The sequence below is a fragment of the Phyllobates terribilis genome, unplaced genomic scaffold (genome assembly GCF_046119375.1).
Source record: "Phyllobates terribilis strain yellow unplaced genomic scaffold, ASM4611937v1 Scaffold_1__5_contigs__length_1240528914, whole genome shotgun sequence".
NCBI lineage: Eukaryota > Metazoa > Chordata > Amphibia > Anura > Dendrobatidae > Phyllobates > Phyllobates terribilis.
Window position 1 is genome coordinate 589341528 of NW_027362761.1, and position 72089 is coordinate 589413616.

The 72089-nt window shown below is 42.7% G+C and overlaps 1 protein-coding gene across 1 annotated transcript; it reads left to right on the forward strand.

The window, feature by feature from the left end:
• Nucleotides 1-25234: 25234 nt before the first annotated feature.
• On the forward strand, nucleotides 25235-51748 carry PTGER4 (prostaglandin E receptor 4). The gene is made up of 2 exons (XM_073681992.1): nucleotides 25235-26343; nucleotides 49024-51748. Exons 1-2 carry the CDS (start codon nucleotides 25528-25530, stop codon nucleotides 49609-49611), a joined length of 1404 nt encoding a protein of 467 aa, XP_073538093.1. The 5' UTR covers nucleotides 25235-25527; the 3' UTR covers nucleotides 49612-51748.
• The last annotated feature ends 20341 nt before the right edge of the window (nucleotides 51749-72089 follow it).

A 72089-nucleotide genomic window follows, 5' to 3' on the forward strand; every position in this document is an offset into this window, starting at 1 on the left:
ATAATAGTGATCACAGGCTGCACTGTTGTCTGTGTGATGTAGATACATAATACTGATCACAGGCTGCACTGTTGTCTGTGTGATGTAGATACATAATAGTGATCACAAGCTGCACTGTTGTCTGTGTGATGTAGATACATAATAGGGATCACAGGCTGCACTGTTGTCTGTGTGATGTAGATACATAATAGGGATCACAGGCTGCACTGTTTTCTGTGTGATGTAGATACATAATAGTGATCACAAGCTGCACTGTTGTCTGTGTGATGTAGATACATAATAGTGATTACAGGCTGCACTGTTGTCTGTGTGATGTAGATACATAATAGTGATCACAGGCTGCACTGTTGTCTATGTGATGTAGATACATAATAGTGATCACAGGCTGCACTGTTGTCTGTGTGATGTATATACATAATACTGATCACAGGCTGCCCTGTTGTCTATGTGATGTAGATACATAATAGTGATTACAGGCTGCACTGTTGTCTGTGTGATGTAGATACATAATAGTGATCACAGGCTGCACTGTTGTCTGTGTGATGTAGATACATAATAGTGATTACAGGCTGCACTGTTGTCTGTGTGATGTAGATACATAATAGTGATCACAGGCTGCCTTGTTGTCTATGTGATGTAGATACATAATAGTGATTACAGGCTGCACTGTTGTCTGTGTGAGGTAGATACATAATAGTGATTACAGGCTGCACTGTTGTCTGTGTGATGTAGATACATAATAGTGATCACAGGCTGCACTGTTGTCTATGTGATGTAGATACATAATAGTGATCAGAGGCTGCACTGTTGTCTGTGTGATGTAGATACATAATAGTGATCACAGGCTGCACTGTTGTCTGTGTGATGTAGATACATAATAGTGATTACAGGCTGCAATGTTGTCTGTGTGATGTAGATACATAATAGTGATCACAGGCTGCCCTGTTGTCTATGTGATGTAGATACATAATAGTGATTACAGGCTGCACTGTTGTCTGTGTGAGGTAGATACATAATAGTGATTACAGGCTGCACTGTTGTCTGTGTGATGTAGATACATAATAGTGATCACAGGCTGCACTGTTGTCTATGTGATGTAGATACATAATAGTGATTACAGGCTGCACTGTTGTCTGTGTGAGGTAGATACATAATAGTGATTACAGGCTGCACTGTTGTCTGTGTGATGTAGATACATAATAGTGATCACAGGCTGCACTGTTGTCTATGTGATGTAGATACATAATAGTGATCAGAGGCTGCACTGTTGTCTGTGTGATGTAGATACATAATACTGATCACAGGCTGCACTGTTGTCTGTGTGATGTAGATACATAATAGTGATCACAGGCTGCACTGTTGTCTATGTGATGTAGATACATAATAGTGATCACAGGCTGCACTGTTGTCTATGTGATGTAGATACATAATAGTGATCACAGGCTGCACTTTTGTCTGTGTGATGTAGATACATAATAGTGATCACAGGCTGCACTGTTGTCTGTGTGATATAGTTACACTAATAGTGATCACAGGATGCACTGTTGTCTATGTGATGTATATACATGATAGTGATCACAGGCTGCACTGTTGTCTGTGTGATATAGTTACACTAACAGTGATCACAGGCTGCACTGTTGTCTATGTGATGTATATACATGATAGTGATCACAGGCTGTAGTGTTGTCTATGTGATGTATATACATAATAGTGATCACAAGCTGCACTGTTGTCTGTGTGATGTAGATACACAATAGTGATCACAGGCTGCACTGTTGTCTGTGTGATGTAGATACATAATAGGGATCACAGGCTGCACTGTTGTCTTTGTGATGTAGATACATAATAGTGATTACAGGCTGCACTGTTGTCCGTGTGATGTAGATACATAATAGTGATCACAGGCTGCACTGTTGTCTGTGTGATGTAGATACATAATAGGGATCACAGGCTGCACTGTTTTCTGTGTGATGTAGATACATAATAGTGATCACAAGCTGCACTGTTGTCTGTGTGATGTAGATACATAATAGTGATTACAGACTGCACTGTTGTCTATGTGATGTAGATACATAATAGTGATCACAGGCTGCACTGTTGTCTATGTGATGTAGATACATAATAGTGATCACAGGCTGCACTGTTGTCTATGTGATGTATATACATAATAGTGATCACAGGCTGCACTGTTGTCTGTGTGATGTATATACATAATAGTGATCACAGGCTGCACTGTTGTCTGTGTGATGTAGATACATAATAGAGATCACAAGCTGCACTGTTAAGTATGTGATGTAGATACATAATAGTGATCACAGGCTGCACTGTTGTCTGTGTGATATAGTTACACTAATAGTGATCACAGGCTGCACTGTTGTCTGTGTGATGTATATACATAATAGTGATCACAGGCTGCACTATTGTCTATGTGATGTATATACATAATAGTGATTACAAGCTGCACTGTTAAGTATGTGATGTAGATACATAATAGTGATCACAGGCTGCACTGTTGTCTGTGTGATATAGTTACACTAATAGTGATCACAGGCTGCACTATTGTCTGTGTGATATAGTTACACTAATAGTGATCACAGGCTGCACTGTTGTCTATGTGATGTATATACATGATAGTGATCACAGGCTGTACTGTTGTCTATGTGATGTATATACATAATAGTGATCACAAGCTGCATTGTTAAGTAAGTGATGTAGATACATAATTGTGATCACAGGCTGCACTGTTGTCTGTGTGATGTAGATACATAATAGTGATCACAGGCTGCACTGTTGTCTACGTGATGTAGATACATAATAGTGATCACAGGCTGCACTGTTGTCTGTGTGATGTAGATGCATAATAGTGATCACAGGCTGCAATGTTGTCTATGTGATGTAGATACATAATAGTGATAACAGGCTGCACTGTTGTCTGTGTGATGTAGATACATAATAGTGATCACAGGCTGCACTGTTGTCTATGTGATGTAGATATATAATTGTGATTACAGGCTGCACTGTTGTCTGTGTGATGTAGATACATAATAGTGATCACAGGCTGCACTGTTGTCTGTGTGATGTAGATACATAATAGTGATCACAGGCTGCACTGTTGTCTATGTGATGTAGATACATAATAGTGATCACAGGCTGCACTGTTGTCTATGTGATGTACATACATAATAGTGATCACAGGCTGCACTGTTGTCTGTGATGTAGATACTCTAATAGTGATCACAGGCTGCACTGTTGTCTATGTGATGTAGATACATAATGGTGATTACAGGCTGCACTGTTGTCTATGTGATGTAGATACATAATGGTGATTACAGGCTGCACTGTTGTCTATCTGATGTACATACATAATAGTGATCGCAAGCTGCACGGTTAAGTATGTGATGTAGATACATAATAGTGATCACAGGCTGCACTGTTGTCTGTGTGATATAGTTACACTAATAGTGATCACAGGCTGCACTATTGTCTGTGTGATATAGTTACACTAATAGTGATCACAGGCTGCACTGTTGTCTATGTGATGTAGATACATAATAGTGATTACAGGCTGCACTGTTGTCTATGTGATGTAGATACATAATAGTGATCACAGGCTGCGCTGTTGTCTATGTGATGTATATACATGATAGTGATCACAGGCTGTACTGTTGTCTATGTGATGTATATACATAATAGTGATCACAAGCTGCACTGTTAAGTATGTGATGTAGATACATAATTGTGATCACAGGCTGCACTGTTGACTGTGTGATGTAGATACATAATAGTGATCACAGGCTGCACTGTTGTCTATGTGATGTAGATACATAATGGTGATTACAGGCTGCACTGTAGTCTATGTGATGTACATACATAACAGTGATCGCAAGCTGCACGGTTAAGTATGTGATGTAGATACATAATAGTGATCACAGGCTGCACTGTTGTCTGTGTGATATAGTTACACTAATATTTATCACAGGCTGCACTATTGTCTGTGTGATATAGTTACACTAATAGTGATCACAGGCTGCACTGTTGTCTATGTGATGTATATACATGATAGTGATCACAGGCTGTACTGTTGTCTATGTGATGTATATACATAATAGTGATCACAAGCTGCACTGTTAAGTATGTGACGTAGATACATAATTGTGATCACAGGCTGTACTGTTGACTGTGTGATGTAGATACATAATTGTGATCACAGGCTGCACTGTTGTCTATGTGATGTAGATACATAATAGTGATCACAAGCTGCACTGTTAAGTATGTGATGTAGATACATAATAGGGATCACAGGCTGCACTGTTGTCTGTGTGATGTAGATACATAATAGTGATCACAGGCTGCACTGTTGTCTATGTGATGTATATACATGATAGTGATCACAGGCTGCACTGTTGTCTGTGTGATGTAGATACATAATAGAGATCACAGGCTGCACTGTTGTCTGTGTGATGTAGATACATAATAGTGATCACAGGCTGCACTGTTGTCTATGTGATGTATATACATGATAGTGATCACAGGCTGCACTGTTGTCTGTGTGATGTAGATACATAATAGTGATCACAGGCTGCACTGTTGTCTGTGTGATGTAGATACATAATAGTGATCACAGGCTGCACTGTTGTCTATGTGATGTATATACATGATAGTGATCACAGGCTGTACTGTTGTCTATGTGATGTAGATACATAATAGTGATCACAAGCTGCACTGTTAAGTATGTGATGTAGATACATAATAGGGATCACAGGCTGCACTGTTGTCTATGTGATGTAGATACATAATAGTGATCACAGGCTGCACTGTTGTCTGTGTGATATAGATACATAATAGTGATCACAGGATGCACTGTTGTCTATGTGATGTAGATACATAATAGTGATTACAGGCTACAGTGTTGTCTATGTGATGTAGATACATAATAGTGATCACAGGCTGCACTGTTGTCTGTGTGATGTAGATACATAATAGTGATTACAGGCTGCACTGTTGTCTATGTGATGTAGATACATAATAGTGATCACAGGCTGCACTGTTTTCTATGTGATGTAGATACATAATAGTGATTACAGGCTGCACTGTTGTCTAGGTGATGTATATACATAATAGTGATCACAGGCTGCACTGTTCTCTATGTGATGTAGATACATAATAGTGATCACAGGCTGCACTGTTGTCTATGTCATGTAGATACATAATAGTGATTACAGGCTGCACTGTTGTCTATGTGATGTAGATACATAATAGTGATTACAGGCTGCACTGTTGTCTATGTGATGTAGATACATAATGGTGATTACAGGCTGCACAGTTGTCTGTGTGATGTAGATACTCTAATAGTTATCACAGGCTGCACTGTTGTCTATGTGTTGTAGATACATAATAGTGATTACAGGCTGCACTGTTGTCTATGTGATGTAGATACATAATTGTGATCACAGGCTGCACTGTTGACTGTGTGATGTAGATACATAATAGTGATCACAGGCTGCACTCTTGTCTGTGTGATGTAGATACTCTAATAGTGATCACAGGCTGCACTGTTGTCTATGTGATGTAGATACATAATGGTGATTACAGGCTGCACTGTTGTCTATGTGATGTAGATACATAATGGTGATTACAGGCTGCACTGTAGTCTATGTGATGTAGATACATAATAGTGATCACAGGCTGCACTGTTGTCTATGTGATGTAGATACATAATGGTAATTACAGGCTGCACTGTTGTCTATGTGATGTAGATACATAATAGTGATTACAGGCTGCACTGTTGTCTGTGTGATGTAGATACATAATAGTGATCACAGGATGCACTGTTGTCTATGTGATGTAGATACATAATAGTGATTACAGGCTACAGTGTTGTCTATGTGATGTAGATACATAATAGGGATTACAGGCTGCACTGATGTCTATGTGATGTAGATACATAATAGTGATCACAGGCTGCACTGTTGTCTCTGTGATGTAGATACATAATAGTGATTAGAGGCTGCACTGTTGTCTGTGTGATGTAGATACATAATGGTGATTACAGGCTGCACTGTTGTCTATGTGATGTAGATACATAATAGTGATTACAGGCTGCACTGTTGTCTGTGTGATGTAGATACATAATAGTGATCACAGGATGCACTGTTGTCTATGTGATGTAGATACATAATAGTGATTACAGGCTACAGTGTTGTCTATGTGATGTAGATACATAATAGGGATTACAGGCTGCACTGTTGTCTATGTGATGTAGATACATAATAGTGATCACAGGCTGCACTGTTGTCTCTGTGATGTAGATACATAATAGTGATTAGAGGCTGCACTGTTGTCTGTGTGATGTAGATACATAATGGTGATTACAGGCTGCACAGTTGTCTGTGTGATGTAGATACTCTAATAGTTATCACAGGCTGCACTGTTGTCTATGTGATGTAGATACATAATGGTGATTACAGGCTGCACTGTTGTCTATGTGATGTAGATACATAATAGTGATTACAGGCTGCACTGTTGTCTATGTGTTGTAGATACATAATAGTGATCACAAGCTGCACTGTTGTCTATGTGATGTAGATACATAATAGTGATCACAGGCTGCACTGTTGTCTATGTGATGTAGATACATAATGGTGATTACAGGCTGCACTGTTGTCTATGTGATGTAGATACATAATAGTGATCACAAGCTGCACTGTTGTCTATGTGATGTAGATACATAATGGTGATTACAGGCTGCACTGTTGTCTGTGTGATGTAGATACATAATAGGGATTACAGGCTGCACTGTTGTCTATGTGATGTAGATACATAATAGTGATCACAGGATGCACTGTTGACTATGTTATGTAGATACATAATAGTGATCACAGGCTGCACTGTTGTCTATGTGATGTAGATACATAATGGTGATTACAGGCTGCAATGTTGTCTGTGTGATGTAGATACTCTAATAGTTATCACAGGCTGCACTGTTGTCTATGTGTTGTAGATACATAATAGGGATTACAGGCTGCACTGTTGTCTATGTGAAGTAGATACATAATGGTGATTACAGGCTGCACTGTTGTCTAAGTGATGTAGATACATAATAGTGATCACAAGCTGCACTGTTGTCTATGTGATGTAGATACATAATGGTGATTACAGGCTGCACTGTTGTCTGTGTGATGTAGATACATAATAGGGATTACAGGCTGCACTGTTGTCTATGTTATGTAGATACATAATAGTGATTACAGGCTGCACTGTTGTCTGTGTGATGTAGATACTCTAATAGTTATCACAGGCTGCACTGTTGTCTATGTGATGTAGATACATAATGGTGATTACAGGCTGCACTGTTGTCTATGTGATGTAGATACATAATGGTGATTACAGGCTGCACTGTTGTCTGTGTGATGTAGATACTCTAATAGTGATCACAGGCTGCACTGTTGTCTATGTGTTGTAAATACATAATAGTGATTACAGGCTGCACTGTTGTCTATGTGATGTAGATACATAATGGTGATTACAGGCTGCACTGTTGTCTATGTGATGTAGATACATAATAGTGATCACAGGCTGCACTGTTGTCTGTGTGATGTAGATACATAATGGTGATCACAGGCTGCACTGTTGTCTATGTGATGTAGATACATAATAGTGATCACAGGCTGCACTGTTGTCTATGTGATGTAGATACATAATAGTGATCACAAGCTGCACTGTTGTCTATGTGATGTAGATACATAATAGTGATCACAGGCTGCACTGTTGTCTATGTGTTGTAGATACATAATAGTGATCACAGGCTGCACTGTTGTCTGTGTGATGTAGATACATAATGGTGATCACAGGCTGCACTGTTGTCTATGTGATGTAGATACATAATAGTGATCACAGGCTGCACTGTTGTCTATGTGATGTAGATACATAATAGTGATCACAAGCTGCACTGTTGTCTATGTGATGTAGATACATAATGGTGATTACAGGCTGCACTGTTGTCTGTGTGATGTAGATACATAATAGTGATCACAGGCTGCACTGTTGTCTATGTGATGTAGATACATAATAGTGATCACAGGCTGCACTGTTGTCTGTGTGATGTAGATACATAATAGTGATCACAGGCTGCACTGTTGTCTATGTGATGTAGATACATAATAGTGATCACAGGCTGCACTGTTGTCTATGTGATGTAGATACATAATAGTGATCACAAGCTGCACTGTTGTCTGTGTGATGTAGATACATAATAGTGATCACAGGATGCACTGTTGTCTGTGTGATGTAGATACATAATGGTGATTACAGGCTGCACTGTTGTCTATGTGATGTAGATACATAATAGTGATCACAGGCTGCACTGTTGTCTGTGTGATGTAGATACATAATAGTGATTACAGGCTGCAGTGTTGTCTATGTGATGTAGATACATAATAGTGATTACAGGCTGCACTGTTGTCTATGTGATGTAGATACATAATAGTGATCACAGGCTGCACTGTTGTCTATGTGATGTAGATACATAATAGTGATTACAGGCTGCACTGTTGTCTAGGTGATGTATATACATAATAGTGATCACAGGCTGCACTGTTCTCTATGTGATGTAGATACATAATAGTGATCACAGGCTGCACTGTTGTCTATGTCATGTAGATACATAATAGTGATTACAGGCTGCACTGTTGTCTATGTGATGTAGATACATAATAGTGATCACAGGATGCACTGTTGTCTGTATGATGTAGATACATAATGGTGATTACAGGCTGCACTGTTGTCTATGTGATGTAGATACATAATAGTGATTACAGGCTGCACTGTTGTCTGTGTGATGTAGATACATAATAGTGATCACAGGATGCACTGTTGTCTATGTGATGTAGATACATAATAGTGATTACAGGCTACAGTGTTGTCTATGTGATGTAGATACATAATAGTGATCACAGGCTGCACTGTTGTCTATGTGATGTAGATACATAATAGTGATCACAGGATGCACTGTTGTCTGTGTGATGTAGATACATAATGGTGATTACAGGCTGCACTGTTGTCTATGTGATGTAGATACATAATAGTGATTACAGGCTGCACTGTTGTCTGTGTGATGTAGATACATAATAGTGATCACAGGATGCACTGTTGTCTATGTGATGTAGATACATAATAGTGATTACAGGCTACAGTGTTGTCTATGTGATGTAGATACATAATAGTGATCACAGGCTGCACTGTTGTCTATGTGATGTAGATACATAATAGTGATCACAGGCTGCACTGTTGTCTCTGTGATGTAGATACATAATAGTGATTAGAGGCTGCACTGTTGTCTATGTGATGTAGATACATAATGGTGATTACAGGCTGCACAGTTGTCTGTGTGATGTAGATACTCTAATAGTTATCACAGGCTGCACTGTTGTCTATGTGATGTAGATACATAATGGTGATTACAGGCTGCACTGTTGTCTGTGTGATGTAGATACATAATGGTGATTACAGGCTGCACTGTTGTCTAAGTGATGTAGATACATAATAGTGATCACAAGCTGCACTGTTGTCTATGTGATGTAGATACATAATAGTGATTACAGGCTGCACTGTTGTCTGTGTGATGTATATACATAATAGTGATTACAGGCTGCACTGTTGTCTATGTGATGTAGATACATAATAGTGATTACAGGCTGCACTGTTGTCTGTTATGTAGATACATAATAGTGATCACAGGCTGCACTGTTGTCTATGTGATGTAGATACATAATAGTGATCACAGGATGCACTGTTGTCTGTGTGATGTAGATACATAATAGGGATTACAGGCTGCACTGTTGTCTATGTTATGTAGATACATAATAGTGATCACAGGCTGCACTGTTGTCTGTGTGATGTAGATACATAATGGTGATTACAGGCTGCACTGTTGTCTATGTGATGTAGATACATAATAGTGATTACAGGCTGCACTGTTGTCTGTGTGATATAGATACATAATAGTGATCACAGGCTGCACTGTTGTCTATGTGATGTAGATACATAATAGCGATCACAGGCTGCACTGTTGTCTGTGTGATGTAGATACATAATAGTGATCACAGGCTGCACTGTTGTCTATGTGATGTAGATACATAATAGTGATCACAGGCTGCACTGTTGTCTATGTGATGTAGATACATAATAGTGATTACAGGCTGCACTGTTGTCTGTGTGATATAGATACATAATAGTGATCACAGGCTGCACTGTTGTCTATGTGATGTAGATACATAATAGCGATCACAGGCTGCACTGTTGTCTGTGTGATGTAGATACATAATAGTGATCACAGGCTGCACTGTTGTCTATGTGATGTAGATACATAATAGTGATCACAGGCTGCACTGTTGTCTATGTGATGTAGATACATAATATTGATCACAGGCTGCACTGTTGTCTGTGTGATGTAGATACACAATAGTGATTACAGGCTGCAGTGTTGTCTATGTGATGTAGATACATAATAGTGATTACAGGCTGAACTGTTGTCTATGTGATGTAGATACATAATAGTGATCACAGGCTGCACTGTTGTCTATGTGATGTAGATACATAATAGTGATCACAGGCTGCACTGTTGTCTATGTGATGTAGATACATAATAGTGATCACAGGCTGCACTGTTGTCTCTGTGATGTAGATACATAATAGTGATTACAGGCTGCACTGTTGTCTATGTGATGTAGATACATAATGGTGATTACAGGCTGCACAGTTGTCTGTGTGATGTAGATACTCTAATAGTTATCACAGGCTGCACTGTTGTCTATGTGATGTAGATACATAATGGTAATTACAGGCTGCACTGTTGTCTGTGTGATGTAGATACATAATAGTGATCACAAGCTGCACTGTTGTCTATGTGATGTAGATACATAATGGTGATTACAGGCTGCACTGTTGTCTGTGTGATGTAGATACATAATAGTGATCACAGGCTGCACTGTTGTCTATGTGATGTAGATACATAATAGTGATCACAGGCTGCACTGTTGTCTCTGTGATGTAGATACATAATAGTGATTACAGGCTGCACTGTTGTCTATGTGATGTAGATACATAATGGTGATTACAGGCTGCACTGTTGTCTGTGTGATGCAGATACTCTAATAGTTATCACAGGCTGCACTGTTGTCTATGAGTTGTAGATACATAATAGTGATTACAGGCTGCACTGTTGTCTATGTGATGTAGATACATAATGGTGATTACAGGCTGCACTGTTGTCTAAGTGATGTAGATACATAATAGTGATCACAAGCTGCACTGTTGTCTATGTGATGTAGATACATAATGGTGATTACAGGCTGCACTGTTGTCTGTGTGATGTAGATACATAATAGTGATCACAGGCTGCACTGTTGTCTATGTGACGTAGATACATAATAGTGATCACAGGCTGCACCTGTTTTCTATGTGATGTAGATACATAATAGTGATCACAGGATGCACTGTTGTCTGTGTGATGTAGATACATAATGGTGATTACAGGCTGCACTGTTGTCTATGTGATGTAGATACATAATAGTGATCACAGGCTGCACTGTTGTCTGTGTGATATAGATACATAATAGTGATCACAGGCTGCACTGTTGTCTGTGATGTAGATACATAATAGTGATCACAGGCTGCACTGTTGTCTGTGTGATGTAGATACATAATAGTGATCACAGGCTGCACTGTTGTCTGTGATGTAGATACATAATAGTGATCACAGGCTGCACTGTTGTCTATGTGGTGTAGATACATAATAGTAATCACAGGGTGAACTGTTGTCTGTGTGATGTAGATACATAATAGTGATTACAGGCTGCAGTGTTGTCTATGTGATGTAGATACATAATAGTGATTACAGGCTGCACTGTTGTCTATGTGATGTAGATACATAATAGTGATCACAGGCTGCACTGTTGTCTATGTGATGTAGATACATAATAGTGATCACAGGCTGCACTGTTGTCTATGTGATGTAGATACATAATAGTGATAACAGGCTGCACTGTTGTCTGTGTGATGTAGATACATAATAGTGATCACAGGATGCACTGTTGTCTATGTGATGTAGATACATAATAGTGATTACAGGCTGCAGTGTTGTCTATGTGATGTAGATACATAATAGTGATTACAGGCTACAGTGTTGTCTATGTGATGTAGATACATAATAGTGATCACAGGCTGCACTGTTGTCTATGTGATGTAGATACATAATAGTGATCACAGGCTGCACTGTTGTCTCTGTGATGTAGATACATAATAGTGATTACAGGCTGCACTGTTGTCTATGTGATGTAGATACATAATGGTGATTACAGGCTGCACAGTTGTCTGTGTGATGTAGATACTCTAATAGTTATCACAGGCTGCACTGTTGTCTATGTGTTGTAGATACATAATAGTGATTACAGGCTGCACTGTTGTCTATGTGATGTAGATACATAATGGTAATTACAGGCTGCACTGTTGTCTATGTGATGTAGATACATAATAGTGATCACAAGCTGCACTGTTGTCTATGTGATGTAGATACATAATGGTGATTACAGGCTGCACTGTTGTCTGTGTGATGTAGATACATAATAGTGATCACAGGCTGCACTGTTGTCTATGTGATGTAGATACATAATAGTGATCACAGGCTGCACTGTTGTCTATGTGATGTAGATACATAATAGTGATCACAGGATGCACTGTTGTCTGTGTGATGTAGATACATAATGGTGATTACAGGCTGCACTGTTGTCTATGTGATGTAGATACATAATAGTGATCACAGGCTGCACTGTTGTCTGTGTGATGTAGATACATAATAGTGATTACAGGCTGCAGTGTTGTCTATGTGATGTAGATACATAATAGTGATCACAGGCTGCACTGTTGTCTGTGTGATGTAGATACATAATAGGGATCACAGGCTGCACTATTGTCTGTGTGATGTAGATACATAATAGGGATCACAGGCTGCACTATTGTCTGTGTGATGTAGATACATAATAGTGATCACAGGCTGCACTGTTGTCTATGTGATGTAGATACATAATAGTGATCACAGGCTGCACTGTTGTCTATGTGATGTAGATACATAATAGTGATCACAGGCTGCACTGTTGTCTATGTGATGTAGATACATAATAGTGATAACAGGCTGCACTGTTGTCTGTGTGATGTAGATACATAATAGTGATCACAGGATGCACTGTTGTCTATGTGATGTAGATACATAATAGTGATCACAGGCTGCACTGTTGTCTGTGTGATGTAGATACATACTAGTGATCACAGGCTGCACTGTTGTCTGTGTGATGTAGATACATAATAGTGATCACAGGATGCACTGTTGTCTGTGTGATGTAGATACATAATGGTCATTACAGGCTGCACTGTTGTCTATGTGATGTAGATACATAATAGTGATCACAGGCTGCACTGTTGTCTGTGTGATGTATATACATAATAGTGATCACAGGCTGCACTGTTGTCTATGTGATATAGATACATAATAGTGATTACAGGCTGCACTGTTGTCTATGTGATGTAGATACATAATAGTGATCACAGGATGCACTGTTGTCTGTGTGATGTAGATACATAATGGTGATTACAGGCTGCACTGTTGTCTGTGTGATGTAGATACATAATAGTGATCACAGGCTGCACTGTTGTCTATGTGATGTAGATACATAATGGTGATTACAGGCTGCACTGTTGTCTGTGTGATGTAGATACATAATGGTGATTACAGGCTGCACTGTTGTCTGTGTGATGTAGATACATAATAGTGATCACAGGCTGCACTGTTGTCTATGTGATGTAGATACATAATAGTGATCACAGGCTGCACTGTTGTCTATGTGATGTAGATACATAATGGTGATCACAGGCTGCACTGTTGTCTATGTGATGTAGATACATAATAGTGATCACAAGCTGCACTGTTGTCTATGTGATGTAGATACATAATAGTGATCACAGGCTGCACTGTTGTCTATGTGATGTAGATACATAATGGTGATTACAGGCTGCACTGTTGTCTATGTGATGTAGATACATAATAGTGATCACAGGCTGCACTGTTGTCTATGTGATGTAGATACATAATAGTGATCACAAGCTGCACTGTTGTCTATGTGATGTAGATACATAATAGTGATCACAGGCTGCACTGTTGTCTATGTGATGTAGATACATAATGGTGATTACAGGCTGCACTGTTGTCTATGTGATGTAGATACATAATGGTGATTACAGGCTGCACTGTTGTCTGTGTGATGTAGATACATAATAGTGATCACAGGCTGCACTGTTGTCTATGTGATGTAGATACATAATGGTGATTACAGGCTGCACTGTTGTCTGTGTGATATAGATACATAATAGTGATCACAGGCTGCACTGTTGTCTATGTGATGTAGATACATAATAGCGATCACAGGCTGCACTGTTGTCTGTGTGATGTAGATACATAATAGTGATCACAGGCTGCACTGTTGTCTATGTGATGTAGATACATAATAGTGATCACAGGCTGCACTGTTGTCTATGTGATGTAGATACATAATATTGATCACAGGCTGCACTGTTGTCTGTGTGATGTAGATACACAATAGTGATTACAGGCTGCAGTGTTGTCTATGTGATGTAGATACATAATAGTGATTACAGGCTGAACTGTTGTCTATGTGATGTAGATACATAATAGTGATCACAGGCTGCACTGTTGTCTATGTGATGTAGATACATAATAGTGATCACAGGCTGCACTGTTGTCTATGTGATGTAGATACATAATAGTGATCACAGGCTGCACTGTTGTCTCTGTGATGTAGATACATAATAGTGATTACAGGCTGCACTGTTGTCTATGTGATGTAGATACATAATGGTGATTACAGGCTGCACAGTTGTCTGTGTGATGTAGATACTCTAATAGTTATCACAGGCTGCACTGTTGTCTATGTGATGTAGATACATAATGGTAATTACAGGCTGCACTGTTGTCTGTGTGATGTAGATACATAATAGTGATCACAAGCTGCACTGTTGTCTATGTGATGTAGATACATAATGGTGATTACAGGCTGCACTGTTGTCTGTGTGATGTAGATACATAATAGTGATCACAGGCTGCACTGTTGTCTCTGTGATGTAGATACATAATAGTGATTACAGGCTGCACTGTTGTCTATGTGATGTAGATACATAATGGTGATTACAGGCTGCACTGTTGTCTGTGTGATGCAGATACTCTAATAGTTATCACAGGCTGCACTGTTGTCTATGAGTTGTAGATACATAATAGTGATTACAGGCTGCACTGTTGTCTATGTGATGTAGATACATAATGGTGATTACAGGCTGCACTGTTGTCTAAGTGATGTAGATACATAATAGTGATCACAAGCTGCACTGTTGTCTATGTGATGTAGATACATAATGGTGATTACAGGCTGCACTGTTGTCTGTGTGATGTAGATACATAATAGTGATCACAGGCTGCACTGTTGTCTATGTGACGTAGATACATAATAGTGATCACAGGCTGCACCTGTTTTCTATGTGATGTAGATACATAATAGTGATCACAGGATGCACTGTTGTCTGTGTGATGTAGATACATAATGGTGATTACAGGCTGCACTGTTGTCTATGTGATGTAGATACATAATAGTGATCACAGGCTGCACTGTTGTCTGTGTGATATAGATACATAATAGTGATCACAGGCTGCACTGTTGTCTGTGATGTAGATACATAATAGTGATCACAGGCTGCACTGTTGTCTGTGTGATGTAGATACATAATAGTGATCACAGGCTGCACTGTTGTCTGTGATGTAGATACATAATAGTGATCACAGGCTGCACTGTTGTCTATGTGGTGTAGATACATAATAGTAATCACAGGGTGAACTGTTGTCTGTGTGATGTAGATACATAATAGTGATTACAGGCTGCAGTGTTGTCTATGTGATGTAGATACATAATAGTGATTACAGGCTGCACTGTTGTCTATGTGATGTAGATACATAATAGTGATCACAGGCTGCACTGTTGTCTATGTGATGTAGATACATAATAGTGATCACAGGCTGCACTGTTGTCTATGTGATGTAGATACATAATAGTGATAACAGGCTGCACTGTTGTCTGTGTGATGTAGATACATAATAGTGATCACAGGATGCACTGTTGTCTATGTGATGTAGATACATAATAGTGATTACAGGCTGCAGTGTTGTCTATGTGATGTAGATACATAATAGTGATTACAGGCTACAGTGTTGTCTATGTGATGTAGATACATAATAGTGATCACAGGCTGCACTGTTGTCTATGTGATGTAGATACATAATAGTGATCACAGGCTGCACTGTTGTCTCTGTGATGTAGATACATAATAGTGATTACAGGCTGCACTGTTGTCTATGTGATGTAGATACATAATGGTGATTACAGGCTGCACAGTTGTCTGTGTGATGTAGATACTCTAATAGTTATCACAGGCTGCACTGTTGTCTATGTGTTGTAGATACATAATAGTGATTACAGGCTGCACTGTTGTCTATGTGATGTAGATACATAATGGTAATTACAGGCTGCACTGTTGTCTATGTGATGTAGATACATAATAGTGATCACAAGCTGCACTGTTGTCTATGTGATGTAGATACATAATGGTGATTACAGGCTGCACTGTTGTCTGTGTGATGTAGATACATAATAGTGATCACAGGCTGCACTGTTGTCTATGTGATGTAGATACATAATAGTGATCACAGGCTGCACTGTTGTCTATGTGATGTAGATACATAATAGTGATCACAGGATGCACTGTTGTCTGTGTGATGTAGATACATAATGGTGATTACAGGCTGCACTGTTGTCTATGTGATGTAGATACATAATAGTGATCACAGGCTGCACTGTTGTCTGTGTGATGTAGATACATAATAGTGATTACAGGCTGCAGTGTTGTCTATGTGATGTAGATACATAATAGTGATCACAGGCTGCACTGTTGTCTGTGTGATGTAGATACATAATAGGGATCACAGGCTGCACTATTGTCTGTGTGATGTAGATACATAATAGGGATCACAGGCTGCACTATTGTCTGTGTGATGTAGATACATAATAGTGATCACAGGCTGCACTGTTGTCTATGTGATGTAGATACATAATAGTGATCACAGGCTGCACTGTTGTCTATGTGATGTAGATACATAATAGTGATCACAGGCTGCACTGTTGTCTATGTGATGTAGATACATAATAGTGATAACAGGCTGCACTGTTGTCTGTGTGATGTAGATACATAATAGTGATCACAGGATGCACTGTTGTCTATGTGATGTAGATACATAATAGTGATCACAGGCTGCACTGTTGTCTGTGTGATGTAGATACATACTAGTGATCACAGGCTGCACTGTTGTCTGTGTGATGTAGATACATAATAGTGATCACAGGATGCACTGTTGTCTGTGTGATGTAGATACATAATGGTCATTACAGGCTGCACTGTTGTCTATGTGATGTAGATACATAATAGTGATCACAGGCTGCACTGTTGTCTGTGTGATGTATATACATAATAGTGATCACAGGCTGCACTGTTGTCTATGTGATGTAGATACATAATAGTGATTACAGGCTGCACTGTTGTCTATGTGATGTAGATACATAATAGTGATCACAGGATGCACTGTTGTCTGTGTGATGTAGATACATAATGGTGATTACAGGCTGCACTGTTGTCTGTGTGATGTAGATACATAATAGTGATCACAGGCTGCACTGTTGTCTATGTGATGTAGATACATAATGGTGATTACAGGCTGCACTGTTGTCTGTGTGATGTAGATACATAATGGTGATTACAGGCTGCACTGTTGTCTGTGTGATGTAGATACATAATAGTGATCACAGGCTGCACTGTTGTCTATGTGATGTAGATACATAATAGTGATCACAGGCTGCACTGTTGTCTATGTGATGTAGATACATAATGGTGATCACAGGCTGCACTGTTGTCTATGTGATGTAGATACATAATAGTGATCACAAGCTGCACTGTTGTCTATGTGATGTAGATACATAATAGTGATCACAGGCTGCACTGTTGTCTATGTGATGTAGATACATAATGGTGATTACAGGCTGCACTGTTGTCTATGTGATGTAGATACATAATAGTGATCACAGGCTGCACTGTTGTCTATGTGATGTAGATACATAATAGTGATCACAAGCTGCACTGTTGTCTATGTGATGTAGATACATAATAGTGATCACAGGCTGCACTGTTGTCTATGTGATGTAGATACATAATGGTGATTACAGGCTGCACTGTTGTCTATGTGATGTAGATACATAATGGTGATTACAGGCTGCACTGTTGTCTGTGTGATGTAGATACATAATAGTGATCACAGGCTGCACTGTTGTCTATGTGATGTAGATACATAATGGTGATTACAGGCTGCACTGTTGTCTGTGTGATGTAGATACATAATAGTGATTACAGGCTGCACTGTTGTCTGTGTGATGTAGATACATAATAGTGATCACAGGCTGCACTGTTGTCTATGTGATGTAGATACATAATGGTGATTACAGGCTGCACTGTTGTCTATGTGATGTAGATACATAATAATGATCACAGGCTGCATTGTTGTCTGTGTGATGTAGAAACATAATAGTGATTACAGGCTGCACTGTTGTCTGTGTGATGTAGATACATAATGGTGATTACAGGCTGCACTGTTGTCTAAGTGATGTAGATACATAATAGTGATCACAAGCTGCACTGTTGTCTATGTGATGTAGATACATAATGGTGATTACAGGCTGCACTGTTGTCTGTGTGATGTAGATACATAATAGTGATAACAGGCTGCACTGTTGTCTGTGTGATGTAGATACATAATAGTGATCACAGGATGCACTGTTGTCTATGTGATGTAGATACATAATAGTGATCACAGGCTGCACTGTTGTCTATGTGATGTAGATACATAATAGTGATAACAGGCTGCACTGTTGTCTGTGTGATGTAGATACATAATAGTGATTACAGGCTGCAGTGTTGTCTATGTGATGTAGATACATAATAGTGATTACAGGCTGCACTGTTGTCTGTGTGATGTAGATACATAATAGTGATCACAGTATGCACTGTTGTCTATGTGATGTAGATACATAATAGTGATTACAGGCTACAGTGTTGTCTATGTGATGTAGATACATAATAGTGATCACAGGCTGCACTGTTGTCTGTGATGTAGATACATAATAGTGATTACAGGCTGCACTGTTGTCTATGTGATGTAGATACAAAATAGTGATCACAGGCTGCACTGTTGTCTGTGTGATGTAGATACATAATAGTGATCACAGGCTGCACTGTTGTCTATGTGATGTAGATACATAATGGTGATTACAGGCTGCACTGTTGTCTGTGTGATGTAGATACTCTAATAGTGATTACAGGCTGCACTGTTGTCTATGTGTTGTAGATATATAATAGTGATCACAGGCTCCACTGTTGTCTGTGTGATGTAGATACTCTAATAGTGATTACAGGCTGCACTGTTGTCTGTGTGATGTAGATACATAATAGTGATCACAAGCTGCAGTGTTGTCTGTGTGATGTAGATACATAATAGTGATAACAGGCTGCACTGTTGTCTATGTGATGTAGATACATAATAGTGATCACAGGCTGCACTGTTGTCTGTGTGATGTAGATACATAATAGTGATCACAGGCTGTGCTGTTGTCTATGTGATGTAGATACATAATAGTGATCACAGGCTGCACTGTTGTCTATGTGATGTAGATACATAATGGTGATTACAGGCTGCACTGTTGTCTATGTGATGTAGATATATAATGGTGATTACAGGCTGCACTGTTGTCTGTGTGATGTAGATACTCTAATAGTTATCACAGGCTGCACTGTTGTCTGTGTGATGTAGATACATAATAGTGATCACAGGCTGCACTGTTGTCTATGTGATGTAGATACATAATAGTGATCACAGGCTGCACTGTTGTCTGTGTGATGTAGATACATAATTGTGATTACAGGCTGCACTGTGGTCTGTGTGATGTAGATACATAATAGTGATCACAGGCTGCACTGTTGTCTGTGTGATGTAGATACATAATAGTGATCACAGGCTGCACTGTTGTCTGTGTGATGTAGATACTCTAATAGTGATCACAGGCTGCACTGTTGTCTGTGATGTAGATACATAATAGTGATTACAGGCGGCACTGTTGTCTGTGTGATGTAGATACATAATGGTGATAACAGGCTGCACTGTTGTCTATGTGATATAGTTACACTAATAGTGATCACAGGCTGCGCTGTTGTCTGTGTGATGTAGATACATAATTGTGATTACAGGCTGCACTGTGGTCTGTGTGATGTAGATACATAATAGTGATCACAGGCTGCACTGTTGTCTGTGTGATGTAGATACATAATAGTGATCACAGGCTGCACTGTTGTCTGTGTGATGTAGATACATAATAGTGATCACAGGCTGCACTGTTGTCTGTGTGATGTACATTGGGTACGGAAAGTATTCAGACCCCTTTAAGTTTTTCACTCTGTTTCATTGCAGCCATTTGGTAAATTCTAAAAAGTAATTTTTTTTTCTCATTAAAGTACACTCTGCACCCCATCTTGACTGAAAAAAACAGAAATTTAGAAATTTTTGCAAATTTATTAAAAAAGATAAACTGAAACATCACATGGTCATAAGTATTCAGACCCTTTGATCAGACACTCATATTTAAGTCACATGCTGTCCATTTCCTTGTGATCCTCCTTGAGATGGTTCTACTCCTTCATTGGAGTCCAGATGTGTTTAATTAAACTGATAGGACTTGATTTGGAAAGGCACACACCTGTCTATATAAGACCTCACAGCTCACAGTGCATGTCAGACCAAATGAGAATCATGAGCTCAAAGGAACTGCCCAAGGAGCTCAGAGACAGAATTTTGGCAAGGCACAGATCTGGCCAAGGTTACAAAATAATTTCTGCATTACTCAAGGTTCTTAAGAGCACAGTGGCCTCCATAATCCTTAAATGGAAGAAGTTTGGGACCACCAGAAGTCTTCCTAGACCTGGCCGTCCAGCCAAACTGAGCAATCGTGGGAGAAGAGCCTTGGTGAGAGAGGTAAAGAAGAACCCCAAGATCACTGTGGCTGAGCTCCAGAGATGCAGTAGGGAGATGGGAGAAAGTTCCACAAAGTCAACTATCACTGCAGCCCTCCACCAGTTGGCCTTTATGGCAGAGTGGACCGATGGAAGCCTCTCCTCAGTGCAAGACATATGAAAGCCTGCATAGAGTTTGCTCAAAAACACATGAAGGACTCCCAGACTATGAGAAATAAGATTCTCTGGTCTAATGAGACGAAGATAGAACTTTTTGGTGATAATTCTAAGCGGAATGTGTGGAGAAAACCAGGCACTGCTCATCACCTGCCCAATACAATCCCAACAGTGAAACATGGTGGTGGCAGCATCATGCTATGGGGGTGTTTTTCAGCTGCAGGGACAGGATGACTGGTTGCAATTGAAGGAAACATGATTGCGGCCAAGTACAGAGATATCCTGGATGAAAACCTCTTCCAGAGTGCTCTGGACCTCAGACTTGGCCAAAGGTTCACCTTCCAACAAGACAATGACCCTAAGCACACAGATAAAATAACAAAGGAGCGGCTTCAGAACAACTCTGTGACCATTCTTGACTGGCCCAGCCAGAGCCCTGACCTAAACCCAATTGAGCATCTCTGGAGAGACCTGAAAATGGCTGTCCACCAACGTTCACCATCCAACCTGACGTAACTGTAGAGGATCTGCAAGGAAGAATGGCAGAGGATCCCCAAATCCAGGTGTGAAAAACTTGTTGCATCATTCCCAAGAAGACTCATGGCTGTACTAGCTCAAAAGGGGGCTTCTACTCAATACCGAGTAAAGGGTCTGAATACTTATGACCATGTGATATTTCAGTTTTTCTTTTTTATTAAATTTGCAAAAATTTCTACATTTCTGTTTTTTTTCAGTCAAGATGGGGTGCAGAGTGTACTTTACTGAGAAAAAAAATGAACTTTTTAGAATTTACCAAATGGCTGCAATGAAACAAAGAGTGAAAAATGTAAAGGGGTCTGAATACTTTCCGTACCCACTGTAGATATACTAATAGTGATCACAGGCTGTGCTGGAACTTTTCTCTGCTTAAATACTGAAATAGTGTTCTTCTTAGGCATGACTACTGTAGACAGACATCACAGGTGCATCTTTCTATGCGTCTTTATATTTGACAGTACAAGGAAGAAAAAACAAGGAAAAGTAAAAAAAAAAAAGTATTTTTTTTTTCTATAGCTATTAAATAACTGTACAAAAAGAATGACAAATGACAAATTGTATCCTTTTTAATGCACTTTAATAAATAAATATGACGTATTAGATATCCCCCTCACTATAACAACTCGTACAATAAAGTGAAAACAATTATTTATGGGGATCAGTAAATGACGTGAGTGAAAACAGCGCAAATTGTTTTTTTCTGCATTTATTTCACAATAAAAGTTAATAGTTAACGCTTCTACGTACAGCTCACATCGCAATAAGAGGATTGCGCACAGCGATGGTGATAAAAACACAAAAATGTTCTAACTGCAATTACTATAAATTCCAAAAATCAGAAAAAAATGATCTTCTAACCGTCTGAATAAGCTCAGAGACCGAATGAAAGAGGTAAATTGCAATCTGCTGCCTCGCTACTTTGTAGGGTGGTAAGTAACTTTTGGGGGTATGCATTGGTAGAAATGACAAGAAAATATAGTTGTGCCATTAAAAAAAAAGAACACAAAAAATGAGGAACATTAAAAATAATACAGGATTTTTTTCAACAAATTCTATTTACTAGGATTTTTATTATTTTAGGCGGGTAACGTTCCAGATCCTGCTCCCGCCTTCATCATCTCATCTGATTGGGACGGGAGATAATATTCCTGCTGGATACGGTTTCGGTCACACTATAAATCTATGAGAAATCCTAGAATCTCATAAAGCTGTCACCCTATGAAAAATCCCATATGTCCTCTCTGCCGGCAGCCATGTACGCTCATCTCCAGCCCCTTGTGGTGAGCTCTGGTGACACCGCACTACCGTTGACAGTGAAAACATGACACAGACATTGGCGTCACGCCGCGCTCACCCATGTCATTGGTGAAGTCTATCAAACCCCGCAAATGCCACCCGAAGGTTTCCCCGTCACACAAGGCTTTTAACTCGAATAGATACCACAAATTTAACTCTGCTGCTGCCAGAAAACTGATAGCAAAGAGTTAGAGGCTTCTTATTGCAGGTGTAGCAGAGCTGAGTTTGTTAGATTCAGCAAGGACTAGTGATTTTTTTGCATTAGGGGACATGCTGATTATTTCCCTGGGATTTATTTATTTTGCTTACTTTTATAGCATCAACATATTCTGCAGCACTTTTCAGAAATTATCTGGCTAAATTTGCTTGCAGTATATTAAGTGTCAGGATGAAACCCACATAGGGGAACATATAAACTCCATCCAGTGCCCAGGGCTGCAAAAGCAACAGGGCTAAGTTCTGAGCCACCACAGGTTCTGTCTCCCAAAGTTTTGTCATGGGAGTAATTTTTGCACAGCATGAGCCTCAAGAAGTGCAGTCACTTTTGCATGGAGTCTGCCCCATGTTTTTTTTTCTAGGGTCTCGTTTCAGGTTTTTTGACCCATGCACTAAGACATAGTGAGATAACTGGCTTCCTATAAGATTGGCCCCAGTGTATGGCAGCTAGTTAAGATTGCAAGCCCCTACGTCACAGGGGCCAAAGACAAGTGCAGGCAATCTGCACAATGTTAACTATATGCGACGGCCCCTCTCTCACATGGGAAGAAGTCATTCTATGGGTGTATGGTATATTTGGAGGAATATAAGTTATATTTTAGCTTTTTATCTAGTCATGCTCTATGGTATGTGCAGGCGCCATATCAATAAAGAAGGTGCTTATTATTCTATGTTGCACAACTACAAGTCCCATCATGTCCTGTCGGCTGAAAATTCTGAAGACTTTTGTTTCCTTCTGTTTGTTTACAATAGAATCTTCTGAAACATAAACAACTTTCACTTCCTGATGGAGCAGAGTCTGGGCTGAGTTCACAGTCCGTGCAGATTACACAGGGTGATTGGCACATTACCGCCTGACAAACCCAGCTCTGCTGCACTATTGCTGACATTATTGCTTTTTTTTTTCATGTTCTGCTTTTTATTTTTTCTTGTTCACGTGGGAATCAGTAACTGCCCTCTACCAAGTGTCACTCGATTTGTAATATATTGTCACATGTTCTTTTAGTTTTGTTAGCAACTACAAGATTATTATTTTGTTTCTCCTACTGAGAACAATCAATCTTATCCAGATAAAACTCTCCGGAACTTGGGAAAGCTGTGTGGATTGCCTTTTCCCAGACACCGATGATAGCAGAAATCATGGATTTATATTTACTGTGGGAGAAATAATGGAAAACTGCAAACTCTTAGGCTTAAGTTCACAAACGTTGTGTTTTTTTCTGCTGCTGACTTTTCTCTGGCAGGAAAACAGCTGCGTAAAAAATGCAGGTTTTTGTTGCGTTTTTTGCTGCTTTTTTTTGACCGCCCATTACTTCCTATGGGTGAAAAAACGCAGGTGCTTTTCCTGCTGCAGAAACTCTTAAAGAAGTGACATGCTCTAATTTCCAAATACGCAGCAAACAAAAAACAACATGTGTGAACAGAAAATTCCGGGTTCTCATAGACTTTGCTGACGAAGCTGAAAATTTGCATAAAAATCTGCTGCAAAATACGCAGCAAAACACAACGCGTGTGAATATAGCATTAGGCTACGTTCCCACCGTGAGCTTTTGATAGGTTACAGTTTTTTTTAAAAAAAAGAAGCAGTAAAAAAAAAACTCCCCATTATGGGAATGTAGCCTTAAAGGCACAGCAGCACAGTAATAATAAGAGGAAGGGGGTGATGAGGAGGAGACCCTGGAGGCCAGGACATTAGTGAGGCGCATTACCAGTGACAGCAGCGCTGCCTGCCTGCCTGCCTGCCTGCCTCCATGCACCTCAGCAGTGACATCAGTGCTACCAATCACACCAGGCAGTGGGAGGGGAGCACAGACCTCACCCCTCTTGAGTAACTTCAGCAGAGGAAACTTAGAGCAGAAGCTCAGAAGTGTGTGAGAGAGCATGGCAGCCTGACAGCCTGCAGGACATACAGTGACATGCCAGCCTGTGCCTGCACCCACCATGCATGGACTGCCAGGCTGAGGAGCAGCTGCTTTCCTGGACACCTGACCCCCTGGCACAGACTTCCCCTCTAATTGTGGGTGCCCTGCTGATCCTGAGGATGCCCCTGCTGAGCTGGATGTAACCTGTGCTGCCACATTACCCACCATGTACCCAGAGGAGAACATAACCACAGATGCCCCCAATGCCACCCTGCTGGGCAGCCCCAGTGGCAGCAGACCCCCCACCATCCCAGCTGTCATGTTCATATTTGGGGTGGTGGGGAACCTGATCGCCATCATTGTCCTGTGTAAGTCCCGCAAGGAGCAGAAGGAGACCACTTTCTACACCCTGGTGTGTGGGCTGGCACTGACTGACCTGCTGGGCACCTGCCTGGTGAGCCCAGTGACCATCGCCACCTACATCCAGAACCGCTGGCCGGGCGGGGACGCCCTGTGTGAATACAGCTCGTTCATCCTGCTCTTCTTCGGACTGTCCGGGCTGAGCATCATCTGCGCCATGTCCATAGAGCGCTACCTGGCCATCAACCATGCCTACTTCTACAACCACTACGTGGACAAGAAGCTGGCGGGGCTCACCCTGTGCGCCATCTACGCCTCCAACGTGGTGTTCTGCGCGCTGCCCAGCATGGGCCTGGGGAGGTCCACCCTGCAGTACCCGCGGACCTGGTGCTTCATCGACTGGCGGAGCAACGTCTCCACGCACGCCGCCTACTCCTACATGTACGCCGGCTTCAGCTCCTTCCTCATCCTGGTCACGGTGCTCTTCAACGTGCTGGTGTGCGCGGCGCTCATCCGCATGCACCGGCAGTTCGTGCGCAGGACGTCCCTGGGCACCGACACCCGCATCACCGACTTCAGGAGGCGGCGGAGCTTCAGGAGGATGGCGGGGGCCGAGATCCAGATGGTGATCGTCCTGATCGGCACCTCCGTGGTGGTCCTCATCTGCTCCATCCCCCTGGTGGTGAGTGGCAGGCTGCGACCGTGTAATGCCAGTGTGCCCTCAGATAGTGCCAGTGTGCCCCTACATAGTGCCAGTGTGCGCTTATATAATGGTAGTGTGCCCTGTAATACTGCCAGTGTGCCCTCAGATAGTGCCAGTGTGCCCCTATATAGTGACAGTGTGCCCTGTAATACTGTCAGTGTGCCCCTACATAGTGCCAGTGTGCGCTTATATAATGGTAGTGTGCCCTGTAATACTGCCAGTGTGCCCTCAGATAGTGCCATTGTGCCCTCATATAGTGCCAGTGTGCCCCTATATAGTGCTAGTGTGCCCTGTAATAATGCCAGTGTGCCCTCATATAGTGCCAATGTGCCCTCATATAGTGCTAGTGTGCCCTGTAATAATGCCAGTGTGCCCTCATATAGTGCCAGTGTGCCCTCATATAGTGCTAGTGTGCCCTGTAATAATGCCAGTGTGCCCTGTAATAGTGCCAGTGTGCCCTCATATAGTGCCAGTGTGCCCTGTAATAATGCCAGTGTGCCCTCATATAGTGCTAGTGTGCCCTGTAATAATGCCAGTGTGCCCTCATATAGTGCTATTGTGCCCTGTAATAATGCCAGTGTGCCCTCATATAGTGCCAGTGTGCCCAGCAGTAATAATGCCAGTATGCCCAGCAGTAATAATGCCAGTGTGCCCAGCAGTAATAATGCCAGTTTGCCCTGTAATAGTGCCAGTGTGCCCAGCAGTAATAATGCCCCTGTGCCCAGCAGTTATAATTCAAGTGTACCCTGTAAAAATACCAGTATGCCCAGCAGTAATAATGCCCCTTTGTCCAGCAGTAATAATGCCAGTGTGCCCTGTAATAATGCTCCTGTGCCCAGCAGTAATAATGCCAGTGTGCCCAGCAGTAATACCATAAAAATGCCAGTGTGCCCTGTGTGCCCAACAGTAATGCCCGTGTGTCCTTCAGTTATAATGCCAGTGTGCCATGCAGTAATGCCCCATAACAATGCCTGTATGCCCAGCAATAATGCCTGCGTGCCCATCAGTAATAATGCCAGTGTGACCAGCAGTAATGCTCTTGACATTCCTGCCCTCCCTCACATTGGATCCTTCTGTTCTCTATTACATTGTTTTCTCATTGTGCTTTTCTCTTCTCCTCCCTCACACTGGATCTTTTTGTTCTTTTTCTCTCCATTCTTTTGTTCTTCTTCCCATATTGGATCTTTCTCTTCTTTCTCCACATTCTTTCTTGCTTTTGTTCCTTATCCTGCACTTTGTATCTTTCTGTTCTTCCTGAACAATTTATCCTTTCATTCCTCAGGTTGGATCTTTCTATTCTTGATCCTGCAGGTTTTATCTTCCTGTTCTTTCCTGATAATGTTTCCTGTTCTCCTTACACTGGATCTCCCTGTTCTTTCTTACATTGTATCATTTTTATCATTATATCTTTGTTATATTTGCTCATTGTATCATTCTGTTCTTCAATTACACTGGATCTTTTTGTCCTTTCCTAACTTTCTGTCTTTCTGTTCTTCCATCTCTTTGTATCTTTCTATTCTTTCATCACTTTGCATCTTTGTGTTCCTTTCTCACTTTGTATCTTTCTGTTCTTCACTCACTTTTATTTTTTTATTCTTCTCTCACTTTCTAGCTTTCTGTTCCTCTCTCACATTGGATCTTTCTGTTCTTCCATGACTTTGTATCTTTCTGTTCTTCTCTCACTTTTTATCTTTCTGCTCCTCTCTCACATTGGCTCTTTCTGTTCTTCCCTCACTTTGTATCTTTCTGTTCTTCCATCACTTTGTATCTTTCTGTTCTTCCCTCACTTTTTATCTTTCTGTTCTTCCATCACTTTTTATCTTTCTGTTCTTCCATCACTTTGTATCTTTCTGTTCTTCCATCACTTTGTATCTTTCTGTTCTTCCCTCACTTTGTATCTTTCTGTTCTTCCCTCACTTTGTATCTTTCTGTTCTTCCCTCACTTTGTATCTTTCTGTTCTTCCCTCACTTTGTGTCTTTCTGTTCTTCCATCACTTTGTATCTTTCTGTTCTTCCCTTACTTTTTATCTTTCTGTTCTTCCATCACTTTGTATCTTTTTGTTCTTCCATCACTTTGTATCTTTCTGTTCTTCCCTTACTTTTTATCTTTCTGTTCTTCCCTCACTTTGTATCTTTCTGTTCTTCCCTCACTTTTTATCTTTCTGTTCTTCCCTCACTTTTTATCTTTCTGTTCTTCCCTTACTTTTTATCTTTCTGTTCTTCCATCACTTTGTATCTTTTTGTTCTTCCATCACTTTGTATCTTTCTGTTCTTCCATCACTTTGTATCTTTCTGTTCTTCCATCACTTTTTATCTTTCTGTTCTTCCCTCACTTTGTATCTTTCTGTTCTTCCATCACTTTGTATCTTTCTGTTCTTCCATGACTTTGTATCTTTCTGTTCTTCCCTCACTTTGTATCTTTCTGTTCTTCCATCACTTTGTATCTTTCTGTTCTTCCCTCACTTTGTATCTTTCTGTTCTTCCATCACTTTGTATCTTTCTGTTCTTCCCTCACTTTTTATCTTTCTGTTCTTCCCTCACTTTGTATCTTTCTGTTCCTCTCTCTTTGTATCTTTCTGTTCCTCTCTCTTTGTATCTTTCTGTTCCTCTCTCTTTGTATCTTTCTGTTCTTCCCTCTCTTTGTATCTTTCTGTTCCTCTCTCTTTGTATCTTTCTGTTCCTCTCTCTTTGTATCTTTCTGTTCCTCTCTCTTTGTATCTTTCTGTTCTTCCCTCTCTTTGTATCTTTCTGTTCCTCTCTCTTTGTATCTTTCTGTTCCTCTCTCTTTGTATCTTTCTGTTCCTCCCTCTTTGTATCTTTCTGTTCTTCCCTCTCTTTGTATCTTTCTGTTCCTCTCTCTTTGTATCTTTCTGTTCCTCTCTCTTTTTATCTTTCTGTTCTTCCCTCTCTTTGTATCTTTCTGTTCCTCTCTCTTTGTATCTTTCTGTTCCTCTCTCTTTGTATCTTTCTGTTCCTCTCTCTTTGTATCTTTCTGTTCTTCCCTCTCTTTGTATCTTTCTGTTCCTCTCTCTTTGTATCTTTCTGTTCCTCTCTCTTTGTATCTTTCTGTTCCTCTCTCTTTGTATCTTTCTGTTCCTCTCTCTTTTTATCTTTCTGTTCTTCCCTCTCTTTGTATCTTTCTGTTCCTCTCTCTTTGTATCTTTCTGTTCCTCTCTCTTTGTATCTTTCTGTTCCTCTCTCTTTTTATCTTTCTGTTCTTCCCTCTCTTTGTATCTTTCTGTTCCTCTCTCTCTTTGTATCTTTCTGTTCTTCCCTCACTTTGTATCTTTCTGTTCTTCCCTCTCTTTGTATCTTTCTGTTCCTCTCTCTTTGTATCTTTCTGTTCTTCCCTCACTTTGTATCTTTCTGTTCTTCCCTCTCTTTGTATCTTTCTGTTCCTCTCTCTTTGTATCTTTCTGTTCTTCCCTCTCTTTTTATCTTTCTGTTCTTCCCTCTCTTTGTATCTTTCTGTTCCTCTCTCTCTTTGTATCTTTCTGTTCTTCCCTCACTTTGTATCTTTCTGTTCTTCCCTCTCTTTGTATCTTTCTGTTCCTCTCTCTTTGTATCTTTCTGTTCTTCCCTCACTTTGTATCTTTCTGTTCCTCTCTCTTTGTATCTTTCTGTTCTTCCCTCTCTTTGTATCTTTCTGTTCCTCTCTCTTTGTATCTTTCTGTCCCTCTCTCTTTGTATCTTTCTGTTCCTCTCTCACATTGGATCTTTCTGTTCCTGCTCCTTCACCTTCTTTCTGTACTTTCCTCCACTCTTGATAAGATTTGAGCAGCCTCAGATGTAATAATTGTCAGTGTCTATCTGCTAGAAGAAGTATGGAGATGTATACTGTCCTGTAGGCATAGACGTCTATGGAGCAGTATATCCGTGTAGCACGTATGTGGCAGGTTTTATTCATTTTTTACACTATATTTAGTGTTTGAGCTGTTGCACTTTTGCAAACTGCAGGAAACTATAGGAAATGATACAGTAATTTGTAATGATCGTCAATGGCAGATGGAGCCAAACCTACAGGTACAGACTTGGATCCCAATCACACATGGCATCAATTCAGCTGCAGGAAATCATTTAACTCCTTTGCTACCAGGAGACTATACATAAAATGTTGCAGAATAGTCCCAGATGTCAGATACAGACCCCAGTGTCATCTTCGTCGTTCAATATAAAAGTTCTGCCCTTATACATTTATATGTCCTGAGAGTTACTATAACTTATCTGAAGATGAACTAATACAGAGGAATGCCCCATGTAAAGTGTGCAGCACTACAAGTCCCAGCATGCTCTGGCAGGCTGGGCTTTATTTCACCGTCGCATGAGATTTTGGCAACCTTCACCCGCGGCATTTATAGACTGCAAGTCTCTGCATAAATGTATAAAAGTTCTCATCAAGATGCCATGGTGCGGAGTGGCATGGGGTGGCATGGTCGGGTGTGTAAGAAGGCAGATTTTCCACTCAGGACTCCAGGAAAGCTGGGTGACACTGACTTTATGACTTTTCCTTGGGCTATTCCGAGTACTGGAGAAACTCCATAAATCTTCACCTAGGCTACAATTCACACTAAATCCCTACAAACGTCATCGTCTCACTGAGCCGACAGCCGGGTCAAAGTAGGTTTACACTAAAGCCTGCTGCATCTGCACTACAATCTTACTGGTGGTTGCACTATATCTTTACAACCATCAGAGTCTTTCTATAATTCGCGCCCCAAAAGGTTGAGTAGTTAGAGGGATGTGATTGTTTTGATTTTTTTTTTTTTACAAAACAGCGCCACCCTAGTCCACAGGCTGTGTTGGGTATTGCAGTTCAGTCTCATTCAAGTGATCAGTGACAAATCATCAGGCAGGACTTTTCATTGTAAGAGTTTGTGTGCAAAGCACACTCAGCTCTGCTACATCTGTACACCAAAGCGTCACAAAAATGCCGCTGTGGAGGCCACATTGGAATACACTGCACACACACTGCGTGTTTCTGCTTCCTTTGATGGACCCTAAATAAATAACTACACCCCAGTGGCTGCGACGAACCCCATGGCGGGACCCCGACGCACATTATTCATAGTTTTGGATATAAACTTAGAACATACAAGACATTTTTGAAACTTTTGGTGACTTTGAAAAGTCGATGTGATCTAACTGGGAATTTAATTCAGGCAACATTTATTAACTGGAGTATTTGGAAAATGATGTCCTCGTCTGAACTGAGATTTGTGGATGATGAGGGTTGTCCAGGGAAAAAAGTCAAACTGGCCTCTCCTGTTGGCGAAGGGCAATAACCTGTTTTGAACTTATTTCCTTGTCCTGCCGGTTCTTAAGCGCCAACTTATTCCACCCCATACAGATGATAGGAGAGGGGGAAGGGAGTCTGGGATACCGCCAAGAGAAGAAAGGAGATGAGGAAAGGAAGCCACCACCAATGTCCTTGATCCTCCTGCAATGTATCCCAAGCCCAAAAATGCCTATAGAGTCTTAAAGGGATTTTCCACTTTTGACCTTCCCTACTTGTTAATAGGGTCCCATTCAGCTGATCAGAAAGTTGGGACCCCCAGTGATCTGTGAGAAGCCTGGCAATGTGTTTAATTTTCCTGCAGTGCCCCTAGAGGGCAAATGGAGCATTACACAGTGTCCATTGGGTCCTATGGAGGGAGAGGCGCTCTTTTTAAACTGCTCTCTAGAAATCCGCTTCTGGCATATTACCGAACTTTCCAGTAGTTATTTCATCCTCCCGTTCTGTATTACTAATTATTTCTAGCGCAGATATTAATAGACCTGATTGTAAATGGCCGAGGGGCCAAAAACTCTTCCAATTCTGCAGTTTCCCCTAGAACGTCAGGATAATTTCATCCAGGCCGTCTGCACAATGCGTTCATTCATTCTATATCTGTCTCGTGTGTGGCGCCATTGTTACGTGCTTTTTCGTAGACCAGAGAATGCCATCCTGTGCCAATGTCTCTTTATTTACCCCCAGTGGTGCCAGGTCCTTGCCCATGCAGCACGCATCCAGTGACCTCATTATAGTAGGGCGTGGGGCGATCTGGTGAAAAAAACCAAAAAGGTCAAGAATATAATGAAATTGGCACAAGGGGAAGCGAATGGCGACAATTCATTAGGAGTCTTCACCGGGGAGTTTTGGGCAGGACCCGGAGGTTGAGTCACGTCAGCATTTTTTACCGTTGAGTCTTCACCCATTAAGAAAATAAAAGCTTGAAAATATTTAGGAGCCATGACAACAATAAGTGCAAAAATGTGAGCGTACTGAAGGATGTGCGCTCCGCGCCGGTCATTACTGCTGCCGGGAGAGGAATTAGCCGCAAAGCCTTTGATCCTGCTCTGTTGGATTGTGCCGTAATTATGGCGCCTGATACCAAGTCTAATTATCACCGGGTTACTAAAAGCCGCTACGATGGGGTCTACAAGACTGTCGTCTCCAGGCAGTAAGCCCCTCGGTGCCCAGAAACATTCAGTATTAACCAAGGATGGCAACACCTGTCCATCTGCTCTCTTAGGGCGCATGAGCTTCATGGTAGGGCGTTCTACCAGCTGCACCTGTCCATCTGCTCTCTTAGGGCGCATGAGCTTCATGGTAGGGCGTTCTACCAGCTGCACCTGTCCATCTGCTCTCTTAGGGCGCATGAGCTTCATGGTAGGGCGTTCTACCAGCTGCACCTGTCCATCTGCTCTCTTAGGGCGCATGAGCTTCATGGTAGGGCGTTCTACCAGCTGCACCTGTCCATCTGCTCTCTTAGGGCGCATGGGCTTCATGGAAGGGTGGTCTACCGGCTGCCCTTGTCCATCTGCTCTGTTAGGGCGCATGGTCTTCATGGGAGGGCGGTCTACCGGCTTCTCCTGTCCATCTGCTCTCTTAGGGCGCATGGTCTTCATGGAAGGGTGGTCTACCAGCTGCACCTGTCCATCTGCTCTCTTAGGGCGCATGGGCTTCATGGAAGGGTGGTCTACCGGCTGCCCCTGTCCATCTGCTCTCTTAGGGCGCATGGTCTTCATGGGAGGGCGGTCTACCGGCTGCCCCTGTCCATCTGCTCTCTTAGGGCACATGGGCTTCATGGAAGGGCGGTCTACCAGCTGCCCCTGTCCATCTGCTCTCTTAGGGCACATGGGCTTCATGGAAGGGCGGTCTACCAGCTGCCCCTGTCCATCTGCTCTCTTAGGGCACATGGGCTTCATGGAAGGGCGGTCTACCGGCTGCACCTGTCCATCTGCTCTCTTAGGGCACATGGGCTTCATGGAAGGGTGGTCTACCGGCTGCACCTGTCCATCTGCTCTCTTAGGGCACATGGGCTTCATGGAAGGGTGGTCTACTGGCTGCACCTGTCCATCTGCTCTCTTAGGGCACATGGGCTTCATGGAAGGGTGGTCTACCGGCTGCCCCTATCCATCTGCTCTCTTAGGGTGCATGGTCTTCATGGGAGGGTGGTCTATCGGCTGCCCCTGTCCATCTGCTCTCTTAGGGTGCATGGTCTTCATGGGAGGGTGGTCTACCGGCTGCACCTGTCCATTTTCTCTTCTAGGGCGCATGGGCTTCATGAAAGGATGGTCTACTGGCTGCACCTGTCCATCTGCTCTCTTAGGGCACATGGGCTTTATGGAAGGGTGGTCTACCGGCTGCACCTGTCCGTCTGTTCTCTTAGGGCGCATGGGCTTCATGGAAGGGCGGTCTACCGGCTGCACCTGTCCATCTGCTCTCTTAGGGCTCATGGGCTTCATGGACTGGCCTTCTACTGGCTGCACCTGTACGTCTGCTCTCTTAGGGCGCATGGGCTTCATGAAAAGGCGGTCTACCGGCTGCACCTGTCTCTATGTGCCAGAACAGGGGGCAGCTCTACTTCAGCGTCTCCTGCTGTGGCCTGACGGTCATGTCGTGGCCACTGTGTAATGCTTCGTGCACACCCAAAAGAGGCTATCCCTACCGCGGATTGAGGAAAGCAAAACCCGCGGCAATCAACTGGCTTCGTAGACTTAATTGTAGACTGTGAACTAGAGATGAGTGAATCGATCCTGGACAATAATCCGCCACCGCCGGACCGCTTCCCACCTGACGGCGTCCGCGGCTTCTCTCTAATTAGCCGTCCTGACACAACGTCATTGGATCCATATATTGAAACCCCAGTGATGCCACCAGACCAATAAATGTGGAAGGTTCCGGGAATAACACAATGTATCACTTTTCCCGGAGTGTTCTTTTAAGTTGACGAACATTCTAATCGTGTCATCCCTCATATCTGACATTGGTAGAAATTATCCGACCGTTGTAAAGTCATTGACACAACTGATGGTTCTCACGAGACCACCATGTACGGTGGTTGCTCCACGTTCAGCCCTGTGGTGTATGCAGGATAGACCAGATCCGGTCAGGACAATCAGGTTGGATAAGTATCTGTAAGAAATGTCAGGAATGACTGACCTGCTGCACTTGGCCGGGCACATGAGGCTAAAAATAGAGCCACGGGGTCATCAGACCACAGCCCGAGGGGACCTCCACAGAATTGTGTAACATTGTAGCATTTTTATCATTTCTTCTGACTGGAAGGAAAACTCGGCATAAAAAATGCATACATTCCATGTAGTATATGGTCATACAGTGCTGAATTATAAACCACAATCAATAATTGTCTCCTGTGCCGCCATACACTGCAGAGGAATGAACTGTACATGGTCTAAGTAGCAGAAATACACAAAACTTAACTAATTACTGCAAGACAGTGCTTAAAGAAAGCTTTTATATTGTGCTCAAATAATACCACCAGAATGTGATTAAAATAATACCACTATACAGGGCTCAAATAATACACCATATACTGCTCACGTATTACCACCATATTATGCCCAAATAATACTACCATACAGTACTCACATAGTACCACATACAGGGCTCACGTAATACCACCATACAGTGCGTAAATAATACCACCATTCAGTGCTATACAGTGCCAAAACAATATCACCATATGTAACCACTATATAGTACTAAAATAATATCGCCAGGAATTGATTAAAGTATACCTCCATACAGTGAATAAATAATACCAATATACAGTGCTTATAAAATACCATTCTATGGTGCTTAAACACAGCCAGATAATACCGCCATACAGCAAGTAATGTAATAGAGCTATACAGGGTCTGTGTCCCGGGGTATCGGTATACCTGTGTGCCCGTACGCCCGCTATGTTTTTATACGGTTTTATATCTCTATAGACTCGCGTCCCCCCATGTACAGTAGTAGCAGGAAGCCCCCCGTGCTCAGCACAATCGTCCCAATCAATGGTTTCAGCTGCGCTGGCAAATATTAACCCATCGGGTGATAAGCACGGCCTCCAGTGATAAGGGGCACGGTGTGGCGGCACAATAACTGGACGGCCGCCTGGTGTTGATGATGGGGGCCGTGTACGTGGGCGTGCAGCCGGGGGCAGCTGTGTCAATTTGTTTTTGGTCACCTTGTGATCCGGTTTAACCCTCCAACCGCTGGACGAGACCAATGAAATGTGTCATATTAATCACTTAAAGGAACGTTCCTCTGGGCAGAAGTGTCATGACTAGCGAGGGGGCGGAGCCTGACACAGAACACAAGAGACTTCCTGTGTCAGGCCCCGCCCCCTAGGAATGACACATTGTAACTTGTAACATTGTGATCCTGGCATGTGCCATTTATAATAATGGCGTCTTCTTATCTGGCAGAGGGGCATTTGGACCCATGAGCCACCATCTGTCCGCACCCCCTCTAATTAATCCCCTTTAAGGCAGAGCTCGGCTGCAGTGACTGAATGCTCATAGTCGCACCACTATGACATAGGGTTGTGAAATCCATGTTTTCCTAACTCTCCCACCCCCCCTGACGCGTTCTGCAAGCTGTGTTGTTTTCTCACATTTCCCAGCATGCACTTGACTTCCTGTCTGGGTGACCACCTGTTCCCTCCATGTCGCTGTGGATCCTGAATTGTCACATTAAAGCTGTAGTTTTACACCAGTTGTGGTAGGGAAAAAAAAAAAACGCACCACGACTGCAACGTGTGAACGCAGCCCCGGTGCTATGTGCAGCAGCAGAGACTGGGCAGGGAGGATATGGACCCCTGAGGGTTGGGGCCCCTTTTAGATTCTGCATTGGGGCCCGAGAGCTGCAGTTATATCCACTGTATACGCAGCGATGCGCGCAGGGACTTGTCGCTTATTACCAGGATTTACAGCGGCTCCCATGTTTGTGCCCCAGGGCCACGGCGCTCATTACTGTGCGCTACTGCTCCAACCTGTGGCTGATAACAGAGGAAAAGATGTAGCAGAGCCGAGTGTGTCATATACTGTACAGGAATACAAGCAATCTGCAGATGTAGCAGAGCCGAGTGTGTAATCATGTATAAGAACACAAAAAAGTGCAGATGTAGCAGAGCCGAGTGTGTCATCATGTATAAGAACACAAAAAAGTGCAGATGTAGCAGAGCCGAGTGTGTCATCATGTATAAGAACACAAAAAAGTGTAGATGTAGCAGAGCCGAGTGTGTCATATACTGTATAGGAACACAGAGAAAAGTGCAGATGTAGCAGAGCCGAGTGTGTCATATACTGTACAGGAATACAGAGAAAAGTGCAGATGTAGCAGGAGCCGAGTGTGTCATCATGTATAAGAACACAAAAAAGTGCAGATGTAGCAGAGCCGAGTGTGTCATATACTGTACAGGAATACAGAGAAAAGTGCAGATGTAGCAGAGCCGAGTGTGTCATCATGTATAAGAACACAAAAAAGTGCAGATGTAGCAGAGCCGAGTGTGTCATATACTGTATAGGAACACAGAGAAAAGTGCAGATGTAGCAGAGCCGAGTGTGTCATATACTGTATAGGAACACAGAGAAAAGTGCAGATGTAGCAGAGCTGAGTGTATCATATACTGTACAGGATTACAAGCAATCTGGAGATGTAGCAGAGCCGAGTGTGTCATATACTGTACAGCTATAAAAGCAATCTGCAGATGTAGCAGAGCCGAGTGTGTCATATACTGTATAGGAACACAGAAAAAAGTGCAGATGTAGCAGAGCCGAGTGTGTCATATGCAGAACAGGAATACAGAGAAAGCTGCAGATGTAGCAGAGCCGAGTGTGTCATATACTGTATAGGAACACAGAGAAAAGTGCAGATGTAGCAGAGCCGAGTGTGTCATATACTGTATAGGATCACAGGGAAAAGTGCAGATGTAGCAGAGCCGAGTGTGTCATATACTGTACAGGATTACAAGCAATCTGGAGATGTAGCAGAGCTGAGTGTGTCATATACTGTACACTAATACAAGCAATCTGCAGATGTAGCAGAGCCAAGTGTGTCATATACTGTATAGGAGCACAGAAAAAAGTGCGGATGTAGCAGAGCCGAGTGTGTCATATACTGTATAGGATCACAGGGAAAAGTGCAGATGTAGCAGAGCCGAGTGTGTCATATACTGTATAGGATCACAGGGAAAAGTGCGGATGTAGCAGAGCCGAGTGTGTCATATACTGTATAGGATCACAGGGAAAAGTGCAGATGTAGCAGTGCTGAGTGGATCATATACTGTACAGGATTACAAGCAATCTGCAGATGTAGCAGAGCTGAGTGTGTCATATACTGTATAAGAATACAGAGACAAGTGCTGATGTAGCAGAGCTGAGTTTGTGTAACCTGCAGTCCTATGTAAGAGTCACATTATAACATGGCACTAAGCCTTGCCTAATGACAACCTCAGCTCTGCTGCACTTGGTAAACCCGCCAGACATGTCTTAGTGGGGTCTTCAGTGCATTTAATGACAGACAGAAAACCAGATTGGACTTTTGAGCTTCCTGCGTTTCTGGAAATGAGCCCCTGGCATCTGCGAGGAAATTGGATTTGTGCGCTGTCTGCCGGCGTCATCTGCTTCAGGAGAAGACACTTTTTATTGAAGGTTCAGCGTCTGCTGACCGGTGACACGCGGGGATCTGTTAGATGCAGCAGAGCTGAGTTTGTCCCTTTTTCCGTGCATTGTCTTCTCCCCCTCCCACATTTCCCAGCTCTGGGAATATTAATAATCAGTATTTACTTATCTATATTTCCTGCAAAAAAAACCAAAAAACCTTCAGATCTAACTATATAAATAACCCCGTTGCTCAGGCGTCATAGTCACTTTCAGGCTCCGTTCACACGTTGTGGATTTTCCACATGTAGAAATCAGCATTTTACGCGAGCAGTGGTGGATGCGTTTTCCCGCGCTGCTTTTCTTGCATTTTTTAAGCCAATTTCTGCTGCAAAAAAGGTGACTTTTTGGTGCAGAATCTCCACATTGATTTCTATGGGGACCCCTAAATCCGCGGACCTGGTGTTGTTGCAACTTTTACGCTTTTTTGCAACAATAAAAAAAAAACACTCATAAAAATGTGGAAAACTGCACGAGGTTTTAGATGCACCAAATACCCAACGTGTGAACGCAGCCTAAGTTTTCTGAAACTGTAGTGTGGGCGATGGGTAGATGGTGCCAGAAAAGATGACGACAGTCCCATGCAATGCAGTCCTATGCAATATAACATATGCATCATGCTCTGACCATAGATTGTGCCAAATTACAAATTCGGCTCTGCTATATCTGCATTATCAGGTTACGTAACTCCACCGCCATATATGCTGGGTGTAATGGAGACTGATATCAGTCATCTGCACAGACAATTGGCTGGAGGACAATGAGGGAGTTTGGTTGGGTTTGTTGTGCTTGGCCTCTTGCAGACACTACACCCCTGTTATATAAGGAAAGGACTGGCAGAAGCTGCCACCTGTTGGTCAGTCTGCACATGACAGCCACTGCTGCAGACTGTGGAGGTTTTTAAACTTTTGTGAAACTATAACTTTCAGCCTTTGGTTTTCAGGGCATGCTGGGAGTTGTAGTTTCACAACAAGGCACAGATTGGTAAGAGGAGCGGGATTGTTCCTTCAGATCCGAAAACCAAAGAGTAACGTCTGCAAAAATAAAACAGCTTTGATTTATAATATCCGGCCGTTTTGCATATGCAGCTAATTGGATTTTTTTTTTTAAATGAAAATTATTTGCAAAGTTGCTTCGTTTTTCATTTTACATGCGTTGGAGCAATAAAAAAAAAAGTTGCTCGTAAGATGGACATATGTCGGGAATGGAGCTGCGTACTCAAAACGGTCAGGTTTTATCATTCTTGGTTATGTACAAAGCAGCTTCTTTATTATTCTAGATGCATTGGAATAATACAGAAATCGTCTGGAAGTAGATATAGGAAACCCTCGGGGTACGGTGATGGGACCGCGGGGGGTCGGCTCGGATTTGCAGCTTATATTTTGCTTTTTCATCACTAGAGTTTTTAGTAGTTTTTAGTAGTTTTTAGAAGTGGCTGAGACCAAATGGTTCGAAATATATACTGTATATCTATATATATATATCTATTATTATAAAGCTGTACACATCGCATATGTCATCGTACACTAGATGAGTTCAATTTGTCTCCATGATGGGGGACAGCCGCTAGACATAAGGCATAGGGGATGGGGGGGTGTACTCTGGAGGACACATACATTCAGTCATTTCACAACCAGCCCATTGATTTCAGTAAGGACGGTGTAATGCTTTATTTCTCCAGTGGTGGCGCTGCAGGGAAACGGAAGAGTTTTCCCGCAGATTGGAACCGATCTCTGGAGATCTGAGCATTAGATACACTTTATGATCTAATAGACCACCCAGATATTGCCCTCCAGGTTGATTTCTGGACAGTAAGTTCCATAAAGCACCTGCGTCCCTGTTGTGAGCCGCGCTCTGGTCCAGTCGGTCACTTCTGCCTCATCTACACTCATAAAGGAGAAACCGTGGAGGGGTCAGGAGAGGCGGCAGATATATTGATTGTTAGACCTTCTCTTCTGCTGCTCTATGACCATTAGTCACTTTGCCGTCATCCTCCGTTACGTGGGACTATAATTATTTTCCATGAGCTCTGACGATCCAGGATCATCAACTGGAGAAGCGTCTCATCAGTGCGATCGCCGCTGACCGCCATCTTCTCTGGAGCGACGGAGACGCAGATTCTTGGCCTGAGATCATTTACATGTCGGCACCGTGTGTGATTTGGCTTAGAAACATCCTCGGTCCACAAAGGAGCTAATGATAGATGAGTCGATCAGTGAGGATCAGCCGAGAGAAGGATTGTCCCAGGTCCATCAGGTTGAACCAGGAAAAAAAGTAAGCGAGTCCAGGTCAGAACATGGTCGAGGCTCCGACGCGGTCTTGTGGGAACTCATTGGTTCTGTTAGTTCTTGTCATAAAGATGATACAATCAGTGAAATGTAAATATAATAAAAGTCTGGTCAATGTTAGTCAGCAGCCGACGAGGAAGTAGCACCTCCTAAGTCAATATGCCATAAAGACGTTTCATAAGGTGCCCACAGATAGCGGTTAGCTGAGTGCGTGTTCAGCTGAAAGCTCTCCCTCCCGACACCTCATACACGTGCATGCTCATCCCGACCAACAAATATTCCTTCTGACCCACCATATACATGCATGCTCATCCCGACCAACAAATAGTCCTTCTGACCCACCATATACATTCATGCTCATCCCGACCAACAATTATTCCTTCTGACCCACCATATACAGTACAGACCAAAAGTTTGGACACACCTTCTCATTTAAAGATTTTTCTGTATTTTCATGACTTTGAAAATTGTACATTCACACTGAAGGCATCAAAACTATGAATTAATACATGTGGAATTATATACTTAACAAAAAAGTGTGAAACAACTGAAAATATGTCTTATATTCTAGGTTCTTCAAAGTAGCCACCTTTTGCTTTGATGACTGCTTTGCACACTCTTGGCATTCTCTTGATGAGCTTCAAGAGGTAGTCACCGGAAATGGTCTTCCAACAATCTTGAAGGAGTTCCCAGAGATGCTTAGCACTTGTTGGCCCTTTTGCCTTCACTCTGTGGTCCAGCTCACCCCAAACCATCTCAATTGGGTTCAGGTCTGGTGACTGTGGAGGCCAGGTGATCTGACGTAGCACCCCATCACTCTCCTTCTTGGTCAAATAGCCCTTACACAGCCTGGAGGTGTGTTTGGGGTCATTGTCCTGTTGAAAAATAAATGATGGTCCAACTAAACGCAAACTGCATGGAATAGCATGCCGCTGCAAGATGCTGTGGTAGCCATGCTGGTTCAGTATGCCTTCAATTTTGAATAAATCCCCAACAGTCTCACCAGCAAAGCCCCCCCACACCATCACACCTCCTCCTCCATGCTTCACGGTGGGAACCAAGCATGTAGAGTCCATCCGTTCACCTTTTCTGAGTCGCACAAAGACACGGTGGTTGGAACCAAAGATCTCAAATTTGGACTCATCAGACCAAAACACAGATTTCCACTGGTCTAATGTCCATTCCTTGTGTACTTTAGCCCAAACAAGTCTCTTCTGCTTGTTACCTGTCCTTAGCAGTGGGTTCCTAGAAGCTATTTTACCATGAAGGCCTACTGCACAAAGTCTGCTCTTAACAGTTGTTGTAGAGATGTGTCTGCTGCTAGAACTCTGTGTGGCATTGACCTGGTCTCTAATCTGAGCTGCTGTTAACCTGCGATTTCTGAGGCTGGTGACTCGGATAAACTTATCCTCAGAAGCAGAGGTAACTCTTGGTCTTCCTTTCCTGGGGCGGTCCTCATGTGAGCCAGTTTCTTTGTAGCGCTTGATGGTTTTAGCAACTGCACTCGGGGACACTTTCAAAGTTTTCCCAATTTTTCGGACTGTCTGATCTTCATTTCTTAAAGTAATGATGGCCACTCGTTTTTCTTTACTTAGCTGCTTTTTTCTTGCCATAATACAAATTCTAACAGTTTATTCAGTAGGACTATCAGCTGTGTATCCACCAGACTTCTGCACAACACAACTGATGGTCCCAACCCCATTTATAAGGCAAGAAATCCCACTTATTAAACCTGACAGGGCACACCTGTGAAGTGAAAACCATTTCCGGTGACTACCTCTTGAAGCTCATCAAGAGAATGCCAAGAGTGTGCAAAGCAGTCATCAAAGCAAAAGGTGGCTACTTAGAAGAACCTAAAATATAAGAAATATTTTCAGTTGTTTCACACTTTTTTGTTAAGTATATAATTCCACATGTGTTAATTCATAGTTTAGATGCCTTCAGTGTGAATGTACAATTTTCATAGTCATGAAAATATAGAAAAATCTTTAAATGAGAAGGTGTGTTCAAACTTTTGGTCTGTACTGTACATGCATGCTCATCCCGACCAACAAATAGTCCTTCTGACCCACCATATACATGCATGCTCATCCCGACCAACAAATAGTCCTTCTGACCCACCATATACATGCATGCTCATCCCGACCAACAAATAGTCCTTCTGACCCACCATATACATGCATGCTCATCCCGACCAACAAATAGTCCTTCTGACCCACCATATACATTCATGCTCATCCCGACCAACAATTATTCCTTCTGACCCACCATATACATGCATGCTCATCCCGACCAACAAATATTCCTTCTGACCCACCATATACATGCATGCTCATCCCGACCAACAAATAGTCCTTCTGACCCACCATATACATGCATGCTCATCCCGACCAACAAATAGTCCTTCTGACCCACCATATACATGCATGCTCATCCCGACCAACAATTATTCCTTCTGACCCACCATATACATGCATGCTCATCCCGACCAACAAATATTCCTTCTGACCCACCATATACATGCATGTTCATCCCGACCAACAATTATTCCTTCTGACCCACCATATACATGCATGCTCACCCCGACCAACAAATATTCCTTCTGACCCACCATATACATGCATGCTCATCCCGACCAACAAATAGTCCTTCTGACCCACCATATACATGCATGCTCATCCCGACCAACAAATAGTCCTTCTGACCCACCATATACATGCATGCTCATCCCGACCAACAATTATTCCTTCTGACCCACCATATACATGCATGCTCATCCCGACCAACAAATATTCCTTCTGACCCACCATATACATGCATGCTCATCCCGACCAACAAATAGTCCTTCTGACCCACCATATACATGCATGCTCATCCCGACCAACAAATAGTCCTTCTGACCCACCATATACATGCATGCTCATCCCGACCAACAATTATTCCTTCTGACCCACCATATACATGCATGCTCATCCCGACCAACAAATATTCCTTCTGACCCACCATATACATGCATGCTCATCCCGACCAACAAATAGTCCTTCTGACCCACCATATACATGCATGCTCATCCCGACCAACAAATATTCCTTCTGACCCACCATATACATGCATGCTCATCCCGACCAACAATTATTCCTTCTGACCCACCATATACATGCATGCTCATCCCGACCAACAATTATTCCTTCTGACCCACCATACACATGCATGCTCATCCCGACCAACAATTATTCCTTCTGACCCACCATACACATGCATGCTCATCCCGACCAACAAATATTCCTTCTGACCCACCATACACATGCATGCTTATCCTGACCAACAAATAGTCCTTCTGACCCACCATACACATGCATGCTCATCCCGACCAACAATTATTCCTTCTGACCCACCATACACATGCATGCTCATCCCGACCAACAATTATTCCTTCTGACCCACCATACACATGCATGCTCATCCCGACCAACAATTATTCCTTCTGACCCACCATATACATGCATGCTCATCCCGACCAACAATTATTCCTTCTGACCCACCATATACATGCATGCTCATCCCGACCAACAAATATTCCTTCTGACCCACCATATACATGCATGCTCATCCCGACCAACAATTATTCCTTCTGACCCACCATATACATGCATGCGCATCCCGACCAACAATTATTCCTTCTGACCCACCATATACATGCATGCTCATCCCGACCAACAATTATTCCTTCTGACCCACCATATACATGCATGCTCATCCCGACCAACAATTATTCCTTCTGACCCACCATATACATGCATGCTCATCCCGACCAACAATTATTCCTTCTGACCCACCATATACATGCATGCTCATCCTGACCAACAAATATTCCTTCTGACCCACCATATACATGCATGCTCATCCCGACCAACAATTATTCTTTCTGACCCACCATATACATGCATGCTCATCTCGGCCACCATCTATTCCTCCCGACACCCCATACACATGCATACTTATCCTGACAAACCGTTATTCCTTACCCCCTCATACACACGCATGCTCATCTTGGCCAACAGCTCTTCCTCCTGGCCCCCATACACATGAATGCTCATCTTGGCCAACAATTATTCCTTCTGACCCACCATATACATGCATGCTCATCCGAGCCAAAAGTCATCCCTTCTGACAAACCACACAGATGCATGCTCATCTCAGCCAACAGCTATCCTTCCTGGCCCCAATACACATACATACTCATCTTGGCCAGCAGCTATTCCTCCCGACCCCCCATACACATGCATGCTGATGTTGGCCAACAGCTATCCCTCCCAACCCCCCATACACATGCATGCTCATGTTGGCCAACAGCTATCCCTCACAACCCCCATACATGTGCTTGCTCATGTTGGCCAACAGCTATCCCTCCCAACCCCCATACATATGCTTGCTCATGTTGGCCAACAGCTTTCCCTCCAGACCCCCCATACACATGCATTCTCATCTCAGCCAACAGCTTTCTCCATGGACCCCCCATACATATGCATGCTCATCTCGGCCAAGATTTTCCCCTTTCTACCCCCATACACATGCATGCTCATCACAGCCAAAACTCATCCCTTCTGACCAACCACACAGATGAATGCTCATCTCAGCCAACAGCTATCCTTCCTGACACCAATACAAATACATGCTCATGTCGGCCAACAGCTATCCTTCCCGACCCCAATACACATACATGCTCATGTCGGCCAACAGCTATCCTTCCCGACCCCAATACACATACATGCTCATGTCGGCCAACAGCTATCCTTCCCGACCCCAATACAAATACATGCTCATGTCGGCCAACAGCTATCCTTCCCAAACCCAATACACATACATGCTCATGTCGGCCAACAGCTATCCTTCCCGACCCCAATACAAATACATGCTCATGTCGGCCAACAGCTATCCTTCCCGACCCCAATACACATGCATGCTCATGTCGGCCAACAGCTATCCTTCCCGACCCCAATACAAATACATGCTCATTTCGGCCAACAGCTATCCTTCCCGACCCCAATACACATACATGCTCATGTCGGCCAACAGCTATCCTTCCCGACCCCAATAGAAATACATGCTCATGTCGGCCAACAGCTATCCTTCCCGACCCCAATACACATACATGCTCATGTCGGCCAACAGCTATCCTTCCCGACCCCAATACAAATACATGCTCATGTCGGCCAACAGCTATCCTTCCCGACCCCAATACACATACATGCTCATGTCGGCCAACAGCTATCCTTCCCGACCCCAATACAAATACATGCTCATGTCGGCCAACAGCTATCCTTCCCGACCCCAATACACATACATGCTCATGTCGGCCAACAGCTATCCTTCCCGACCCCAATACACATACATGCTCATGTCGGCCAACAGCTATCCTTCACGACCCCAATACACATACATGCTCATGTCGGCCAACAGCTATCCTTCCCGACCCCGATACACATACATGCTCATGTCGGCCAATAGCTATCTTTCCCGACCCCAATACACATACATGCTCATGTTGGCCAACAGCTATCCTTCCCGACCCCAATACACATACATGCTCATGTTGGCCAACAGCTATTCTTCCCGACCCCAATACACATACATGCTCATGTCGGCCAACAGCTATCCTTCCCGACCCCAATACAAATACATGCTCATGTCGGCCAACAGCTATCCTTCACGACCCCAATACACATGCATGCTCATGTCGGCCAACAGCTATCCTTCCCGACCCCAATACACATACATGCTCATGTCGGCCAACAGCTATCCTTCACGACCCCAATACACGTACATGCTCATGTCGGCCAACAGCTATCCTTCCCGACCCCAATACACATACATGCTCATGTCGGCCAACAGCTATCCTTCCCGACCCCAATACAAATACATGCTCATGTCGGCCAACAGCTATCCTTCCCGACCCCAATACACATACATGCTCATGTCGGCCAACAGCTATCCTTCCCGACCCCAATAGAAATGCATGCTCATGTCGGCCAACAGCTATCCTTCCCGACCCCAATACACATACATGCTCATGTCGGCCAACAGCTATCCTTCCCGACCCCAATACAAATACATGCTCATGTCGGCCAACAGCTATCCTTCCCGACCTCAATACACATACATGCTCATGTCGGCCAACAGCTATCCTTCTCGACCCCAATAGAAATACATGCTCATGTCGGCCAACAGCTATCCTTCCCGACCCCAATACACATACATGCTCATGTCGGCCAACAGCTATCCTTCCCGACCCCAATAGAAATACATGCTCATGTCGGCCAACAGCTATCCTTCCCGACCTCAATACACATACATGCTCATGTCGGCCAACAGCTATCCTTCCCGACCCCAATACAAATACATGCTCATGTCGGCCAACAGCTATCCTTCACGACCCCAATACACATACATGCTCATGTCGGCCAACAGCTATCCTTCCCGACCCCAATACACATACATGCTCATGTCGGCCAATAGCTATCCTTCCCGACCCCAATACACATACATGCTCATGTCGGCCAACAGCTATCCTTCCCGACCCCAATACACATACATGCTCATGTTGGCCAACAGCTATTCTTCCCGACCCCAATACACATACATGCTCATGTCGGCCAACAGCTATCCTTCCCGACCCCAATACAAATACATGCTCATGTCGGCCAACAGCTATCCTTCCCGACCCCAATACACATACATGCTCATGTGGGCCAACAGCTATCCTTCCCGACCCCAATACACATACATGCTCATGTCAGCCAACAGCTATCCTTCACGACCCCAATACACATACATGCTCATGTCGGCCAACAGCTATCCTTCCCGACCCCAATACACATACATGCTCATGTCGGCCAACAGCTATCCTTCCCAACCCCAATACACATACATGCTCATGTTGGCCAACAGCTATTCTTCCCGACCCCAATACACATACATGCTCATGTCGGCCAACAGCTATCCTTCCCGACCCCAATACACATACATGCTCATGTCGGCCAACAGCTATCCTTCCTGACCCCCATATATATGCGTGCTCATCCCGACCAAAAGTCATTCCTTCTGGCCCTCCATACACTTGCACGCTCAGTTGGGCCAACAACTGCTCACCCTCACCACACATTCACGCTCATGTTGGGCAACAGCTATCCCACCCCCCATACACATGCATGCTTATCCCAGCCAAAAGTCATCCCTTCTGACCAACCCAGATGCACGCTCCTCTCAGTCAACACCTATCCCTCCCGACCCCCCTTACACATGCATTCTTATTTCAGGCAACAGTGATTTTTCCTGACCCACCGTACATTTATTCCTCCCGACCTGCTATCCACATGCACATTAGCTTCACTGCTAGCTATCCCTCCCAACCCACCAGACATGTACTCAGCGCAATCAGCGGTTATCCCTCACCACACCCAACACATATGCACGATCAGCATAGCCAACAGCTGTCCCTTCTGTTCCCCCTACATACAAGTTCATTTAACATGGGCCGGCAGCTATCCCTTCCAGCCCCCCAATATACATGATCAGTATAGCCGATGTATGCAGTGACTTTACTTCCAAAAGAACAAAAGGAAATATTATATGTTCAGTCCCACTTTCCCCCAAAATCATCTATCGGTGAAGAATCAGAAGACTTCCATACACATTAGATGGTCGGCCAATCCTGGGCATAACAACTGGCTCTGGTGCTTTTAGAAGATGATTGATGTCCATTCGAGTCTATAGGTTGTGCCTGTTTTTGCTATTTGGTCCCATTCGCTTCACTTGGGATAAACTGTAATACCAAACATGAGCAGTGGACCAGAGTGGCGCTGTTTCACTCCAAAGAAAAAAAAAATCAGACCCTATTCTCCATTTTAGGACAACCCCTTTTAAGTTTTGCCTCCTTCTGAAGTATTGAGTTCTCCTCGTGTGAATCCTGAGTTGTACATCGTTCTACTTGACTTCTAGTCTCCACCACAAGTGCAATTTACAGGCTGATTGGTAGATCAATCTGTGTCTGGTATTTCTTAGCCTACGGCCCATTCCATTCTTCTATATTTAGATGTCAGACATAATTTCCACTTGGTTAAAAAGGTAATATTGTTCCAGCTCCGAAGAATAATTGGCATGTTTTGTCTAGCTGATGGTCATGCCTCTTGCCAGTCTATATTCTAGTTCCATATGAAGTGGTTAGGATGTAGACATGTTGTATGTTGAGTCTTTGCATTGTTACATATGTCACAGTGGTTTCATACCTCCTGGTTAAATATAAAAACCTTCACCATCTTGCGTCTTCCTTCAAATTCCGTTCCTGTTCCATCTGATCTCAATAATCCAAAGCTAGGAACTTTGTAACTTACTTTGCTTTCATCAATAACTAATCGTGTCCTTCTTCTATCTCGTACAGGTTCGGGTTTTCGTCAACCAACTCTATCAACCACCGGTGGAGAAGGACATAGCAAGCAACCTGGACCTAAAGGCCATCAGAATCGCATCGATCAATCCCATCTTGGATCCATGGATTTATATCCTCCTGAGGAAGACTGTACTTAGCAAAGTCATTGAAAAGATCAAGTGTCTATTCTGCCGGATCGGCAGCAGCAGGAGGAGGCCACACTCTGCGGGAAGCTTCAATTGCACGGATAGCAAAAGAGCCTCTTCAGTTCTTTCAAGTCATTCTCCGTCTTTTGTATGCAGAGAGCTCCGAGAAGTTAGCTCCACGTCCCAGACTTTACTCTACCCTCTTGAACTGAGCGATAGCTTCAGGAGCAGCACAATTTTACCCGGGGCTACTATGGCTATAAATCTTCCAGGAGCTCCAGACAGGACGTTACATGGTTCTGACCAGTCTGTGTCCTCTCATGGTCCAGATTCTGAGCAAGTACTGCTAGTGAACGAGACTCGGCCAAGGCAGAATGGCACTTCGTCTAAGGGAAACCCACTTCACGTCACTTTTCCCGATGAGACATTGAATGTATCTGAGAAATGTATCTAGGGCCTTCAGGTTGTCCGCATTGGACATTTAGATCTTGGTGACTATGATGAGACCCAAACACAATGTTCCCAGTTACTCCAAGACAGTGTCTTGAGATAGGAACCTCATTTCTCCATCACACATCAATCAGAAATCTGATGGTTTTTGACAAATCGTAAACCAGAGACGGTGTGCAGGTGGTGGTCTTCACCAACAGGTGTTGGGATGTCTGGCACCATTGACTATTCCATTAGCACTTTCGATGATCAGATCCACCATCGGTGGCTTCTTTGGAGGAGATGAAACGATCAATTCTAAGATTCCTGACACTTTCGCCGACAAATCCAATTTGTCTCCTCCTCGATGATGAATGTCCATGTGTCTAGCTAAGCTTTAACAAATGTGAATTTTTAATGGATGACTATGTATGTATTTGGGATTTTTAATGTATTTATTGTCTTCTCCGTGAGAAGGTTTTTTAGATTTTAAATGTCTAGCTAAAAGAAAGAAAAGGCAAATATTCTCCTTTTTCCAAGAATATTGCTTGACAGCTTTTATTACTGTCCAAAAAAAAATAATAAGGTTTTGCACTAAATTGTGACACTTTTTTTGGCAACAATTGATAATTAAGGCTAGTGGTGGAGTTTGTACACATCAACGATGTAAAAGAATAGGACAATATCTTTGCTCCAGAGCGAGGAATTGACGTATGGCCATCGAATGTAATCCAGTGAATAAAACTCAACGTGACTAGTCGTAGTAGACATGGTAGATGGACTAGTAGCCACTTCTCAGAGGGTCTCCAGTAGTAAAAATAGTGGCCTAGACTCAACCACCAAATATTCCGTCAGGGAAAATGATCATTTGTAGAGCATTCGATTTCAAAGTTCACGTTCAGTCAGCGATACCCAATAATAAAGTGGTTGCCTGACGTTAAATAAGCCCTTCCTTGCCCTCTTAAGATACGTTTACATAGTAGGATGTCTCCTAACTAGGATTGACCTCTATTATCTTCAGTAGAGATCATCTAAAAGCCAAACTCTTGGCTCTTGTAGACCCTCAGAAACCATTCGAAGCAGTGGAAATCCACCAATTTCAGTGCTTCCCAATAGTGGTACCCTTTTGATCAGCTGCATAGTTATCCAGCCCCAAGGAACACTTAAAACAGGTACATGATTGGGCTAAGCCCTTCTCCTTCGGAAGTCCCGTTCAAGGGACTGTTGGAAAGTATGCAGCTGGCACCAGAATAGAAGTCTACAGGACCAACCAGATAGTTTTATATGAGAGTTATTAACCACCCCCCACCCCACCCCCCCAAAAGAAGTCTTAAATATTTATTGTGTCCGTTCCATTTATGATCCATGGAAGAAAAAAAATAAAATAGCTAAAAATCAGGGTAGGACTTTTCAACAATGGATTATGTTTAGCCGGTTGTATGTGAAAATATCCTTACATTGCTGAGCATTGTGCCTGTGTACACAAAAATGCCTGTATGTTATGTTATTGGATATATTACTTTATAAATTGTGTCATCCATTCATTACGTACAGGTTGGGATTACTGTCCTGATACAATCAGTGGCTCATCTGTCACAGTCAGAGAATATCCTGCGGTACATTATTCAGTGACAGACAATGCCGATTAATAACAGTCAACCCGATTACACAATCACTCAGCAATCTCTATCTGCCGTACAAGAGACTGACTCTGGGTGCGGCACAGACTTCTGTACGTCCCTTCTACTGTGCAAGAACAATATAGTAGATGACTTATCATTAGAGTCAACATTCCATAAAGCATTCCCTATCCATGTGCCGTCCATTTCCCGACCTCATGCCCATTGACTATTTTTGCATTTTGGGTCGATCGAGTGATCTATGTACCCTTCCAACCGTGCCTAACGCCAAGCCTGGCCCAAACCCTTATAGATGGTTTATCCGAACGCAGCACTTACTGATTGTGGTTGACACATTTGATGAATCCTGTCCGGAAGGAACGTCATCACCGAGCATGTTCTGTTGCTTTCCGTGGCCATGTGAATTGCTTTATTGTAATTGCATTCTGAATGTGTATTCGTCAAACCCCGTTTTAATCGACCAATAGTTTGTTTTATGGGGTGCGGAGGATGGATCACAATAAAATTATGTTGTTGAAATCATCACTTTTTTTCTTGCAACGAATCATTTAATTTATTTTTTTTTTTAACCGGGTTTCAAAAAGTTACCGAGCTTTCAATTTAGGATGTGGGGAATGGGAACATGTGCATTAAGAACAAAAGATGTTCGAGAGACGAGTGAGCGGAGACGTCAAGTTGTCCCTTATTTGAGGGGTTGGCAGCAGACGTCTAAATTTTCACTCCAGGCCACAGAAAGGATACAAGCACCAATGGTTAGGCGGTACAACCCAGAGAGAAGCGCTGGCTCTCACGATGGGACTACAAAAAGGTTGAATAAATAATGTGCAATTTTATATTCCATTATGTGGCAAGAGAAAGCAGGTAAAACAGTGGAGAAGTCAACCTTTTCTGAAAGTTGTCCCTTATTTGAGGGGTTGGGAGGGGACATCTATATTTTCAGTCCAGGCAGCAGAACGGGTACAAGCACCTATGGGTAGGCAACAAAGCCCAGAAAGAGGCGACTGGCTCTCAATATGGAACTTAAAAAAGTTGAATAAATAGTGTACAATGTTATATTCCATTATGTGGCAAGAGAAAGCACTAATTTGGGACACTTTTTGGCATTCACATATGTCTCTTGTGCCAGGCATCACCATGTATATGGATCCAAGAAAAGGAAACCTGAATCAAACTAGGGTTCTAGAGGAGCTCCAAGCCTTGGCTGCATCATGTCCGTCTGAAACCAGATGTGAAGTATCATTTCCCCAAAGTATTTCATTCGAAAGTTCCAAAACTGGAAGTAAAAAGAAGAACAGAATTGTTCCCAGCAGCAGGTTCAGATGTAATGAGAAGTGCTTAGGAGCGTAACGAAAGCGAGTGCAGGAGTAGCAACCGCTCCAAGGTCCTGGTGCCTGAAAAAAGTCCAAAGACTCTTCTACCGCATATAATGACCCCAGTATTGGTATCTAGGAGGAGAAACTCCAGACCGGTGTTGGTCAAAGGAAATTACTGCTGTTTATTTGGATCTATATGTCTTAATCTGTAGTGTCCCCAATATGGACCCCCTGCACCAACCAGCCAAGCTCTGATCGTTGCTGCTGACCCTAAAATGCTCCTGACAATCTCTGACAGCAGCATTTAAAGGCAATCTGTCTTCAGGTTTTTTCTGGTTTAATCTGAGAACAGCATGATGTATGGGCAGAGAGCCTGATTCCGACGATGTATAAAGTCCTCCATGCTGCTGCTCTCTTCAAATAAGTGTTTAATCTAACTCCAGTGCTGGAATCAGAGCTACAATACACTGTACTGCTGTATAAAGTCCTCCATGCTGCTGCTCTCTTCTAATAAGTGTTTTATCTAACTCCAGTGCTGGAATCAGAGCTACACTACACTGTACTGCTGTATAAAGTCCTCCATGCTGCTGCTCTCTTCAAATAAGTGTTTAATCTAACTCCAGTGCTGGAATCACAGCTACACTACACTGTACTGCTGTATAAAGTCCTCCATGCTGCTGCTCTCTGCAAATAAGTGTTTTATCTAACTCCAGTGCTGGAATCAGAGCTACACTACACTGTACTGCTGTATAAAGTCCTCCATGCTGCTGCTCTCTTCAAATAAGTGTTTAATCTAACTCCAGTGCTGGAATCACAGCTACACTACACTGTACTGCTGTATAAAGTCCTCCATGCTGCTCCTCTCTTCTAATAAGTGTTTTATCTAACTCCAGTGCTGGAATCACAGCTACACTACACTGTACTGCTGTATAAAGTCCTCCATGCTGCTGCTCTCTGCAAATAAGTGTTTTATCTAACTCCAGTGCTGGAATCACAGCTACACTACACTGTACTGCTGTATAAAGTCCTCCATGCTGCTGCTCTCTTCAAATAAGTGTTTAATCTAACTCCAGTGCTGGAATCACAGCTACACTACACTGTACTGCTGTATAAAGTCCTCCATGCTGCTCCTCTCTTCTAATAAGTGTTTTATCTAACTCCAGTGCTGGAATCACAGCTACACTACACTGTACTGCTGTATAAAGTCCTCCATGCTGCTGCTCTCTGCAAATAAGTGTTTTATCTAACTCCAGTGCTGGAATCAGAGCTACACTACACTGTACTGCTGTATAAAGTCCTCCATGCTGCTGCTCTCTTCAAATAAGTGTTTTATCTAACTCCAGTGCTGGAATCACAGCTACACTACACTGTACTGCTGTATAAAGTCCTCCATGCTGCTCCTCTCTTCTAATAAGTGTTTTATCTAACTCAAGTGCTGGAATCAGAGCTACACTACACTGTACTGCTGTATAAAGTCCTCCATGCTGCTGCTCTCTTCAAATAAGTGTTTTATCTAACTCCAGTGCTGGAATCACAGCTACACTACACTGTACTGCTGTATAAAGTCCTCCATGCTGCTCCTCTCTTCTAATAAGTGTTTTATCTAACTCCAGTGCTGGAATCAGAGCTACACTACACTGTACTGCTGTATAAAGTCCTCCATGCTGCTCCTCTCTTCAAATAAGTGTTTAATCTAACTCCAGTGCTGGAATCACAGCTACACTACACTGTACTGCTGTATAAAGTCCTCCATGCTGCTGCTCTCTTCAAATAAGTGTTTTATCTAACTCCAGTGCTGGAATCACAGCTACACTACACTGTACTGCTGTATAAAGTCCTCCATGCTGCTCCTCTCTTCTAATAAGTGTTTTATCTAACTCCAGTGCTGGAATCAGAGCTACACTACACTGTACTGCTGTATAAAGTCCTCCATGCTGCTCCTCTCTTCAAATAAGTGTTTTATCTAACTCCAGTGCTGGAATCACAGCTACACTACACTGTACTCCTGTATAAAGTCCTCCATGCTGCTCCTCTCTTCAAATAAGTGTTTTATCTAACTCCAGTGCTGGAATCAGAGCTACACTACACTGTACTGCTGTATAAAGTCCTCCATGCTGCTCCTCTCTTCAAATAAGTGTTTTATCTAACTCCAGTGCTGGAATCACAGCTACACTACACTGTACTGCTGTATAAAGTCCTCCATGCTGCTGCTCCCTTCTAATAAGTGTTTTATCTAACTCCAGTGCTGGAATCACAGCTACACTACACTGTACTGCTGTATAAAGTCCTCCATGCTGCTGCTCCCTTCTAATAAGTGTTTTATCTAACTCCAGTGCTGGAATCAGAGTTACACTACACTGTACTGCTGTATAAAGTCCTCCATGCTGTTGCTCTCTTCAAATAAGTGTTTTATCTAACTCCAGTGCTGGAATCACAGCTACACTACACTGTACTGTTGTATAAAGTCTTCCATGCTGCTGCTCTCTTCTAATAAGTGTTTTATCTAACTCCAGTGCTGGAATCAGAGCTACACTACACTGTACTGCTGTATAAAGTCCTCCATGCTGCTGCTCCCTTCTAATAAGTGTTTTATCTAACTCCAGTGCTGGAATCACAGCTACACTACACTGTACTGCTGTATAAAGTCCTCCATGCTGCTCCTCCCTTCTAATAAGTGTTTTATCTAACTCCAGTGCTGGAATCACAGCTACACTACACTGTACTGCTGTATAAAGTCCTCCATGCTGCTGCTCCCTTCTAATAAGTGTTTTATCTAACTCCAGTGCTGGAATCACAGCTACACTACACTGTACTGCTGCATAAAGTCCTCCATGCTGCTGCTCTCTTCAAATAAGTGTTTAATCTAACTCCAGTGCTGGAATCAGAGCTACACTACACTGTACTGCTGTATAAAGTCCTCCATGCTGCTCCTCTCTTCTAATAAGTGTTTTATCTAACTCCAGTGCTGGAATCAGAGCTACACTACACTGTACTGCTGTATAAAGTCCTCCATGCTGCTCCTCTCTTCAAATAAGTGTTTTATCTAACTCCAGTGCTGGAATCAGAGCTACGCTACACTGTACTGCTGTATAAAGTCCTCCATGCTGCTGCTCCCTTCTAATAAGTGTTTTATCTAACTCCAGTGCTGGAATCAGAGCTACACTGCACTGTACTGCTGTATAAAGTCCTCCATGCTGCTGCTCTCTTCAAATAAGTGTTTTATCTAACTCCAGTGCTGGAATCAGAGCTACGCTACACTGTACTGCTGTATAAAGTCCTCCATGCTGCTCCTCTCTTCTAATAAGTGTTTTATCTAACTCCAGTGCTGGAATCACAGCTACACTACACTGTACTGCTGTATAAAGTCCTCCATGCTGCTGCTCTCTGCAAATAAGTGTTTTATCTAACTCCAGTGCTGGAATCACAGCTACACTACACTGTACTGCTGTATAAAGTCCTCCATGCTGCTGCTCTCTTCAAATAAGTGTTTAATCTAACTCCAGTGCTGGAATCACAGCTACACTACACTGTACTGCTGTATAAAGTCCTCCATGCTGCTCCTCTCTTCTAATAAGTGTTTTATCTAACTCCAGTGCTGGAATCACAGCTACACTACACTGTACTGCTGTATAAAGTCCTCCATGCTGCTGCTCTCTGCAAATAAGTGTTTTATCTAACTCCAGTGCTGGAATCAGAGCTACACTACACTGTACTGCTGTATAAAGTCCTCCATGCTGCTGCTCTCTTCAAATAAGTGTTTTATCTAACTCCAGTGCTGGAATCACAGCTACACTACACTGTACTGCTGTATAAAGTCCTCCATGCTGCTCCTCTCTTCTAATAAGTGTTTTATCTAACTCAAGTGCTGGAATCAGAGCTACACTACACTGTACTGCTGTATAAAGTCCTCCATGCTGCTGCTCTCTTCAAATAAGTGTTTTATCTAACTCCAGTGCTGGAATCACAGCTACACTACACTGTACTGCTGTATAAAGTCCTCCATGCTGCTCCTCTCTTCTAATAAGTGTTTTATCTAACTCCAGTGCTGGAATCAGAGCTACACTACACTGTACTGCTGTATAAAGTCCTCCATGCTGCTCCTCTCTTCAAATAAGTGTTTAATCTAACTCCAGTGCTGGAATCACAGCTACACTACACTGTACTGCTGTATAAAGTCCTCCATGCTGCTGCTCTCTTCAAATAAGTGTTTTATCTAACTCCAGTGCTGGAATCACAGCTACACTACACTGTACTGCTGTATAAAGTCCTCCATGCTGCTCCTCTCTTCTAATAAGTGTTTTATCTAACTCCAGTGCTGGAATCAGAGCTACACTACACTGTACTGCTGTATAAAGTCCTCCATGCTGCTCCTCTCTTCAAATAAGTGTTTTATCTAACTCCAGTGCTGGAATCACAGCTACACTACACTGTACTCCTGTATAAAGTCCTCCATGCTGCTCCTCTCTTCAAATAAGTGTTTTATCTAACTCCAGTGCTGGAATCAGAGCTACACTACACTGTACTGCTGTATAAAGTCCTCCATGCTGCTCCTCTCTTCAAATAAGTGTTTTATCTAACTCCAGTGCTGGAATCACAGCTACACTACACTGTACTGCTGTATAAAGTCCTCCATGCTGCTGCTCCCTTCTAATAAGTGTTTTATCTAACTCCAGTGCTGGAATCACAGCTACACTACACTGTACTGCTGTATAAAGTCCTCCATGCTGCTGCTCCCTTCTAATAAGTGTTTTATCTAACTCCAGTGCTGGAATCAGAGTTACACTACACTGTACTGCTGTATAAAGTCCTCCATGCTGTTGCTCTCTTCAAATAAGTGTTTTATCTAACTCCAGTGCTGGAATCACAGCTACACTACACTGTACTGTTGTATAAAGTCTTCCATGCTGCTGCTCTCTTCTAATAAGTGTTTTATCTAACTCCAGTGCTGGAATCAGAGCTACACTACACTGTACTGCTGTATAAAGTCCTCCATGCTGCTGCTCCCTTCTAATAAGTGTTTTATCTAACTCCAGTGCTGGAATCACAGCTACACTACACTGTACTGCTGTATAAAGTCCTCCATGCTGCTCCTCCCTTCTAATAAGTGTTTTATCTAACTCCAGTGCTGGAATCACAGCTACACTACACTGTACTGCTGTATAAAGTCCTCCATGCTGCTGCTCCCTTCTAATAAGTGTTTTATCTAACTCCAGTGCTGGAATCACAGCTACACTACACTGTACTGCTGCATAAAGTCCTCCATGCTGCTGCTCTCTTCAAATAAGTGTTTAATCTAACTCCAGAGCTGGAATCAGAGCTACACTACACTGTACTGCTGTATAAAGTCCTCCATGCTGCTCCTCTCTTCTAATAAGTGTTTTATCTAACTCCAGTGCTGGAATCAGAGCTACACTACACTGTACTGCTGTATAAAGTCCTCCATGCTGCTCCTCTCTTCTAATAAGTGTTTTATCTAACTCCAGTGCTGGAATCAGAGCTACGCTACACTGTACTGCTGTATAAAGTCCTCCATGCTGCTGCTCCCTTCTAATAAGTGTTTTATCTAACTCCAGTGCTGGAATCAGAGCTACACTGCACTGTACTGCTGTATAAAGTCCTCCATGCTGCTGCTCTCTTCAAATAAGTGTTTTATCTAACTCCAGTGCTGGAATCAGAGCTACGCTACACTGTACTGCTGTATAAAGTCCTCCATGCTGCTCCTCCCTTCTAATAAGTGTTTTATCTAACTCCAGTGCTGGAATCAGAGCTACACTACACTATACTGCTGTATAAAGTCCTCCATGCTGCTGCTCTCTTCAAATAAGTGTTTTATCTAACTCCAGTGCTGGAATCAGAGCTACACTACACTGTACTGCTGTATAAAGTCCTCCATGCTGCTGCTCTCTTCAAATAAGTGTTTTATCTAACTCTAGTGCTGGAATCAGAGCTACGCTACACTGTACTGCTGTATAAAGTCCTCCATGCTGCTCCTCCCTTCTAATAAGTGTTCTATCTAACTCCAGTGCTGGAATCAGAGCTACGCTACACTGTACTGCTGTATAAAGTCCTCCATGCTGCTGCTCTCTTCAAATAAGTGTTTTATCTAACTCCAGTGCTGGAATCACAGCTACACTACACTGTACTGCTGTATAAAGTCCTCCATGCTGCTGCTCTCTTCAAATAAGTGTTTTATCTAACTCTAGTGCTGGAATCAGAGCTACGCTACACTGTACTGCTGTATAAAGTCCTCCATGCTGCTGCTCTCTTCAAATAAGTGTTTTATCTAACTCCAGTGCTGGAATCAGAGCTACGCTACACTGTACTGCTGTATAAAGTCCTCCATGCTGCTCCTCCCTTCTAATAAGTGTTTTATCTAACTCCAGTGCTGGAATCACAGCTACACTACACTGTACTGCTGTATAAAGTCCTCCATGCTGCTGCTCTCTTCAAATAAGTGTTTTATCTAACTCCAGTGCTGGAATCAGAGCTACACTACACTGTACTGCTGTATAAAGTCCTCCATGCTGCTCCTCTCTTCTAATAAGTGTTTTATCTAACTCCAGTGTTGGAATCACAGCTACACTACACTGTACTGCTGTATAAAGTCCTCCATGCTGCTGCTCTCTTCAAATAAGTGTTTTATCTAACTCCAGTGCTGGAATCACAGCTACACTACACTGTACTGCTGTATAAAGTCCTCCATGCTGCTGCTCTCTTCAAATAAGTGTTTTATCTAACTCCAGTGCTGGAATCACAGCTACACTACACTGTACTGCTGTATAAAGTCCTCCATGCTGCTGCTCTCTTCAAATAAGTGTTTTATCTAACTCCAGTGCTGGAATCAGAGCTACGCTACACTGTACTGCTGTATAAAGTCCTCCATGCTGCTGCTCCCTTCTAATAAGTGTTTTATCTAACTCCAGTGTTGGAATCACAGCTACACTACACTGTACTGCTGTATAAAGTCCTACATGCTGCTCCTCTCTTCAAATAAGTGTTTAATCTAACTCCAGTGCTGGAATCAGAGCTACACTACACTGTACTGCTGTATAAAGTCCTCCATGCTGCTGCTCTCTTCAAATAAGTGTTTTATCTAACTCCAGTGCTGGAATCAGAGCTACACTACACTGTACTGCTGTATAAAGTCCTCCATGCTGCTGCTCTCTTCAAATAAGTGTTTTATCTAACTCCAGTGCTGAAATCAGAGCTACACTACACTGTACTGCTGTATAAAGTCCTCCATGCTGCTCCTCCCTTCTAATAAGTGTTTTATCTAACTCCAGTGCTGGAATCAGAGCTACACTACACTATACTGCTGTATAAAGTCCTCCATGCTGCTGCTCTCTTCAAATAAGTGTTTTATCTAACTCCAGTGCTGGAATCAGAGCTACACTACACTGTACTGCTGTATAAAGTCCTCCATGCTGCTCCTCCCTTCTAATAAGTGTTTTATCTAACTCCAGTGCTGGAATCACAGCTACACTACACTGTACTGCTGTATAAAGTCCTCCATGCTGCTGCTCTCTTCAAATAAGTGTTTTATCTAACTCCAGTGCTGGAATCAGAACTACACTACACTGTACTGCTGTATAAAGTCCTCCATGCTGCTGCTCTCTTCAAATAAGTGTTTTATCTAACTCCAGTGCTGGAATCACAGCTACACTACACTGTACTGCTGTATGAAGTCCTCCATGCTGCTGCTCTCTTCAAATAAGTGTTTTATCTAACTCTAGTGCTGGAATCAGAGCTACGCTACACTGTACTGCTGTATAAAGTCCTCCATGCTGCTCCTCCCTTCTAATAAGTGTTCTATCTAACTCCAGTGCTGGAATCAGAGCTACGCTACACTGTACTGCTGTATAAAGTCCTCCATGCTGCTGCTCTCTTCAAATAAGTGTTTTATCTAACTCCAGTGCTGGAATCACAGCTACACTACACTGTACTGCTGTATAAAGTCCTCCATGCTGCTGCTCTCTTCAAATAAGTGTTTTATCTAACTCTAGTGCTGGAATCAGAGCTACGCTACACTGTACTGCTGTATAAAGTCCTCCATGCTGCTGCTCTCTTCAAATAAGTGTTTTATCTAACTCCAGTGCTGGAATCAGAGCTACGCTACACTGTACTGCTGTATAAAGTCCTCCATGCTGCTCCTCCCTTCTAATAAGTGTTTTATCTAACTCCAGTGCTGGAATCACAGCTACACTACACTGTACTGCTGTATAAAGTCCTCCATGCTGCTGCTCTCTTCAAATAAGTGTTTTATCTAACTCCAGTGCTGGAATCAGAGCTACACTACACTGTACTGCTGTATAAAGTCCTCCATGCTGCTCCTCTCTTCTAATAAGTGTTTTATCTAACTCCAGTGTTGGAATCACAGCTACACTACACTGTACTGCTGTATAAAGTCCTCCATGCTGCTGCTCTCTTCAAATAAGTGTTTTATCTAACTCCAGTGCTGGAATCACAGCTACACTACACTGTACTGCTGTATAAAGTCCTCCATGCTGCTGCTCTCTTCAAATAAGTGTTTTATCTAACTCCAGTGCTGGAATCACAGCTACACTACACTGTACTGCTGTATAAAGTCCTCCATGCTGCTGTTCTCTTCAAATAAGTGTTTTATCTAACTCCAGTGCTGGAATCAGAGCTACACTACACTGTACTGCTGTATAAAGTCCTCCATGCTGCTCCTCCCTTCTAATAAGTGTTTTATCTAACTCCAGTGCTGGAATAAGAGCTACACTACACTGTTCTGCTGTATAAAGTCCTCCATGCTGCTGCTCTCTTCAAATAAGTGTTTTATCTAACTCCAGTGCTGGAATCAGAGCTACGCTACACTGTACTGCTGTATAAAGTCCTCCATGCTGCTGCTCCCTTCTAATAAGTGTTTTATCTAACTCCAGTGCTGGAATCAGAGCTACGCTACACTGTACTGCTGTATAAAGTCCTCCATGCTGCTGCTCTCTTCTAATAAGTGTTTTATCTAACTCCAGTGCTGGAATCACAGCTACACTACACTGTACTGCTGTATAAAGCTCTCCATGCTGCTCCTCCCTTCTAATAAGTGTTTTATCTAACTCCAGTGCTGGAATCACAGCTACACTACACTGTACTGCTGTATAAAGTCCTCCATGCTGCTGCTCTCTTCAAATAAGTGTTTTATCTAACTCCAGTGCTGGAATCAGAGCTACGCTACACTGTACTGCTGTATAAAGTCCTCCATGCTGCTCCTCCCTTCTAATAAGTGTTTTATCTAACTCCAGTGCTGGAATCACAGCTACACTACACTGTACTGCTGTATAAAGCCCTCCATGCTGCTGCTCTCTTCTAATAAGTGTTTTATCTAACTCCAGTGCTGGAATCAGAGCTACACTACACTGTACTGCTGTATAAAGTCCTCCATGCTGCTGCTCTCTTCAAATAAGTGTTTTATCTAACTCCAGTGCTGGAATCACAGCTACACTACACTGTTCTGCTGTATAAAGTCCTCCATGCTGCTCCTCTCTTCTAATAAGTGTTTTATCTAACTCCAGTGCTGGAATCAGAGCTACACTACACTGTACTGCTGTATAAAGTCCTCCATGCTGCTCCTCCCTTCTAATAAGTGTTTTATCTAACTCCAGTGCTGGAATCACAGCTACACTACACTGTACTCCTGTATAAAGTCCTCCATGCTGCTCCTCTCTTCAAATAAGTGTTTTATCTAACTCCAGTGCTGGAATCAGAGCTACACTACACTGTACTGCTGTATAAAGTCCTCCATGCTGCTCCTCTCTTCTAATAAGTGTTTTATCTAACTCCAGTGCTGGAATCAGAGCTACACTACACTGTACTGCTGTATAAAGTCCTCCATGCTGCTCCTCTCTTCAAATAAGTGTTTTATCTAACTCCAGTGCTGGAATCACAGCTACACTACACTGTACTTCTGTATAAAGTCCTCCATGCTGCTCCTCTCTTCAAATAAGTGTTTTATCTAACTCCAGTGCTGGAATCAGAGCTACACTACACTGTACTGCTGTATAAAGTCCTCCATGCTGCTCCTCTCTTCAAATAAGTGTTTTATCTAACTCCAGTGCTGGAATCACAGCTACACTACACTGTACTGCTGTATAAAGTCCTCCATGCTGCTGCTCCCTTCTAATAAGTGTTTTATCTAACTCCAGTGCTGGAATCACAGCTACACTACACTGTACTGCTGTATAAAGTCCTCCATGCTGCTCCTCTCTTCAAATAAGTGTTTTATCTAACTCCAGTGCTGGAATCACAGCTACACTACACTGTACTGCTGTATAAAGTCTTCCATGCTGCTGCTCTCTTCTAATAAGTGTTTTATCTAACTCCAGTGCTGGAATCAGAGCTACGCTACACTGTACTGCTGTATAAAGTCCTCCATGCTGCTCCTCCCTTCTAATAAGTGTTTTGTCTAACTCCAGTGCTGGAATCACAGCTACACTACACTGTACTGCTGTATAAAGTCCTCCATGCTGCTGCTCCCTTCTAATAAGTGTTTTATCTAACTCCAGTGCTGGAATCACAGCTACACTACACTGTACTGCTGCATAAAGTCCTCCATGCTGCTGCTCTCTTCAAATAAGTGTTTAATCTAACTCCAGTGCTGGAATCAGAGCTACACTACACTGTACTGCTGTAAAAAGTCCTCCATGCTGCTCCTCTCTTCTAATAAGTGTTTTATCTAACTCCAGTGCTGGAATCACAGCTACACTACACTGTACTGCTGTATAAAGTCCTCCATGCTGCTCCTCTCTTGTAATAAGTGTTTTATCTAACTCCAGTGCTGGAATCAGAGCTACGCTACACTGTACTGCTGTATAAAGTCCTCCATGCTGCTCCTCTCTTCAAATAAGTGTTTTATCTAACTCCAGTGCTGGAATCACAGCTACACTACACTGTACTGCTGTATAAAGTCCTCCATGCTGCTGCTCCCTTCTATTAAGTGTTTTATCTAACTCCAGTGCTGGAATCACAGCTACACTACACTGTACTGCTGTATAAAGTCCTCCATGCTGCTGCTCCCTTCTAATAAGTGTTTTATCTAACTCCAGTGCTGGAATCAGAGCTACACTACACTGTACTGCTGTATAAAGTCCTCCATGCTGCTGCTCTCTTCAAATAAGTGTTTTATCTAACTCCAGTGCTGGAATCACAGCTACACTACACTGTACTGCTGTATAAAGTCTTCCATGCTGCTGCTCTCTTCTAATAAGTGTTTTATCTAACTCCAGTGCTGGAATCAGAGCTACGCTACACTGTACTGCTGTATAAAGTCCTCCATGCTGCTCCTCCCTTCTAATAAGTGTTTTATCTAACTCCAGTGCTGGAATCACAGCTACACTACACTGTACTGCTGTATAAAGTCCTCCATGCTGCTCCTCTCTTCTAATAAGTGTTTTATCTAACTCCAGTGCTGGAATCAGAGCTACACTACACTGTACTGCTGTATAAAGTCCTCCATGCTGCTCCTCCCTTCTAATAAGTGTTTTATCTAACTCCAGTGCTGGAATCACAGCTACACTACACTGTACTGCTGTATGAAGTCCTCCATGCTGCTGCTCCCTTCTAATAAGTGTTTTATCTAACTCCAGTGCTGGAATCACAGCTACACTACACTGTACTGCTGCATAAAGTCCTCCATGCTGCTGCTCTCTTCAAATAAGTGTTTAATCTAACTCCAGTGCTGGAATCAGAGCTACACTACACTGTACTGCTGTACAAAGTCCTCCATGCTGCTCCTCTCTTCTAATAAGTGTTTTATCTAACTCCAGTGCTGGAATCAGAGCTACACTACACTGTACTGCTGTATAAAGTCCTCCATGCTGCTCCTCTCTTCAAATAAGTGTTTTATCTAACTCCAGTGCTGGAATCACAGCTACACTACACTGTACTCCTGTATAAAGTCCTCCATGCTGCTCCTCTCTTCAAATAAGTGTTTTATCTAACTCCAGTGCTGGAATCAGAGCTACACTACACTGTACTGCTGTATAAAGTCCTCCATGCTGCTCCTCTCTTCAAATAAGTGTTTTATCTAACTCCAGTGCTGGAATCACAGCTACACTACACTGTACTGCTGTATAAAGTCCTCCATGCTGCTGCTCCCTTCTAATAAGTGTTTTATCTAACTCCAGTGCTGGAATCACAGCTACACTACACTGTACTGCTGTATAAAGTCCTCCATGCTGCTCCTCTCTTCAAATAAGTGTTTTATCTAACTCCAGTGCTGGAATCACAGCTACACTACACTGTACTGCTGTATAAAGTCTTCCATGCTGCTGCTCTCTTCTAATAAGTGTTTTATCTAACTCCAGTGCTGGAATCACAGCTACGCTACACTGTACTGCTGTATAAAGTCCTCCATGCTGCTCCTCCCTTCTAATAACTGTTTTATCTAACTCCAGTGCTGGAATCACAGCTACACTACACTGTACTGCTGTATAAAGTCCTCCATGCTGCTGCTCCCTTCTAATAAGTGTTTTATCTAACTCCAGTGCTGGAATCACAGCTACACTACACTGTACTGCTGCATAAAGTCCTCCATGCTGCTGCTCTCTTCAAATAAGTGTTTAATCTAACTCCAGTGCTGGAATCAGAGCTACACTACACTGTACTGCTGTAAAAAGTCCTCCATGCTGCTCCTCTCTTCTAATAAGTGTTTTATCTAACTCCAGTGCTGGAATCACAGCTACACTACACTGTACTGCTGTATAAAGTCCTCCATGCTGCTACTCTCTTGTAATAAGTGTTTTATCTAACTCCAGTGCTGGAATCAGAGCTACGCTACACTGTACTGCTGTATAAAGTCCTCCATGCTGCTCCTCTCTTCAAATAAGTGTTTTATCTAACTCCAGTGCTGGAATCACAGCTACACTACACTGTACTGCTGTATAAAGTCCTCCATGCTGCTGCTCCCTTCTAATAAGTGTTTTATCTAACTCCAGTGCTGGAATCACAGCTACACTACACTGTACTGCTGTATAAAGTCCTCCATGCTGCTGCTCCCTTCTAATAAGTGTTTTATCTAACTCCAGTGCTGGAATCAGAGCTACACTACACTGTACTGCTGTATAAAGTCCTCCATGCTGCTGCTCTCTTCAAATAAGTGTTTTATCTAACTCCAGTGCTGGAATCACAGCTACACTACACTGTACTGCTGTATAAAGTCTTCCATGCTGCTGCTCTCTTCTAATAAGTGTTTTATCTAACTCCAGTGCTGGAATCAGAGCTACGCTACACTGTACTGCTGTATAAAGTCCTCCATGCTGCTCCTCCCTTCTAATAAGTGTTTTATCTAACTCCAGTGCTGGAATCACAGCTACACTACACTGTACTGCTGTATAAAGTCCTCCATGCTGCTGCTCCCTTCTAATAAGTGTTTTATCTAACTCCAGTGCTGGAATCACAGCTACACTACACTGTACTGCTGCATAAAGTCCTCCATGCTGCTGCTCTCTTCAAATAAGTGTTTAATCTAACTCCAGTGCTGGAATCAGAGCTACACTACACTGTACTGCTGTATAAAGTCCTCCATGCTGCTCCTCTCTTCTAATAAGTGTTTTATCTAACTCCAGTGCTGGAATCACAGCTACACTACACTGTACTGCTGTATAAAGTCCTCCATGCTGCTCCTCTCTTCTAATAAGTGTTTTATCTAACTCCAGTGCTGGAATCAGAGCTACGCTACACTGTACTGCTGTATAAAGTCCTCCATGCTGCTGCTCCCTTCTAATAAGTGTTTTATCTAACTCCAGTGCTGGAATCAGAGCTACACTACACTGTACTGCTGTATAAAGTCCTCCATGCTGCTCCTCTCTTCTAATAAGTGTTTTATCTAAGTCCAGTGCTGGAATCAGAGCTACACTACACTGTACTGCTGTATAAAGTCCTCCATGCTGCTCCTCTCTTCTAATAAGTGTTTTATCTAACTCCAGTGCTGGAATCAGAGCTACGCTACACTGTACTGCTGTATAAAGTCCTCCATGCTGCTGCTCCCTTCTAATAAGTGTTTTATCTAACTCCAGTGCTGGAATCAGAGCTACACTACACTGTACTGCTGTATAAAGTCCTCCATGCTGCTCCTCCCTTCTAATAAGTGTTTTATCTAACTCCAGTGCTGGAATCAGAGCTACACTACACTATACTGCTGTATAAAGTCCTCCATGCTGCTGCTCTCTTCAAATAAGTGTTTTATCTAACTCCAGTGCTGGAATCACAGCTACACTACACTGTACTGCTGTATAAAGTCCTCCATGCTGCTCCTCCCTTCTAATAAGTGTTTTATCTAACTCCAGTGCTGGAATCACAGCTACACTACACTGTACTGCTGTATAAAGTCCTCCATGCTGCTGCTCTCTTCAAATAAGTGTTTTATCTAACTCCACTGCTGGAATCAGAGCTACGCTACACTGTACTGCTGTATAAAGTCCTCCATGCTGCTCCTCCCTTCTAATAAGTGTTTTATCTAACTCCAGTGCTGGAATCACAGCTACACTACACTGTACTGCTGTATAAAGTCCTCCATGCTGCTGCTCTCTTCAAATAAGTGTTTTATCTAACTCCAGTGCTGGAATCAGAGCTACACTACACTGTACTGCTGTATAAAGTCCTCCATGCTGCTCCTCTCTTCTAATAAGTGTTTTATCTAACTCCAGTGCTGGAATCACAGCTACACTACACTGTACTGCTGTATAAAGTCCTCCATGCTGCTGCTCTCTTCAAATAAGTGTTTTATCTAACTCCAGTGCTGGAATCACAGCTACACTACACTGTACTGCTGTATAAAGTCCTCCATGCTGCTGCTCTCTTCAAATAAGTGTTTTATCTAACTCCAGTGCTGGAATCACAGCTACACTACACTGTACTGCCGTATAAAGTCCTCCATGCTGCTGCTCTCTTCAAATAAGTGTTTTATCTAACTCCAGTGCTGGAATCAGAGCTACACTACACTGTACTGCTGTATAAAGTCCTCCATGCTGCTCCTCTCTTCTAATAAGTGTTTTATCTAACTCCAGTGCTGGAATCAGAGCTACACTACACTGTACTGCTGTATAAAGTCCTCCATGCTGCTCCTCTCTTCTAATAAGTGTTTTATCTAACTCCAGTGCTGGAATCAGAGCTACGCTACACTGTACTGCTGTATAAAGTCCTCCATGCTGCTGCTCCCTTCTAATAAGTGTTTTATCTAACTCCAGTGCTGGAATCAGAGCTACACTACACTGTACTGCTGTATAAAGTCCTCCATGCTGCTCCTCTCTTCTAATAAGTGTTTTATCTAACTCCAGTGCTGGAATCAGAGCTACACTACACTGTACTGCTGTATAAAGTCCTCCATGCTGCTCCTCTCTTCTAATAAGTGTTTTATCTAACTCCAGTGCTGGAATCAGAGCTACGCTACACTGTACTGCTGTATAAAGTCCTCCATGCTGCTGCTCCCTTCTAATAAGTGTTTTATCTAAGTCCAGTGCTGGAATCAGAGCTACACTACACTGTACTGCTGTATAAAGTCCTCCATGCTGCTCCTCCCTTCTAATAAGTGTTTTATCTAACTCCAGTGCTGGAATCAGAGCTACACTACACTATACTGCTGTATAAAGTCCTCCATGCTGCTGCTCTCTTCAAATAAGTGTTTTATCTAACTCCAGTGCTGGAATCACAGCTACACTACACTGTACTGCTGTATAAAGTCCTCCATGCTGCTCCTCCCTTCTAATAAGTGTTTTATCTAACTCCAGTGCTGGAATCACAGCTACACTACACTGTACTGCTGTATAAAGTCCTCCATGCTGCTGCTCTCTTCAAATAAGTGTTTTATCTAACTCCACTGCTGGAATCAGAGCTACGCTACACTGTACTGCTGTATAAAGTCCTCCATGCTGCTCCTCCCTTCTAATAAGTGTTTTATCTAACTCCAGTGCTGGAATCACAGCTACACTACACTGTACTGCTGTATAAAGTCCTCCATGCTGCTGCTCTCTTCAAATAAGTGTTTTATCTAACTCCAGTGCTGGAATCAGAGCTACACTACACTGTACTGCTGTATAAAGTCCTCCATGCTGCTCCTCTCTTCTAATAAGTGTTTTATCTAACTCCAGTGCTGGAATCACAGCTACACTACACTGTACTGCTGTATAAAGTCCTCCATGCTGCTGCTCTCTTCAAATAAGTGTTTTATCTAACTCCAGTGCTGGAATCACAGCTACACTACACTGTACTGCTGTATAAAGTCCTCCATGCTGCTGCTCTCTTCAAATAAGTGTTTTATCTAACTCCAGTGCTGGAATCACAGCTACACTACACTGTACTGCCGTATAAAGTCCTCCATGCTGCTGCTCTCTTCAAATAAGTGTTTTATCTAACTCAAGTGCTGGAATCAGAGCTACACTACACTGTACTGCTGTATAAAGTCCTCCATGCTGCTCCTCCCTTCTAATAAGTGTTTTATCTAACTCCAGTGCTGGAATCAGAGCTACACTACACTGTTCTGCTGTATAAAGTCCTTCATGCTGCTGCTCTCTTCAAATAAGTGTTTTATCTAACTCCAGTGCTGGAATCAGAGCTACGCTACACTGTACTGCTGTATAAAGTCCTCCATGCTGCTGCTCCCTTCTAATAAGTGTTTTATCTAACTCCAGTGCTGGAATCAGAGCTACGCTACACTGTACTGCTGTATAAAGTCCTCCATGCTGCTGCTCTCTTCTAATAAGTGTTTTATCTAACTCCAGTGCTGGAATCACAGCTACACTACACTGTACTGCTGTATAAAGTCCTCCATGCTGCTCCTCCCTTCTAATAAGTGTTTTATCTAACTCCAGTGCTGGAATCACAGCTACACTACACTGTACTGCTGTATAAAGTCCTCCATGCTGCTGCTCTCTTCAAATAAGTGTTTTATCTAACTCCAGTGCTGGAATCAGAGCTACGCTACACTGTACTGCTGTATAAAGTCCTCCATGCTGCTCCTCCCTTCTAATAAGTGTTTTATCTAACTCCAGTGCTGGAATCACAGCTACACTACACTGTACTGCTGTATAAAGTCCTCCATGCTGCTCCTCCCTTCTAATAAGTGTTTTATCTAACTCCAGTGCTGGAATCACAGCTACACTACACTGTACTGCTGTATAAAGTCCTCCATGCTGCTGCTCTCTTCAAATAAGTGTTTTATCTAACTCCAGTGCTGGAATCAGAGCTACGCTACACTGTACTGCTGTATAAAGTCCTCCATGCTGCTGCTCCCTTCTAATAAGTGTTTTATCTAACTCCAGTGCTGGAATCAGAGCTACGCTACACTGTACTGCTGTATAAAGTCCTCCATGCTCTTGCTCTCTTCTAATAAGTGTTTTATCTAACTCCAGTGCTGGAATCACAGCTACACTACACTGTACTGCTGTATAAAGTCCTCCATGCTGCTCCTCCCTTCTAATAAGTGTTTTATCTAACTCCAGTGCTGGAATCACAGCTACACTACACTGTACTGCTGTATAAAGTCCTCCATGCTGCTGCTCTCTTCTAGTAAGTGTTTTATCTAACTCCAGTGCTGGAATCAGAGCTACACTACACTGTACTGCTGTATAAAGTCCTCCATGCTGCTGCTCTCTTCAAATAAGTGTTTTATCTAACTCCAGTGCTGGAATCACAGCTACACTACACTGTACTGCTGTATAAAGTCCTCCATGCTGCTCCTCTCTTCTAATAAGTGTTTTATCTAACTCCAGTGCTGGAATCAGAGCTACACTACACTGTACTGCTGTATAAAGTCCTCCATGCTGCTCCTCTCTTCAAATAAGTGTTTTATCTAACTCCAGTGCTGGAATCACAGCTACAATACACTGTACTCCTGTATAAAGTCCTCCATGCTGCTCCTCTCTTCAAATAAGTGTTTTATCTAACTCCAGTGCTGGAATCAGAGCTACACTACACTGTACTGCTGTATAAAGTCCTCCATGCTGCTCCTCTCTTCAAATAAGTGTTTTATCTAACTCCAGTGCTGGAATCACAGCTACACTACACTGTACTGCTGTATAAAGTCCTCCATGCTGCTGCTCCCTTCTAATAAGTGTTTTATCTAACTCCAGTGCTGGAATCACAGCTACACTACACTGTACTGCTGTATAAAGTCCTCCATGCTGCTGCTCCCTTCTAATAAGTGTTTTATCTAACTCCAGTGCTGGAATCAGAGCTATACTACACTGTACTGCTGTATAAAGTCCTCCATGCTGCTGCTCTCTTCAAATAAGTGTTTTATCTAACTCCAGTGCTGGAATCACAGCTACACTACACTGTACTGCTGTATAAAGTCTTCCATGCTGCTGCTCTCTTCTAATAAGTGTTTTATCTAACTCCAGTGCTGGAATCAGAGCTACGCTACACTGTACTGCTGTATAAAGTCCTCCATGCTGCTCCTCCCTTCTAATAAGTGTTTTATCTAACTCCAGTGCTGGAATCACAGCTACACTACACTGTACTGCTGTATAAAGTCCTCCATGCTGCTGCTCCCTTCTAATAAGTGTTTTATCTAACTCCAGTGCTGGAATCACAGCTACACTACACTGTACTGCTGCATAAAGTCCTCCATGCTGCTGCTCTCTTCAAATAAGTGTTTAATCTAACTCCAGTGCTGGAATCAGAGCTACACTACACTGTACTGCTGTATAAAGTCCTTCATGCTGCTCCTCTCTTCTAATAAGTGTTTTATCTAACTCCAGTGCTGGAATCACAGCTACACTACACTGTACTGCTGTATAAAGTCCTCCATGCTGCTCCTCTCTTCTAATAAGTGTTTTATCTAACTCCAGTGCTGGAATCAGAGCTACACTACACTGTACTGCTGTATAAAGTCCTCCATGCTGCTCCTCTCTTCAAATAAGTGTTTTATCTAACTCCAGTGCTGGAATCACAGCTACACTACACTGTACTGCTGTATAAAGTCCTCCATGCTGCTGCTCCCTTCTAATAAGTGTTTTATCTAACTCCAGTGCTGGAATCACAGCTACACTACACTGTACTGCTGTATAAAGTCCTCCATGCTGCTGCTCCCTTCTAATAAGTGTTTTATCTATCTCCAGTGCTGGAATCAGAGCTACACTACACTGTACTGCTGTATAAAGTCCTCCATGCTGCTGCTCTCTTCAAATAAGTGTTTTATCTAACTCCAGTGCTGGAATCACAGCTACACTATACTGTACTGCTGTATAAAGTCCTCCATGCTGCTCCTCTCTTCTAATAAGTGTTTAATCTAACTCCAGTGCTGGAATCAGAGCTACGCTACACTGTACTGCTGTATAAAGTCCTCCATGCTGCTCCTCCCTTCTAATAAGTGTTTAATCTAACTCCAGTGCTGGAATCACAGCTACACTACACTGTACTGCTGCATAAAGTCCTCCATGCTGCTGCTCTCTTCAAATAAGTGTTTAATCTAACTCCAGTGCTGGAATCAGAGCTACACTACACTGTACTGCTGTATAAAGTCCTCCATGCTGCTCCTCTCTTCTAATAAGTGTTTTATCTAACTCCAGTGCTGGAATCACAGCTACACTACACTG

What these genes read in the sequence shown, in the direction of transcription:
- PTGER4 (XM_073681992.1), top strand. Translation starts at nt 25,528, where the DNA reads ATGTACCCAGAGGAGAACATAACCACAGATGCCCCCAATGCCACCCTG. An exon ending in TCTGCTCCATCCCCCTGGTG is followed by an intron (nt 26,344 to 49,023) that starts GTGAGTGGCAGG and finishes TATCTCGTACAG; the next exon opens with GTTCGGGTTTTCGTCAACCA.